This window comes from Mus pahari, chromosome 3 (assembly GCF_900095145.1).
Source record: "Mus pahari chromosome 3, PAHARI_EIJ_v1.1, whole genome shotgun sequence".
In the NCBI taxonomy this organism is placed as follows: Eukaryota; Metazoa; Chordata; class Mammalia; order Rodentia; family Muridae; genus Mus; species Mus pahari.
Genome location: NC_034592.1, coordinates 110,578,623 through 110,640,822, shown reverse-complemented (window position 1 = coordinate 110,640,822; position 62,200 = coordinate 110,578,623). Strand labels below are relative to the sequence as shown.

The window sequence follows — 62,200 nt, the reverse complement described above, 5'->3', positions numbered from 1 at the left end:
CCTGCCTCTGCCTCCCGAGTACTGGGATCAAAGGCGTGCGCCACCACACCTGGCAAGAGTCTGCCTCTTAACCAAGGCAAAACTGTTCCTTCTGGCATCCATGCTGCTCTGTTCAGGTCACATTGAAGGCTTCTCCTTGGCTGTGTTCTCCACACATCTGTCTGTCCATCCTGCTATGTTAGACAAAGATGTCTCCAGCTCCCCATCTGATAACCAAGTGAAACAAACAAGAGCTTCACTGCTGCCCTGCGCATCCTGGTCCAGTCTGGGGACAAAGCCTCATGGGACCCCCAACCCGTGTGGCCTTGCTAGCTCTCATGTGGCTGACCAAGGCTTTATTGGATACATAGAGCATTTAACGGCGTCCAGGGCTTGGCTGGAGATTAGTGGTAGAGCGCTCGTCCATCCTGCATAAGGTGCTGCATTCAAATTCAGCACCACTAAACACTTTTTAAAGCCCAGGGCGTCCGTCCATATGAAACTGGGAATTGTCAGAGAGAAGGAGAAAGACATGGAGAGAAGAACTAGGAGGAGCTACGGGCTTGAAGACCCGTGCCCACCATCCTCATGGGAGAGTTCACCTTCACTAGGGACAGGGGCACATCATGGAGCGGGAGGGGAAGCAGACAGGTTTGGGACATATTTCAAGGAATTTCCCTCTGGGTGCATCTTCTAAATGAAGCAGGAACACAGTACCAGACACATAAGAGAAGGAAGAGATGTCTTCACTGAGGAACAGGGTATGTAATTATCCGGGGAAACATCGGGTGCTTCTGATACCAGGCAGAGCCATGTGTGAAGGCTGCCCCAAGGCCTGGCAGGGGCTGTGCAGTCCGTAACCTACTTTGTCGGTAGAAACATAGTGGTGGTACAAAGGGTCTCCTGTGTCAGTGGGAAGCATAGCATTTTGAGAACATGTCACCCACAAGGGGTAGGCGCTTGCAGGTCTCTCATCCACAGCTTTGGCTTTGTGTTGTGAACACGAAGCATTCCCAACAATGTGTGTGTGTGTGTGTGTGTGTGTGTGTGTGTGTGTGTGTGTGTGTGTGTGTGTTGGGGGGGGGGGAGTCTGACAATCAGGAAAGCTCACCAGGAGTCTCATTTCACCCCAAGGCAGCTCTGGCTAACATTCTGGTGTGCTGTGGTTGGTTTGTTTGCTTGCTTGCTTGGTTGTTTTTGTTTTGTTTTAATGGAAGTGGGAATAATAGAAATGAGAATAGACCTTGCCCTACCCAGCTAAGCAGCAAGCTTATCAGACTGGGACAGACCAATGTGGTTGCCTTCCCCACTCCTCGTGAGGTCAAGGAGGACTGCGTGGAAGAGAGTGCCTAAAAGTAATACCTTGCCATGAGGTCTTTCTCTTGTGTCTCTCCTGTTCCGTGTCTCCCTCCTGCTCCCCGTCCCCATGTGTCTGAGGAGTGGATATGCTCAGGGTGACAGGAAGAGAGAGCTAGAACAGTCACAAGACAACTAGGGATTCCATTCCATCACAACCTCTTCATCTGGGCCGTGCACAGCCAGCTTGGCTGAACTGGGTAGTCACACAAGCAGAGTCCCGGTGCCCTCTCTCTCTCTCACTGTGTCCTGGTTCTTGCCCACACCACATGTCTCTCTCCCTGCTGGGTGTGTCCTCCTCAGACAGCAGTGACAGTGAACTGGAGTTGTCCACGGTGCGCCATCAGCCAGAGGGCTTGGACCAGCTACAGGCCCAAACCAAGTTCACCAAGAAGGAGCTGCAGTCCCTTTACCGAGGTTTCAAAAATGTGAGTCTCCGTGTCCACATTGGAGTCTCTGGAGAGACTGATCATCTTCCCATCTTCTCCCCAGGAGATCTAGAAAGTTCTCCAGAGTACAGTAAATACCCTAGAGGGTCTTTGCAGGGCTCATAGTTGTGGGAGAGCTATTGGGGGAGGGGCGTCAGCATGGATATTGTGAAGGCCACTCTGCTCTTCTGTCGGAGCCATGGACGCTGTATCAGTTGGGACAGCATTGGCATGTAGCAGGCAGCCTCCACAACCCTGTCTACACTGCCTTCTGCCTGCCCCACAAAAAGCTTCCCTAGCTCGGAGCTCAGAGGGGCACAAGTGTGTCTCAGGTAGTGAGTATTCTCCAAGAGGGTGGAGAGGGGTCAGCCCTATGGGGAGCCAGGAGTGGCCAAGGCCACTGAGAGGTGTGACTTCCCCTTGCAGGAATGTCCCACAGGCCTGGTGGATGAAGACACCTTCAAACTCATTTATTCCCAGTTCTTCCCCCAGGGAGGTAAGTCCAAGGCCAGGCTCCCCCACCAGCCCCAAGCCCTGACTACACCCCTCTTCTGTGGGGAATGCCCTATGACCGTTCCTACCTTCCTTTTCGGAGGGTCTAATGTTGCCTCTGACCTACCAGAGAGGAACTCCCACTAAGCATGAAGCTCCAGATGGGACTGTGAGATATTGGAACAGTCTTCCAGGCAGCCCCCCCCCCCAACTCCAGCCTTGCCTTTTCATCCCCCAGATGCCACCACCTATGCACACTTCCTCTTCAACGCCTTCGATGCTGATGGGAACGGGGCCATCCACTTCGAGGTAGGTCCCTGCTGTCCCATATGTCCTGTCCCTGAGGTCTCCAGACTGGTCTCCTCACCCCCAGGATCAACTTCGTAGGGCTGTTGAGAGAGTCAGGCTCAGTCCTGGGGTAGAGCCTTCCACGTGTTGTCACTCAGGACACAAGTGGACTGTTGACCCTTGGCTAGCAAGGGTAGGGGACCAACAGCGCAGCCGCAGCTCTTTCTTCCATTCTGGGAGTTTGTATCCCACCTAGCCAGTGGGGAAGCTGCCGACACACCCTCGGCTAGCAGTGACCCAACAACATGAATCTACATTTTTAAGGAGGCTAAGGATTTTTTTTTTAAATGTTTATCATGAATTTGGCGAGGGGTACATGCCATAGCAAGTGTGTGGAGGTCAGAGGACAGCTTGCAGAAGCCAGTTCTTTTCTACCATGTGGGTCCAGGGGATTGAACTCAGGCTGTTGGACTTGGTGACAAGTGCCTTTAATATATCATCAGTCTTTATTTTTGATTCTTGAGACCAGCTCTCTCTATATAATCCAGACTGGCCTCAAACTCATAAGCCTCCTGTCTTAGCCTCCCAGGTGCTAGGATTACAGCCATGAGCTCCCAGCACTTGGAAGGCAGAGGCAGGCGGATTTCTGAGTTCGAGGCCAGCCTGGTCTACAAAGTGAGTTCCAGGACAGCCAAGGCTATACAGAGAAACCCTGTCTCGAAAAAAACAAAAAAAGAAAAAAATTAAGATAGAAAAATGATAGGGGATGTTGACTTCTGGCCTCTGCTTACATAGTCATAGATAAGTANCCAGCCTGGTCTACAAAGTGAGTTCCAGGACAGCCAAGGCTATACAGAGAAACCCTGTCTCGAAAAACCAAAAAAAAAAAAAAAAAAAAAAAAAAGACAGCCATGAGCTATCATGCCTGGCTCTCCTGGCAAGACACCATGAGTGAAGGCCAGTGTTACTTGGGGTGAGGAAGGAGAAGCAGCCACTCCACATCACTCCAGACAGCCTGGGCTCCCCATGAGCAGTGATTATCATGGATTCCTCCCAGGCCCAGCCACATGCAGTCATTTGAGACAGGCTCCATCCGTGGAGCCCGGGCCCCTAAAAATAGCTGCAAGAGAAAAGCTGAAACCTCTTCAGAAAGGGACCTCACTGAGAGCTAGCCTGATCGATAAGTGCCCCAGCTTGGCTTCCAAGGCCAAGGGCGGCCAGCGGGAAAGCGGTCTAGCAAGCACACAGCTCAGAAATGCCATGGACCGCTAGGCTGGGGTAATAATAACTCGTCAATAATGCCGCTGGGTTATTTTTACACAGCAACAGCCACACTGATACACAGGAAGGGCCTGGGAGCCTGGGCTTGGCTCTGCGACCACAGCCCCTGTCCCAACCATCGCTTCTGTATACACACGGTGTCGGCCATTGCTTCTGTATACACACAGTGTCGGGTGTCGCTTCTGTATACACACAGTGTCGGCCATTGCTTCTGTATACACAGTGTCGGCCATCACTTCTGTATACACACAGTGTCGGGTGTCGTTACTGCTTATTTTCATTAACGCCTCAAACACCAAAGTCATTGCAGACAGAAAAGACAATAAGAACAGGGAGCTAGTGGGGAGCTGTGTGGCCTCCCAGGCTTCCCCTGTGACCCGTTCCTGGGGTTCCCCCCTGAGACCACACAGAGGCCTTGAGCAAGCATGGAAAGGAGCCCACTGGGGAGTCCAGCCATGACCACATGGGAGAGCTTTACTTAGTCATCAGTGAGCCCTTTGGTCAGTTTCCAAGGACCCTTTGGTGTGTTCATGGACCAGGAAGGGCATAGTGCCTACTGCCTCCTATGACTGTCACTTGCCTGTGGACCCTTCCCATATGACACGGAGAAGGCCTTGAGGTAGGTCATATGTCTGGGAAGCGGGGCATGTCAGTGGCTGAGGCAGAACCTCTGGTACCTTCTCACGTCACCCAGTACTGCTATCTTCCAGTCTTCCACACAAGCCTCTATGTGAACCACATCCCCTTGGCTTCAGTCTCCTGAGGAACTTTGGTTGTGACGTTCTCCTCCGGGATGCTTGCTGCAGGAAGGGAGGGGCACAACTCAGCATCATAGAACTTCACAGGAAAAAAAAAAAATTACAACATCCCATCCCTTGACAAAATGAGGATGGCAACAGTAAAACTGTCAAACCCCGATAGAGCCAAGTGGACGTCGTCCCAGGTCCCTCCCGCTTTCTGCCTGCCGCAGGCAGTGCTGGACGTGGATGAGCTTCCCGGTCCGTGAGACGAAAGCCCTTTCTAATTCAGCTAGTTCAACTTATGAGAGAGGCACATTGCTTTCCAAACACTTCAGTAACTGTGGATGCCTCCCGGGTTCCCAGCTTGGAAGTAGCACTGGACCAGCTTCTCATTGAAAGAGTGAAGCCATCAACCGTCTAGAGGTGTGGCCACTTCCTTGTTCTGTACGCCGAACCCTAACCCTATAGCGGCTTCCGTGACACTGATGGGGCTGGCCTCCCGAACGGTGTTAACACTGCTATCACAGGTTGGCCTGCAGCCCATCAGTCACCCTTGGCTCTTATCTTAGCAGCTTCATTGCGTTCAATCTTTGGGATTTTGCCTTTGAAGCCTGGGAAGGCTCTGGGTGCCCAGAGTTAAGACTGGTGATGGTCACATGTGAAATTGTGCTGCTTCCCTTGACAAATGAGGTCCTCAGGAGGCCTCGCAGAGACAGTCAGTCCTCTGTTAGCAGCGGGCTGTGTGGCTAAATCCTCCTGTGACGCTAGGAGGGTGCTACCGCCCTCTTGTGGTGTGCTTGAGAAAGAGCCCACCCAAGGTAGACACTGCACCGTCAGCCTCCCACGGGGAAAGCCTGTGGAGTGGGCGGGGTGGAGGTGGTGTGTCATGCCTTGGGGTGGGGTGGGGGGTGACTTTGAATCTTCCCTGCTTGGGTAAACCACACCCACACTTTAGTGATCATTCCTCAAGCTTAAGAGGGTAAAAAAAACGTCATCTTGCTTTTCCTTTGACGTGTTTTCATGACTTCCAAGACCAGAGGCAGACTTTGGGAAGATCCTGTGACCCCCTACACCAAAGTTTTAGGCTCCAAGTCTCCTTTTACCATGTTTCCATGACTCCTCTGGTCCATCCTGTTCAGATGTGATGTCATGAGCCTCCGCAGGCACACACCTTTCCCATACCCCTCTAGCCAACTGACTGTAGGATTGTAATGTGACTTGGAGAGTGAGTCCCAGCTCCCTCAGGCCCTCTTGGATCTCCTGTCAAGTCCCCTGGACTGGGGAATCCCCTTAGCTCCCTCTTCCTGGCTCTTATCAAGGGTGCATATTCCAGCAGCTCCTTGGAAAGAATATGAGAGGAGGGACTTTGAGCCTCTGGGTATCTCTGGGTGAACTTATCTTTACCCCCGACCCCCGTCCGTATGTTACATAGACTAGCACTTCCAGGGAAGCTGTTTCTCAGGCCTCATGCCTCTAGGGCTTGTCAACAAATAATTCTGATCAGGAGTGTGGGGACCTTATTGACAAGGATGGATGATTGATGGATGGATGATTGCTATTGATTGGTTTTCCCAGTTGACTTTGTGTTTATCTCTGGAAACACTCTCTTGGCAGCCAATTTTGCTCAGCCTCACCAGGACCTGTGCCCGTGGGCTCAGCTGGAGCTGATCTCAGGCAGTCCTGAGATGGGGGTGGGGCCTGGGAACTCTTTCTCTATTTCTCTGACTCATTTTGCTGCATTTTCTCTGGTTCTGCCTGCAGTTTCTGTCCTGGCAGCACTGTCCCTTGAGATCTCTCTCTCTCTCTCTCTCTCTCTCTCACTCCTCCTTCCCTTTCTCCCTCCCCACCCCCTCTCTTCAGTTCCTTGCTCCTCCAAACTGTTTTTTTGTTGTTGTTGTTTTTGATCCCTAACAACCAGTTCTCTCTGGTTTGGGATTATTTCTCTCTCTTCTCTTTAAACAGCATCCTATTTTTATTGTAAGTCATGCCAGGTTCTAACCTCTGGGGTCTCCTTGTTTTTGTAATGTTTTTCCCCTTCTGGACTGTTCTGTTCCTTCCAGATTGCTTTTCTGTTTCTCCTGGTCCCTCCTTCTTGTGGTACGGCTCCCTGGGAGTAGGGACCGAGTCCTTGAGGATCCACTCTGTCCCCCTGCAGCCTCCATCTGCAGTCCTCAGGACATCCCCTTCCTCTCAGGATAGCCAACGAGCATCCTGGAGCCGGGGTGGGGGTAGGGCTTACCTCTCACACCTTCCAGGAGGGGGGGAGCACCTCCCTCCAGGTGCTTTAATTAACAGCTGGGATTCATGCACAGCAAAAGGACCTTTGACATGTTGATGCTTAGTAGGCTGAAACAGAACAGCCTGCATATTGGAAGAGCACCCCAGACAGCAGAAATGTACAAAATGAGCACAGGACATCAAACTAACAGTTGAGTCTCTTTGCTTGACTCAGAATAGACTACCATGCACACATGCACACGAGCATGTGTGCACACGCATGCATGTGCGAACACACACACACACACACACACCATTGCCATGTACACAACCCCACATGCTGACCACCCCGAGGAGGAGGACCTCATTTGAAGGAGTGTGAATCTCAGTGGGAGTCCCATGTCACATAGTGGGCTGGGAAGGGAACCCCAGCTGTGGCTGCTCCTCCTCACTCTCCCTCTCCTCTGCAGGACTTTGTGGTTGGGCTCTCCATCCTGCTTCGAGGGACGGTCCATGAGAAGCTTAAGTGGGCCTTCAATCTCTATGACATTAACAAAGATGGTTGCATCACCAAGGAGGTACTGGGCTGGCAGACCTTCCTGCCCCTCTTCTCTCTCCTGAAGCCACTAACCTGGTGACTCTCAACCCTGCCTTGCAACCTTGCCACACAGTCTCACATGTGGTTGGTTTGGCCCAAACATTTTTATCTGAAACAGTCATAACTTCTTGTTTTGGAGGCAGGTTCATAAATCCATTTCCAGTTTCTCTTGGGAGTCATTGGATAGGCCCCAGCTCTCTCTAGGCCCCTCAGACTCACTCACCACTGCCCTGGTGGAAAGCTTTGGCCCCTGGAGGTAACACTCAAAGGCCCAGGCATCCCTGCTGTGGAAGCAGACTCATGCAGCTCTCTGTTCCCCCAGGAGATGCTGGCCATCATGAAGTCCATCTACGACATGATGGGCCGCCACACCTACCCCATCCTGCGGGAGGACGCACCCCTGGAGCACGTGGAGAGGTTCTTTCAGGTGTGTGAGCCCTGGCCTTGCTGAGGGGAGGAGACAGCCCTAGTGGGTCTTAAACCAGTGCCAGTGAAGAGATGCAACTAGGCTTCCCTCCCGCCCTAGCTGATGGTCAGAGCCCCTCGAGGAGTAAATGAAACCAGGCCCTGTCCTAGTGAACTTCATTTGGGAGTAAAGTATCCCGAGTGCCTGGATGCGGGGCGCTGGCCCTCGCCCAGGGAAGGGACCAGTGTTTTAGCGCCTTCTGGGACAGATTTGGAACAAGCTCCCTCCTTCCACCCTACCTGAGTGGTATTGAAGCTGCCTCCGTTCTGGAGGGGCTGGAGGAACTGGTGGTTTAGATTTTACCCTGTCATTCCATCCCTCATATGCTCTGGCTTCTGTCAGAGAGAATGCTGGGAAGCTGAGCTGAGGTAAACCAGCAGGGAGCCCACTAAGCAGGCCACCTGAGGAGATGCCAAGGGCAGGGTTGGGGCAGGGGAAAGGGTGGGAAATAGAGGGACCAGCTGAACTGGAGGAACGCCCCGCCTCCACCCCACAGCATCTTCAGGCTGGAGTAGGGGAAGGAAGGGCCTAAGGGGCAGGCTCACCTTGGGTATGGTTTGGGTTGCAGAAAATGGACAGGAACCAGGATGGAGTGGTGACTATTGATGAGTTCCTGGAGACTTGTCAGAAGGTAGGTGGCATTAGAGGACTGGACTTGGGGCTCTCTGTAGTCTCTCTCTCTCTCTCTCTCTCTCTCTGTCTCTCTCTCTGTTTCTCTCTCTTCTCCCTGTTTCCCCCTCACACACAGGACTCTGTTCTTACCAGGGCGTATGGAGGATGCCCTAAGCCACCCTCAGGTCCCAGGTCCCACCAACTGGAAGCTTTCATCTTTCCTGAGTCCATCTCCTCGGTGTCCCCTGAACGTGCCATCTCCCTCATGCACCCAGTCCCCACCCCCAGAACTCCGCAGACGTGGGGTCAGCAGGAGGGTGATTAGCCCAGTACACACACACACACACACACACACACACACACACACACACACACACAGAATCACACTACAGGAAAGGTCCCCAGAGCTTCCCTGGCACTACTGCAGGTCTCCTCTCAGAGTCCATGGTGGCCGGACCCTGCTCCATTAGGAGGGGTGATAGGCTGCACCTTGCCACTTGGGCTCTGGGGCTGCCTTCTCCTACTTCACACCTCTGCTCCTCAGCGTCCCATCTACCCAGTGAGGCGGCCTCTGACAGGAATCTGCAGTAATCGAGGTTGGGGAAGCAGCTCCTGACTGACCTCTCCTTTTTTTCCTTACAGGATGAGAACATCATGAACTCCATGCAGCTGTTTGAGAATGTCATCTAGGACATGTGGGAGGGGACCCTGGGTGGCCATTGCTTCTCAACCCAGAGAAGCCTCAATCCTGACAGGAGAAGCCTCTATGAGAAACATTTTTCTAATATATTTGCAAAAAGTGAGCAGTTTACTTCCAAGACACAGTCAGACACAGACACACAGACACACACACACACAGACACACACACACACACACACACACACACACACACACACACACACACACACACACACACACACACACACACACACGGTTCCTCTGGCTTGGCCAAGGAAGTGGCAGCCAGAAAGCACCCCCACCTATTCCCACGTCAGTAGAAAAGGCTGCCTCTAGGATGGCCAGCCCTGGCTAGATGTTCCCCACGAGGAACTCCAAGATCAAGAGGACCGGGTCTACAAAGCTAAGGTCCCTGTGTCTTTTCTACCGCTCGGGAGAGCAAACCACTCCCTGCCTATGGAAGCTCCCAGAGACTCCACGGGGGGCCAAGAGAGGAGGGGTCTGAGGAGGGAGAAATGGTGTTGGAAGCTGAGCTTGCAGCCTTATGCTAACGCTCATCTGGGGTCCTGGAACCTACTGTGCCAGGCTACCTACTGTGGGGTGAGCTTAGAGAGCGGGGGGCCACTGGACTATGTCCTCATGTAAGAGTGGGGCAGGATTGAGGTTTTTGGAGAAACTGAGGAAACAATTTGTCCATACCACTGGGTGAAGACTGCTGGCCAATGGGAATGTAGCTGGTGGAGATATTCCAACTTCCAGCACCAGGCTGGCCTCTCCAAGGTCCTCTTTGTTCTCTGGGGAGATCACCTGGCTCAGGGACTGATAACCAGGGAGCTGGACTGAAATGGGAGGGGTGTGGTAGGGGGCATCCCCCTCCTTTTCCCTGACCACTTGCCACCCAGTTCCTTAACAGTGGATAGGCCACACCTCTGTGGCTGTCCTTGAACAGACTCATCCCAACCAATAAAAAAAGCACAAACTCCTAGCAGCTCAGGCCAAGCCCACAAGGGGAGGCCTGGGTCCCTGCAGCCCTGATTCAGTGGCCGAGGAAGATGCTCAGAAATTCATCCTGTACCTCGGAGCCTTGGGGGTCTCACAGCCCTTTCCCAGCCCAGCTCGCCAACATTCTAAAGCACAAACCTGCGCCTGCGGACTCTGCTTGCCCGGGCTGCTCCCTGGGGATCAGAGGTCATTGTTAGCCCTAAGCTGGAGCTAGCCCTGGGGGCTGGGGACCTGTGACCAGGTGACAGGTCAGCAGACCCTCGGGAGGAGAGAGAGCTGTTCCTGCCTCCCCAGGCCTCCCCCAGAAGGAGCAGCGTCCCAGGCAGCATGTTCCCTGGAGGAACATTCCCATGAAAGTACATTCCATCAGCTGAAGCCCGGTCTCTGCTCAGGCCTGCCTCTGAGAGTCCACGCGTGTTCCCCAGAAGGCCAGCCCCAAGATAAGGGAGGTCGTTAGAGGAAGGACAGGGTGACAACACCCCTATACACAGGTGGACCCCCCCCCCAGGGCTGCACTGACTCCATCTCCATCCCGGCTGGGGCCTTCCTTTACCCTATCCACAGACCACCAGCTCTCCCTGGCTCAGGGACCTCCCCCTCCCCATCTGGCTCTTCCCATCGAGGCCCCTGTCTTGTGAGAAGCCAAGGCCACGGGAAAAGGCCACCACTCTAAGCTGCTGCATCCCCTAGCCTCTGGCTGCACGCCCAACCTGGAGGGGTCTGTCCCCTTTGCAGGGACACAGACTGGCCGCATGTCCGCATGGCAGAAGCGTCTCCCTTGGGTGCAGCCCAGCCTGGAAGGGTGGTTCCTGTTTCAGCGCCCACCAATATTCAGTCCTATATATTTTAATAAAAGAAACTTGACAAAGGAGGACTCTCTTCAGCTTCATCAGGCTGGCCAGTCGGCCATTCCCTCCCTGCTGCTGTTAGCTGACTCCTGCCCGGTAGCTTGGAGTTGAACGCTGACAGGTGGCTTTGAGGAAGCAAACGCCCAGAAATTTCCAGGCTCCCAGTGTGACATCACTGAGGGGGAAAATGTCATACATCACGGGCCTTAGGGACATCAGTAGATGTTCTGCTGCTGGAGCCATAAACACATACGGCTGTGGGACACTGTGGCTTTCTGAGATGTCATTTATATTTCATTGCCAGATCAGTTTTCTTCCCAATTCCAGAAATTCACTTCTGGGTGTCCTTTGGCAAGGGACGACAGGCCATATAGAAAAGGAAGCAGAGAAGAAATGTCAGTGCAGCTGCGTTGGTAGCATGCTTACCTGGCATTCATAAAGCCCTGAGCTTGGGGACCAGTTTGTGTGGGGCTAGGGACTTACAGCACCACATGCTTCTCATTCCAGCACTCAGGAGGTAGAGGCAGAAGGATCAAGGTCATCCTCATGGCCAGTTTGAGTCCAACCTCAAACTACATGAGAATTTGTGTATGTATCTGCATGTGTAGCACAGCAGAAGAGGGGCTCACTTCTGCCCAGAGTGGCTGGAGGATGGTGGGCAGGGGGTGTTTGTGGCTGAACAGATAGATGCTTGGAGCAGGGAGGTAATGGGGGGAGGGTGTGTACCTTGTCAGTGGTCCCACTGGACAGCAGATTGATGAGTGAATAACAGAACAAGGTGAAGACTGTGAGGCAATCCCACAGGGTCCTGAGCCAGCCTTAAGCACACAGGGCAGACAGCAGCACCCCATGCTGCTCCATGACAGTCGTTGGGTACAAAGCCTATTGTTCCAGGTGGCTGTGTGACCTGGACAAGTCATACAATCTCACTGCTTCACTTTCCTCTCTCATGAAACAAGCAGAGACAGAGACAGAGAGACACAGGGAGAGAGAGAGACAGAGACAGAGAGACGCAGGGAGAGAGACAGAGAGACACAGGGAGAGAGGGGAGAGAGACAGAGAGACACAGGGAGAGAGGGAGACAGACAGACAGACAGACTGTACTGCAGAGCCAGACTTACTTGAGCAGTCTGAGAACTGGGGTCAGGCCCTTCTGTATTCCAGAACACAGGGCTCCTTTGCCTTTCCCCTCTGCCATGAGCAGCGTCTTTCTGCTCCCACAGGGTCTTCTTTATCTCCGAAGGGCACACGCCCCAGAACTGACAGCTCTGACCACATCCTCTGAGTGTGCTAGCTCACACATGTAATAATCTTGGCCCCTAGGATGCTGAGGCAGGAGGATTAATCTCTGAGTTTGAGGACAGTCTGGGCTACACTGACTGCCAGGCCAGCCTGGGCTATGTAATGAGTACAATGAGAACTGTCCCAGACAAAGACTGTCCTTCCTGCTCATGGTGACTGTCCTCTGCCCATTCTCTTACCAGCCTATGGATTGGCCACTCCTTGGGACAGGGGTCAAGGCTGATCCAACCATCTCTGGGCAATGCTCCACACAAGCCCAGGGATTCCTTAACACAGTCCCAAGCCCCTAAGGCATTTGACATATAGGGCATAGGCCCCGTGCTTCCACTCTGGGACTTTCTGACTCATGTTGAGTATAATGTCACTGAACTTCAATTTCCTTAACTGGGAAAAAAAAATCCTTGATAATTTTTGATAATTGGGGCTTGTCTGTTCTGAGACAGGGTTTCACTATGTAGCTCGGGATGGCCTCCCCCTCTGTGGCCTCTTAACAGATGTTTTTGCCCTGCCTGTGCACTGACATTTCATGTATAGAAGCACAACTCACACTGATAAGCCATCAGATAAAGGACATGTGTGATGGCCTCCAATTTCCTTAGTCACCCCAAAAGCAAATGTGGGAACCGGGATGCTAAGGTGGGGCAGTCCACATCAGTCAGGCCATAGCAAGTGATCCAGATGCCCTGCCCCTTGTACCGCCCACCTCACCATCTGACCAAAACAGAAAGAGATTCAGAGCAAACCCTGACCACTGGGGACCTGATTTTAGAGGGCATTTTCCAGTCTACAATCTGGTTGCACTCCCTCTATTGACCACCAGGGGGAAACAGCACCATTTATTCTTTCATTGCCTCTGACTCAAGGTCCCAGGGGAACACATGGAAAGGAAAGTATCTGTCATTTCCTTCAAAGTCCCAACGACATTTTCCTATTTCTGCCTCATCTTCATTGGGGTTTAAAAAAATAAAAATCAGCATGCATAGAGTATATGATGAAGCAATTCCACAAATGCACCCACAGGAAACCAAAGTGGGTGTTGGGGATAGGGGACCCACAGCTATGTCCTCCTGTTTTATTATCCAGGACACAGAGAACGTCTCACACACATAACCACTTGGCTTTTTCTAATCTTGGGGGGCAAACATCTTGAGAACTCTGCCATGTCTGCCAGCAGGGCCCCTATAAGCTCCAGGAGACAGGAAGAAGACAGCAGTCTACGGGGACCTTAGGAAGGAGTGTCACTGAGCAGAGGTAGTTCTCACAGGACTGAACTTCAAAGCAACTGCACCCTCCCCCTGGAGGCAGAGTTCTTTACCCAACCTCAGGACTCTTGAGTCTGACCTTGGCCAGTGACCTGGAACCTTCAGGAACATCAGCACCAGCCTTTGCCTTCAATTCACAGAGGTCCCATGACCACCCTCAGAGGCTACACAGCCGCAGGCCAATTGCAGGGCTGTGTGCTGATCCACTGTCTCATCACTGCTCATCTGTGCTGCCTGGGCTTCCACATCCTTCCTACCCAGCTCTTCCCACCCTGCCTGCCACGTCACCGTTCCTGAACCTAAATCAAGGGGTACACTGATTTATCAGACCCCATCCATACACCAGGCCACCTCATGAGGAAGCCACAGTCTCTGAGAGACAGCAGTGAAGGAAGTCCAAAGCTGTGTGTAGCTCCGAGGAACACACCTGGGCCACAGGTTGGAAGACCAAACTTGTCAGTGATGATGTAAGAAGACCTGCCTTTCCCAAAGAGCCATGTCTAAGCAAGAGCAGACACCAGAGAGATGGCTCTGCGGGGAAAGAGCTGGCTGTGTAAGCATGAAGACATGGTTTTAGATCCCAGCATCCATGTAAAAAGCTGAGTGTCATGGCGCATACTCAGCAAGGGCAGGAGGATATTGAGAGCTCACTGGCCAGCCAGAACAGCGAATCAGTTAGATTGGGTTCAGTGAGAGATCCTGTCTCAAAAAACTAAAGCAGACACCCAACCTTATTCTCAGGAACTGTCACTCTACAGAAACTCATGTGGTCAGTGTGTCACTTAATCAAGTTACCTGGAAACTGTAATTTCCAACAAAATTCTAGATATCCAAAATGAACTCATTAGTATTTATTTTAAATTTCCCTCCATTACCATGACAGCTGCTGGTTGCCGGATATTTGATCACACTGTGAATCTCAAGATTGTGTTATTTACTGGAAAAAAAAACTGTTTCTAGTTATGGTGTGGCTCAGCCCTTAGAACACATTTTTAATCTTTCTGGCTTGAATGCAGACATACTGGTAGAACACTCCTTTAATCCCAAACAGTGAAGGTAAGGTTAGTTTGTAGAAGGACATACCCATGTTTAAAAGTGATGTCTAACTGAGTGGCAGACAAAGTGACGAATCAGAGAAAGATTTGACAGAATAGGATATGCCCAACTCTCATGAGAAGAGGCAGCGGGGGGTGAGGAGAGGAAGGAGGCAGTAGGCAGTTTTATCAAGTGTGTTTTATGTAGATGGGTTGAAGAGAGAACAAACCAGACACAGGCAAAGACAGAATGAGCCAGAGAATGAGAAGTCAGAAGGTTAGAACATACTGCAAAAGTTAGTTTAAGGCCAAGCAGAGCAATTCAGGAGCAGCTAAGAGAAAAAGCAAGATTAAATTAGTCAGCTTGGAGAGGAGTTTGAGCCAGAATAGCTGAGTTGAACCAGCCAGAGCTCAGAAGAACAGAAAGAATAAGCTTATTCAGCAGTAAGTCTCAGAGGCTGGAAATATTCTAGGCCTAGATTAGATTGTGTGGAGGTTAGAAGCTTCAAGGACTAGGCCTGGGCTATCTCAGACAGAGGCAGTAAGCCTCAGAGATGACAATTAGGGCAGGAGAGTAAAAGATGCTTTTACATCTGCCTTATCTTAGGTCTTCAGCCATCACTCAGCTTGACTGCAACGTCCCAGGGACTTTCTAATCACATGCCCCTCCACCATCAGAGGGCAATCTCTGAGTAACTGTCATGCCAGCACGCCTGTGCATGGGACCTTTAATTATATAGCAATAGCTTCAGAAAAAAAGGGACACATCTTAAATGACACTTAAGACTGAATTATCTTTGTCTTCCACTGAGGACGAACGCCTCGGAATGGAGACTGCATCACAGTTTTATGACTTAACTATTCCTTATACACAGCTCTAAAAGTCAGAAATGACAGGAAATGTGTGTTTCCTGGTGGGTAAACTAAATCGTAGAATAATTAACTGCACCAAATTCTGACCGTCCCTCCTCTCCAGCAAAGCATCTCTGGGAAGACAGCACTGGGATCATGCTCTCTCACAGAGGGAGGAGGAGGGGGACGAGGGAGAAGAAGGGGAGGGAAAGGAGGGGGAGGAGGGGGAGGAAGGGGAGGAGGAGGGGAAGAGGAGGAGGAGGGGGAGAAAGAGGAGGAGGAGAATTTAAAAATTATAAATGTCTGTGAGGCTCAGAACTTAGGTTTTTAAAACTGCATCACTTGCATCCATCAGAGAGTTTGTCTGAATACAGATTTGTTTAATTACAGTTACAGGGGTGGTGTGTTGTGTGGTTCAGGTGCAGTGTGGGAACGGTGAAGGCTGAAAGCCCTGAGTAGTTCTCACTTCACTTCTGCAGTTACTCTGTGGCCTGAACACCGACTCATTTGATGGTACCTGTGTGTAAAGTATGGGAAACAATATTATCCTTTCTGTGCAATCAAGCATAGGCCCTGCAAGTTTATTCACCTGCAAAGGGAGAGCCTGTGGTTCACAGAGAGGAGAACGGCCGCCAACACACAGAGAGGGTGTGGTCTGGATCCAGAGCCAGCATAGCCAGAAGTAACCTGTGTCTGGGGACGACCACATACGTGATTATGCAAAAATAAAATGAGTAAATAGCTCAAAGTCAGAGAGACAGTGGGCCCTCCCTCAGGACAGGAAGTATTTGTGTCACAGATACTACCAAATTGCAGTTCCTGAACCTAAATCAAGGGAGACACTGGGCCTATGTTCAGAGCACTGGGGAATCCTTTCTCCTGTAGTCACACTCCAGGTAGGCGCCGGACTACTGAGCAAGTGCAGCTCTGAGACTCACCTCTTAAAACCTCCTGGATCTAGGTCCTATCTCCTGGATGGGGATCCATTCTTCCAATGTGATTTCACCCTTCTCTGTCCCAGACAAATCCTCAAACCCCTGGATTCTGCTACCAGCCAAAGGAGGTCCTGGAACCTTCTCAAGGGAAACATCAAAGACCAACCATCTCCAAAGAGGAGAAGCGGCTGGGCAGGTAGGTCCTTCAGCTCCCTGGAGTTGTCCAAGGCAGTAGTTATAAAAGGAATGTGCTGAGTCTATCCCCCTACAAAGGGAGAGCCTGTGGTTCCCAGTCAGAGGAGAACGAGACACCAGCACCCAGAGAGGGTGTGGTCTGGATCCAGAGCCAGCATGGCCAGAAGTAACCTGTGTCTGAGGACGACCAAGACTAGCCCACCCCACACTCACCCACCATCCCAGAATCTAATGAAGGCCAAGGGTTGAGCAGCCCCTGCCTGATGCCCTCTTCTTGGAGGTGGAGGTACCGAGAGTGGAGCATACAACCCGCACCTTTCTCCGCCTGCTGCCAGGTCTCCGCCGGCTGCCAGGCCTGCTGAGGGCATCGGTCTTCAGACTTGGCTCCCAGGCAATGGCTAGACGCCTTTGTTGCGTCCTCTTCCTTCAACCAAACTTACTTCTCACCTGCCCCAGCCTCACATGACTCTGCTCAGGGCCCCCACTGTTCAACTTCTTTGAGCAACTATGAACACCATGGAACTATCAATCCAAAATCCACATCTATTCTGAGGGATAAAGCTAATCCGAGATAAAGTAATCAGCCCTGAACCTGTAACACCCATCCCTCCACAGTACTGCTGCGTACTGAGTCGGCCTCTGTAGACACCGCTTCTTTACAGTGCTCCAGGCCTGTCTTTCCTGTCCCTCTCTAGTGTACTCTCCTGGATGGTTGTGATTGGCTGGGGGTGGGTGGGCGCTAGAAGTGATTACAGCTGAGGCCCAGGGAGCCCTTAGCTGGTATGCTAGGGAAGGAAGCTGTCACAATAGTGGACAGAGCCATTTCACCATTCCACGTGTGGGAACAGATCTGGGGCGTGGGGGACAGGTCCTATCCCAGGGAGCAGGAGTGGAGGGAAGGAAGGAAAGGGGGGTGCCTAACTAACCCTCTGAGGTAAAGTTCAGACTGTATCGTAAGTGCTCTCAGTGTCTGGACTTTTTCACTTCTAAAAGCCCCTAAAAGTATCCCCAACACCCGCCCTCTGACACAGCCTGTTGGGACTGGATGTCCAGCGCTCTTAGCTGGAAACTTTTTAACTGCTAATGTCAGGGTCAGTGTGCTTTCCAGATTCCTGTGGTCCAGCTGAAGGGGGCAGGGGAGAGCCCAGCCAACTATTCTGTTTGCAGAATGCCTTACAAGTGGGAGGACAGGCGGCTAGGACCGCCAGGGTGTCCGAGGCATTCCCCAGAGGCAGTGCACCTGAAGCTGGGGCCGGGGGCAGCACTCTGCAGTGGGCCCAGGGAGCCTGGGCAGAGTTCCAGAGTGAGGCTGAGGTGCTCCCCGGTTGGGTCATAGGGCTAGCTCTGAGGACCTGCAGAGTCAAGTCTGAAAGGCTGCTTGTTCAGTTGGTCTATATGCCTCAGCCCCTTCTCCTGGAAGCCCAGCCTAGCCCAGACCTTCTCCCTGCCCTCCTCCCTCCTCCCTATCCTCCTCCCTCCTCCCTGCCCTCCTCCCTATCCTCCTCTCTCCTCCCTGCCCTCCTCCCTGCCCTCCTCCCTGCCCTCCTCCCTGCCTTCCTCCCTGTCCTCTTCCCTCCTTCTTGCCCTCCTCCTTGCCCTTCCTCTCCAGTGCACAGCACACTCACGAGACATCACTTTTTCCTAGTTTTGAAAAAAAAAATCACTACAGTAAAAGATACAGAAACTAAAAATAAGGCCCCCAAAGATCAGGCCAACATTCAGCTCCTGACAGCCAACCAAGTTCGAAGGCCTGGAGTTGCTTGCTTTGTTGACAAACTTTCCCAGCCCTGAGGAGAAGTTTCTTCTGAGTAGCGCAAATGTGGCTCAGAGGGAAGGGGTGCCGGTCTCGAGCCTCTTTCTCTGTTCACTCTCTGTTCCTGCGGATATAGGAAAAGCAGCAAGATACTGATTCAGCGGGAGATATCTTCACTGCAGGGCCCATCACCCCAGGTCCCACTCTAGTACACTGCTTCATTCATAGATTCCAAGAAAAGAAAACTATCTCTGGGCTTAGAGTGTAGCTCAGTTGGTAGAGTGTGTGCCTCGTGTGTACAAAGTGTTTGGTCACCAGCATGACATAAGCCCGGTGTGGCTATGTGCACCTCTGATCTCAGTGACTGGAAGGCAGAGGCAGCATTGTTTGCGGTTTTATTTGGATATGGTGCTATTTGCTTCTTCTCTTCATCCCAGTTCTGTTATATATGAAAGCTGTTATGACCTCAGGGAACATTTTTGGCAGCACACTATTCTGGGGACCGACACTGTCATGAGAAAAGCAACTCTCACTCAGCTTCTCCTGCTGTGAGTTCACAACGCAGATCTCTTCTGGTCCATGGAGGGTCTTCTCACACACCAGTCAAGCAGGCAGTTTTTACAGAAGGGAACACTGTTTGGGATATCCTCATCCAATCCAACCCAATCCTATCTGAAGATAGCACTAGACCCCAGAGGATAGGGTCTTGTTTCCTGAGAAGTCTCACCTAACTTCCCATGCTAATTGTGAGCCCAAGCTCACTTTACTTAAGCATCTGACCAAAGGACTCTGGTTCCCCGTCCCCTCCCTATATTTGATTAATTTCATGACTGGCTTGCAGACTTGAGAAATGCATAGTACTGGCTTAACGTAAAGGATTATAAATGGTGCACTGGCCTAGGAGTAGGAGGAGAGGCATCGGGCCTCCCTTGCTGAGAACTGTGTGATGGTTTGGACCAAGTGGAGGGAGGGTCCTGGGAGCTTGGGGAAGGAGGGGTGATGGCCCAGGGCTTGCCAGGCACCTTGCTCTGACTGACAGTTGGAGCAAGCAAGGTAGATCATCCATGAGGCAGCGATGGGAACTTGGGAGGTGTGGGTCTGTCCTTGTTTTGGGCAAACAAAAGCATGAGAGTCTTTCTAGTAAGCTATTTTGTGGAATACAGAAAATGGAGAGTTTTTTTTTTTTAATGTGTTTATGTGCATGTGTGTGCTGGTGCATGTGGAAGCCAGCAGAAGGCATTAGATAGCCTTGGAGTTAGAGTTACAGGCAGCTGTAAACCATCTGATGTGAGTGTGGGAACCTGAACTCTAGCCTTGCAAGATCGGCAAGAGTTCTTCATTGCTGAGCTATTTCTCCAACCCTAGGGTTACTGACCCGATTTCTAGGAGCACAGAGCAAAAGTGAGATTCAATATTGTGGATACACAGGAGAGAAAAGGCAAGATGGTGTGATGGTGTGTGCATGCCTTTAACCACAGCACTGGAAGTTCCAGGTGACTGTCTCTGTGAGTTTGAGGATAGCCAGAGCAACATGGAAAAATCGTGTCTTAAACAAACAAACAGTTTTTGTATGAGTTTCTAATGCTGTCAGCAGTACATACGAGTTCCTGTACTTCCAAATCTATGGACACTTGAGAGGGATTTTTGGTTATTTTAGTAGGTGCATGGTGTCACGCGGTGTGTCACACTGTGACTGTGCTTTGCATTTTCATGATGATCATGTGCTTTAGTATCTTTTCCATCCTAACGTTCTGGGTGCCCCTTCTGTGACGTTATCTGTATCAATCTCTTGCCCAATGATCCATTCAATGTGATTATTTTCACTTACCAACTTTTGAGAATTCTCTGTGGAGGCAAGAGATAAGCCATTTGCCTGATTTGTAACTATTTCCTTCTACTCCGCATCTTACGTTTTCAGAATTTTTCTGGCCGAGACTTAGAGGAAGGTTGATATGAGGTTGAGTTCACACTGCCATCTCAGCTATCTCCATGGCTTCCCTTTAAGCTAGGCCAAAGCCTCACTCTGGATTCCTGTCTCTGACCAGGATCCTGAAGTGCCTTTGGGTGTCCCTGCAGCTTAACCAAAACCGGGCTCGCCATCCTCTCCCAAGCCCAACCCCCCTGCTGCGTTTCCACGGGTAGCAGAGGCTCCACGGTGAAAGAGTCAGAGTGGCATGTCCTTCCCTCTCGAGCCTTCCTCTTGTTGTGGAGGACAGCCAGTTCTTCCTCCTGAACCCTCCAGGACACTTGCCATCTCCACCATGAAGCACAGCTCCTTGGCTCTCATCTGCTCTACTCCTCCCCAGACAAGCTTCCTTGATTTTGATTTCTCAAATCCAAGCCTGGCCGTGGAACCTCAGCTGAGTTTCTTCCAAAGGCTTTGTGTGCATTTAGATGAGGCCTGGGTGGTAATGATAGTCTGATTGACAGCTCTAGAGTCGCTGAAAAGACAAAAACTTCTGGGCATGTGTGCCAGGGATTATCAAGATCAAGTCAGTTAGTCAAGGTGATTAGACTCACTCTAACTTTGGGTGATGCCGTGCTGTGGCCTAAGGCCCTGGGCTACAGAAAAACAAAGATGAGCACCAGCATTCATCTCTTTGCTTCTTGATTGCTACCATGGTATAGCCAGCTTTCTCTGGTTTCTGTCACCACTCTTCCCTGTATGATAATCTATACCCTCAAATTGTGATCCAAAAATGTCCCCCTTCTTCCTTAAGTTTTATGTCAGCTGATTTGTTACAGCAGCAAGAAAAGTAAGTAGGGAATTCGAGGAGCCAGTCCCTCCTATTCTCTCTTTACAAATTTTTATTTTATTTTTTTTATGTGTATGAGTGCTTTGTCTGCATGCAGTCTGTTTACTACATCCATGCTCAGTACCTATATGGGACAGAGAGGGTGTCAGATATCCCAGAACTGGAGTTACAGCTCCTTGTGAGGCACCATGTAGATCCTGAGACTCAAACCAGGTCTTCTGAAAAAGCATCAGGTGCTCTCAGCCACTGAGCCATCTCTCCAGCCTGCCTCCTTTCTTTCTGCTAGCCGTCTATGCCACCATTAACAGTACACATGAATGTCCTGGCTGAACTTTCAAGACAATCAACAACACTGAAGAAAGAAGCAAATGTCAGTCCCTTATTGGCATGCTCTGAAGTTATTAATGTCAGTTCCTTATTAGCATGCTCTGAAGTTATTGCCCAGTTTCTAACTGTGAGGACGAAGCCTGGTTATATCTGAGAATTTGGAATCGTTGATATCAGAGCTAGGAAGAATGTTGTCAACCCCACAAGCAAGCTAAGCAAACACGGAGTGATGAGCCCCAGGTTTGATGTGCAGCCCCAAGACCTAGAGCATAGCAAAATGGCCTGCTCCTGTCACATCGGTTTGGTTTCATTGCGCTGTCAACCTCAGCTGACATCATGAACTATGAAGACGCAAGACAAAAAACACACAGGAAGGAAAACCCCGAGGTTCTTTTTCTAGGATGGAAAACATTGGTGTAAACAAAAAAAAAAAAAAAAAAAAAAAAAAAAAAAAACTTCTCAAATAAAAAAAAAAAAAAAAAAAAAAAAAAAAAAAAAAAACCTCTCACTGGGAAAAAAAATAAGAGGAACTATACCTAATAAAAGCCTGTGCTTCTACCTGGGGCAATGGAAGGCTCGGATGATCTGTCTGGACCTTGATTCATTTAGGAGGCTCCTTCTCAGAATCCCCTTTACATTTTCATAGGCCAGAGGACTCAGGGTGTGGTTGTGGAGGACTTTCCACCCAAATGCCTGCTGCCTGGACTTGCCCATCACCCCCCACACACACACACACACACCCTTTCCCCCCTAAAATAAGACTCGTGAAAATCAGGGTGCTGCTACAAGTAGATGGAGTTGGTAGATGGAGTTGGTATCGGAGCTGTTAGGGTCGGAGCCTGAGCCCTGACATGCCTAACAAGTAGACATGCCACCATCTGTCTTCACTGTGTGAATTAAAGAAAAAAATGGTGAAAAGCTGACTTTGCCAATGTGGTCACACTGGAAAGAAAAGGAAAAAAAGAAAAGAAAAAAAGGGAAAGGAAAGGAAAGGAAAGGAAAGGAAAGGAAAGGAAAGGAAAGGAAAGGAAAGGAAAGGAAAGGAAAGGAAAGGAAAGGAAAGGAAAAAGTTTCAGTGACTCACCCAAGTCCATCTTGGAGTCCTGACATGAGGTTCAGGTTCTCAAATAGAAAGCAAGTGGTGTGCATAACTAAGCAGTCTTGGTCAAGGTCTTGCCGGTTATTGATCCACCATTATCTCAGTTCCAGTCTATCCCACAAAATAGTCTGACCAGTTGCCAAAACTGCGATATCGCTTACTGGGTGACAAACTCCTCTTCTAGCTGGCGCACACAAGCTTCAGCCTTTTCTTTCCCCAGCACACAAGATTCATGGGGGAAAGCCCAGTAGCTGAAGGAAGGACACAAGTGTCTTCTGCCTTCTGAATAACTTCATACCTGCCAAGACAAATAAACAAACTAGTGGTTGGATGACCCCCTACTGGCTCAGGAGTCATCATGGGCAAAGTCACTCCTGGCCTTTATGATTTCTCCACGAATATCACAGATATAGACATCCCTCTCCTTGGTGGGTCAACGTTAGAGCACAAAACTATTTGTTACTGTCTACCAGAGTGCTTCCTGGACAACTGTAAGTAGGTGCCTGGCCCAGAAGCAGCACCTGGCCAGAATCAGAAGCTCAAGAGTCGGATGCGCTCTCTCCGAGCCTGGCTTTCCCAGGGTCACCCTGGAGCCAGCCACAGTCTCCCCAAATGCACACACTGGGCACCTACCTGCTGGGAGCTCAGTAGCTAAAAAGTACCTAGCAGCAGGAGGGCGGACTTCAGGGTGGAAGCAGATGTCCTCCTATTGGCGACAGTTTCGTGACGTCACCATATCGCGACTGCGGCGGGGGGCGGTCCCTATTTCCTTGGAGAAGAGTTAAGTACTTGCCACGGAACTGGCTGTGGCTTCTCCGCCCGCCCCTCTTGACCTGCGGCTCCTCAGGCGTCCGCTGACAGCGCAGGAAGCCGGACAAGTCCGGCTGCAGCGACCAGGTAAGCTGAGGCTAGGCCAGCGCAGAGGGAGGTGAACAGGACATTGGGAGTCGAGTGGCCGACCTCGGTTCCCAGAGAGTGGAGATCAACAGGGTCGCACGCACAGCGCCGCACCTCAGCGCCGGCCCATGGCTGTGCCGTTTGCCAAGGGACCTTTGTGCTGCGAATCATAGTGATTCTTACAAAAATAACAGTGCCACCTTTCCAGATGACTTTACCTCGTGAATCCTCAGGGCTGCTCTGTATTCTATGAGGATTGTTATAGAGAATGAAATAACCTGTGAGCGCCCGTCACAGGTTCATCATCAGCGGGGCTTAGACTTATCAGAGAGCATATGTTCCTCCCTATCTCTGAGGCCATGACCATGGGCTGGTAGCAGTTAGGACCTGAGAGAAGTAGGCAGGATTGAAACTAGATTATCTTGCTTGGGATGTATCTTGCTTTTGAATTAAGAACTTCAGTGTCATCTAGACATAGATTCAAATGCCAGTTTTCTTTTACCAGTAAGACCTTGAACCTTAGGCAAACCAAACCCCTCTTACCCTATCCAAGCCTTGGCTTGTTCAGCTGTAAAACTGGGCCAGCAGCACCTGCCAGCCACCGTCAAAAGAATTATAGTAGACCTCACAAGTGGGACACTTGGCTTTCCCTGGGACAGAAGTTTTAGTGTACGGTGTGACTGTCACATATGCTGGACTAGCCTTTGGACTGTGGCATGGAAGTACTTGTGTAAAACGACAGAGCAGGAAATGAAAAGCCTTCGGTTTTCTGGCCAGACTTGCAAGCTGGCACTCTGGTGATCCTGAACAGGGTAGGTTGGCTTAACCAGGTGAGGACCAAGAGCCCAGGACTGAGAGAGCTACACCTTGCAGTCTCTCTCATTTTTAGTATAAAGATGTGTGTGTGTGTGTGTGTGTGTGTGTGTTTGCACGCGCATGCACTGTCCACCTTAGTTTTTGAGACAGAGTTTTTCATTGGCCTGGAACTCAACAATTAGACTAGACTGGCTGGCTAGCAAGCCCCAGGAATCTACCTGTCTCCACCTACCTGGTTCTGGGATTACAAGCATAGACCACTGTGCACAAGCATTTTAGGTGGGTTCTGGGGACTTAACTCATCTTCAGGCTTTCAGTGGAAGAAGCACTTTACCAGCCATGCTGTCTTCCTAGCCCCACACTGGTTTTAAAAGCAATCTATCCAGAGGGGAGAGGACTCTGACAATGAAGACCAGACCTAGATTAAGACGAAGCAGGGGATATAGAGTGCAGTTTAGCTGGGGTACAGCCCAAGCTAGCATATGCCTTCCAGGCCAGCACCTGTACCATTAAAAACAAAGGCAGCACGAGAATGCAGCTTAACTTTGGGTGGAGCCTGGAACTCATAGCAGGCCCTGAACCTTTTCAATGATATCCAAGAGGTCTGGATCTGAGGAAGGAAGACGTGGGCCACTTCCCAAAGTTGATCATCACTAGGCTTTCCCAAGAAGTGAAAAGTCAAGTCTCTTGCGTCTTCCATCTGTTCAGTGGACAGAGGCAGTGCAAGCCTGTGTTCCATACACAGCAGCAACAGTGTAGGCACAGTAGTTAAAGAGACAGACATTGCTACTGAACCCAGGGAGATGGCTGAGCAATGGGTGAGGCCAAGTATCTGGGCTCTTTGTGCCCTGAGTCTCCCTGTGCATGAGCAGCAGAAACTGGTACCTACTAGAAGGGATGGAGGGTAGGTCCTAAGCCAAGGCAAGCTGGTAGGGGTTCTAGTTGAGCATGTGATCAGAAGAAAGTGTTTAAGTCAGAGGGCAACAAGACCAAGTAAGTACTTTTTAAAAGTTGCATGAGGTAGCCATTTCTAGCAATAGCCATTTGCCTAACTTGGAGCTGAGTCCTAGTCCTGCACACTTTAGCCTTCCCCAGTGAAGGAGGACGTCCTCTAAAAGCTAGAGGTAGTGGCCTGGCCATCTTCATATTATCTCAACATCTGAGGCCTGTATACATCAGTCGCTCATATCTGTTACCCCAGCATGCAAGATGGCAGGCCAGAGTTAGCCTGCTGTGTTTCCCACTTGCCTGCTGCGGTGGGAACTTTCAGGAAACACTGGTTGAGGAAAGGCTGGGATCTCCTGGGTTAGCTTAAAACTGGCCTAGTCATCTGTTCTCTGACTTTTTTGAAGTATGACAGGGTGAAATGACCTGTGCGAGCACTTCCCAAGTGGCATGCTGGGACTGTTTGCTGGGGCAAAGGAGTGAAGGGATCTTCATGATGGTTCTATAGTCCTTCTGTCTCCTGTGGCTTGCTTCTTTCCTTCTAGGCTTTGATGCTGGGCTTTGGTAGAAGGAGACTGTTGTCAGCTCTGCTGCAGGTTCAGAAGAGGCCCTGTCAACCTTCCAGAAACATGAGACTGGTACAGTTCCAGGTACCTCACCTGGAAGAGCCTCGCCTGGGCCTGGAGTCGGGGATTGGTGGGGGAGTTGTAGACTTAAATGCTTTTGACTCGACACTCCCCAAGACAATGGTGCAATTCCTGGAGCAGGGAGAGACTACCCTTTCAGTGGCAAGAAGGTAAGTAAACAGGCAGTCTTGCCCTAGTTCCCTTCCTCCTCCCATCCCCCTCTCCTGCCCTGAGAATCAGAACCAGAACCAGAAGGTAGCTAGCTCCCCTGCAAAGGAGCAGGGGGATCCCACTGTCTGTCTTTCATTTGTACTTTTAGTAAAGAGCTAATAGAAATATAAATCTTTGCATTTTTGAGACAGGGTCTTGCCATGTAGCCCAGGCGGGCTTTGAACTGGAGAGCCTTCTGCCTTAACCCCTTGAATGCTGGGACTGAATTAGAGGTGTGTATGACCGTACCTCATAAAACAACACTTTCAGTTTACAGAGAGGGAAACTGGGGTTCAGGGAGGGTGATTAATTTATTTGATTGTGTAGTCAGGACCTTACCTCATTATATTGCCTGTCAAGAGGCTAAGTCCCTCCCACTGGAGGAGCCTGGCACAAGGCCCTAAGAGAACCCTCTTGGGAAGATGTGGGTGTGGTTTAGACCATTAAAGGAAAGAGATTCCCCAAGGTTGTGCTACAGTAACTGGGAGTGACCCTGAAGCCAATCATGGAATAATCCATCTAAAGGGTCAAACAGTAGTTTAGAAGCCATTTAAGAAGGCGTTTTCACTCAGCAGAGTGGCAGAAATAGAAATGTTTGACAGCACAGTGACCCAGAGCACTGTGACCTCAAATGGTCATTTTCTTAAGTTAGAAACCATTTCCTTTCCTGTTATTAGGAACCCAGTATGTGTTGACAGTGTAGGATAGCAGCCATAAGAAGGAGGCTGCTGTTAATCCCAGTACTCAGGAGGCAAAGGAATGTGGATCTCTTGAGTTCAAGGCCAGCCTGGTCTTCAGTGAGTTCCAGGCTACATGAAAAAAAAAACAAAGTGTGTGTGGTGGTGGTGGGTGGGACTTTGTGTTCTAGTCAAAGTTAAAATGCATAATATACTCTATCATTCATATGCAAAACCATGAGATGAGAAGGGTGTTCCACTGTAGTTGGTATAAGCTATGCAGAACACAGGCGTTGTCCCCAGGGAGGGGACAGGTGACTTAGGGGAGGTGAGGGGGACCTTTCTACTCACTCCCATGTGTACCCTTAACATGCTTCTACATGTGCAACAATTACCCAAGTGGGGATGAAATGAGCACTTGATGAATACCACTATGTTTGCTATAAAAGGTCTGAGTCTTTTACACTGATAGGTGAAAGATCTAGAAAATGCAAAAAGCAAAAGTCATAACTGCTGAGGGATTGCCCCAGCTTGCTCTGGGATTCCCGACCTGGTCCAACTAGCCCCTCTCCTGCTTGATCACTACAGAGCCCTGGATACTCAACTGCCTGTCATCCCTCGGTCACAGGTGACCTTCTTGGCCCCTGTCACCCGGCCAGACAAGGTGATATGTGTGGGCTTGAATTATGCAGACCACTGCCAAGAGCAGAATGTGCGGGTGCCCAAGAACCCCATCATCTTCAGCAAGTTCTCCAGCTCCATTGTGGGGCCCTACGATGACATTGTCCTCCCACCAGAGAGTAAGGTTAGTGCTCCTCACCACCCAGGTCACTGGACTCCAGCACAGGCGTCAGTCATTTCCTTAGAGCAGTGGTTCTCTTCCTAGTGCTGCCACACTCTAATATATGGTTGTAGTCACCTCCAACCAGAAAATTATTTTGTTGCTACTTATTTTGCTGTTATAAATTGCAATGTAAATATCCACTGATATGCAAGAATATCCTATATGTAACCCCTGTGGTGGTGGTGACCCAAGGGTTGAGAACAGTTGTCTTAAGGGAACCTGTCACTCAGTAATATACTATACTAGAGAAGATTATACTGTACTAATAAAGCCTCAGGTATAGGTGACAGGAGGAATTAACTTCCGTCTTTCCCAATTACAAAAGTAATTTTCTACAATGAAAGTATATTAATAACCTAGGTAAAGCCACCAGCACCCCTGCTGCCACACTTTGGTATGCACATTTCGCTTCACGCTCTCCCACTGTTGCTTGTTCAGCTGTGCTGTGTCCAGATTCCATCAAGAACGTCTCTCATTCTTTTAGGTGGTCCCCCCCCCCCAATCCGTTATCCATCCTAGCTGTGTCTCTGGCACACGTGGACCTTGTCCTGAATCCTTCAAGAACATCTCTCCTTCCACTCAGACTTCTCCCTAACATGTTTGAGGTTGCTACATGGTTTCCTTTCCTGACACTTTGTGAAGAACTGTTGTTTCCTCAGAGTGCCCTGTGCTCAGTTCTGCCTTATTTCCTTGTGATGAGACTCAGCTGAAACAGTTTTCTGAGGCATCCTGCACAGGAAATGACCTGTTTCCCACAGCAGCCCATCAGGCGGCTCCCACACTGGTGTGGTCAAGTGTGACCATTTGTTTACTAGTTCCTTTACTGTCTGCCATGATTGCCCATAAGGTTGGAGTGGGTGAGGGCCCTGGAGCTGGAGTTACACACAGTGTGAGCACCTGGTGTGGGTGCTAGGAAACAAACCTGGGTCCTAAAAGAACCAAGAGACTCTTTAGTGTGATGTTCTCCCCCCCCACACACACACACACACTATGGACTCTCACTGTCTACCTTGTTTGGGCAGGCAGGGTCTCCTGTTTCTGTGCACACCCCAGGCTGGCTGGTTCCTAAGCTGTGACTTTCTCTGCTGGGATTGCAGATGTGTGCTGCTGCATCCAGCTTTTGGATCTGGGTCATCAGCTTCCGTGGCCAGCACCTTCACCTGCTGCACCACCTCCTATCTTTCCCTCTGTGCTTTCAGGATCTACTTCGAGTTCTTATTTTTCATCTTGCTCAATATAGATGAACCCAGTTTGACCAGTGGACCCATCCTGCTGACTTCCATTCCCTTTTGAGCACATCTTTACTTTCTGGCCTTCACTGAAGGCTCCTTTGTGCTTTCTCCTACACGAGTCAGCCATTTCCCTGCTTCCTTTAGTGGCATGGGTAGCACAGGTGTTCAGGTGAACTTCTGCCAGTTCCCATTACCATGAAAAACAGCCAGGGAAGAGTAACTTGTAAGTTCTTTCTGATTGCATTTTGCTCTCTTGCAGAACCTGGCATTTGCTGACATTTTGTAGCCATGTGCATTTCTTCTTGTGAGTTCTGTGGCCTATTGTGGCTTATTTAAGCCCCTTAAATACATTTATTCCAGTATCTCGCCTTATTTAGATGAGTTAATGCATTATGGTACATACAGTGTCAGGCACACCGTGGTTACGTATTTCTCGGTCTTTACTTGGCATCACCCTTCCTTGCAAGTGTCAGGAGTGAGTGTAAATTCAGTTCCCCAGACATGTGTTGATCTCCTAGTCACCTCCAGTGGTGCTTACCACTGCCCAGAGCTTACGGTCTGCAAGCCATACCCACATGCCATTCCCTTCACCCTGGTTCTAGAAGTTGAGGTCTACCTTACAGCCTCTGCAGCTCACATTCCTCTCCCCCTTTGCAGGAAGTTGACTGGGAGGTGGAGATGGCCGTGGTCATTGGGAAGAAAGGCAAACACATCAAGGTGAGATGGAAGGGGGCTCCCAGCCCAGGGAGGAGCAGCAGTCCCAGATCCAGCCTCTGCTAGTCCTGACCATGCCCCCACACTCTGGTGCTTTTTACACTGGAACACATTGGGCTTTCACACACCACCTTTAGCTACCCTTGGTGCTAATGCGTGCTAATGGCTTTGAGATTCTTTGTTCTAGAGGTTGTGTCACCTGTAATATAACCTTATCTGGCCAAATCTCCTGCCCCAATAGGCCACAGATGTCATGGCTCACGTGGCTGGCTTCACTGTGGCTCATGATGTGAGTGCTCGGGACTGGCAAATGAGAAATGGAAAGCAGTGGTTACTGGGAAAAACTTTTGATACTTTCTGCCCCCTGGGCCCTGCCTTGGTTACCAAGGATACCATAGCAGGTAGGTCACTGGTCTTTGCTGCGTGTACCCTCCCATGTGCAATACCTTTGAGTGTCAGGACAAAACCGTGCTTCAGCAAGGACTCTGGCTACACCTATCCACAGAGCTGCAGTGTCACTGCTGTTCCCAGCCTCGGCTGTGAGCTAGCTCTTAGTACAGCTTCCTTCCAGGGCCTCCTTGAGGGAACACAGCTGCAGCTGCTGTGAAATGACATCTATAAAGTGAACTACAGCCAACACTGCATGTGGGAGAAGGGGCTTCCTCCTCCCACCTCCATCTGGAATAGTCCTTAGGCTGGAAGGAGTAAAACTGTTTAGCATGCTGGAGAATGGCCATGATGAAACCTGTTCATCTCTGCAAGGGAGCCAGAGAACCAATAGGAAGGACCTCACTCATCCTCTGTGCATGCATCTATGGGGTCTGTCATGGCTCATGTGTGAGCCCCTCAGGATAGCAGTGCCTCAGAAGCTGTATTCCAGCTGTTGTCAGGTGTGAAGGATAGCTTGGGTAGCCCCATTATCTGCTGCTCTGTGTCTCTGTCACTTTGGAGATATTGAGTCATTTTAGATCTTCAATTATCAGCCTCTGCTGTGGATTGATGCCTGTTTTTTCCTATTTTATTTTTCTATTTTTACTGTGAAATGTTAAATATGTAGAAAATTAGTGTAATTCATAACCAAATGAATGTACTTTTGTTTTATGTGAGTACTCTGTCTTCAGACACACCAGAAGAGGGCATCAGATCTCATTACAGATGGTTGTGAGCCACCATGTGTATGTTGGAAATTGAACTCAGGACCCCAGTAAGAGCAGCCAGTGCTACTGAGCCATCTCTCTAGCCCCCTGAACATACTCTTTTTAAAACACTATTTTTGTATATGCATATGTGCACACCATGGCCCATGGATGAAGGTCAGAGGTCAATTTGCAAGAGTTGATTCTCTTCCTGGGTTCATATGGGTCCCAGGAATTAAACTGAGGCTCCAAGGCTTGGCAATAAGTGACTCTACCTGTGAACCATCTTGCCTGGCCTGCATGCCCATTTTTAAAGGCAAATCAGCTGTTTTTCTCCCTGTTCAGAGACTACAGGATGTCCCTCCTTTCCTCACTTGATGCAGGAATTCAGGGGACCAGTCTGTACAGGAAGTCCCAGGGTAAAGTGCTAACCAGGCTGGGCAGACATGCTCCCTATGTTTCCTTTCTTTTAGGACTGGGGATTGGGCATGGATAATCCCAGTGTTGATTTTGAATTCCAGATCCACACAATTTAAAGATCTGCTGTCGAGTGAATGGAGAGGTAGTCCAGAGCAGCAACACCAACCAGATGGTGTTCAAGACTGAAGAGCTGATAGCCTGGGTCTCCCAGTAAGTGGGTGGAACCGTCAAAGCCAGCCCCATCCGCTGGCACACCTGGGAACTAAGTCCACTCTCAGCCCATGGTCTGACTTGACCCTCTGCTCCCCTAGGTTTGTCACTCTTTACCCAGGGGACCTCCTCCTGACTGGGACGCCTCCGGGTGTTGGCATGTTTAGGAAGCCTCCTGTCTTCCTCAAGGTAAGTTAGTTTAGAAGAGGAAATGGTAGGAAGATGAGAGCTAGGCGGCCGGTAAAGCTTGAAGTAGCCTGGGGGCTATAAGGGGAGAGAGTGTTCAGGAGCCAAAGGCTAATAAAAAGCCTTGTGGCCTATTGTGTTACAGAAGGGTGATGAAGTCCAGTGTGAGATTGAAGAACTTGGTGTCATTATCAACAAGGTGGTGTGATGGTGTCCCTCTTAGCACTGGACTTGACACAAGGCGGGACTTCTGCTCCCACCCAGCTAACTGCTGGCCCTGTCCACTTGAGGCTGCTCTTTGGTAGGCCTTGGAAATAAATTTTCTCTCAAAGTTGCAGCTTAGCTTCTACTGTCTTTTAGTCACACAGCCACACACTTCTCCCCTGTCCCTGAAGGTGGGCCGTTTCACAGGGCTAAGGAGGGAGCAGATATTGGACATGCACTTCAGACTTGGGGAAGAAACTAACCGAGTCTATTTATTACCCCAAATGATGATGAGCGAACACAACTGAGCAGAAGACACACCCTTGATTTCTCAGCTGACAAGTCCCATCAGATCCACTCTCTGGTGCTAACTGCAGATGAACTGTCGGATAAATTGTTCCAGCTTGTCCTGATTGTCCCGGGTGGCAAATGTAGGGGACAGGTGGAGCTGGGGTCCTGTAGGGCTAGGCATCTGCTGTAGTACCTGAACCACAAGATGGATTGTAAGTACCCCTGCTGAGGGGACCAAGCTTGTCCCCCAACAACCTATAGTGATGCCTATTTGATATAGTAGCAGTATGGGAAGTCCTTTGTGAATTAGGAAGGCAGAAAAACCATCCATTCTAGCATTCATTAGGATGTTAGCGCTTCCACCACCACCCCCTTCCCGCCCATTGAGTGGGGGAACAAGATAGTTCCCTTGAGCAGTTCTAGCAGCCCACGGGGCTGAGGCCAGGGACAGGATGGTGATATGTCCTCTTACCCCGAGGTCTTTGAACGTCCAGATTGCACTGATAGCAAGGTGTGGGTCTGCACACTCTGGAGGGAAGAGAGGCAATAAAAGCTCTGAGGCAGCCAGGGAGCCACTAGGCAGGACTTCCTGTAAAAGGAAGACCAACTAGGGCCTATGTGGGGCCAAAGTCCCTTCCCTGGAGTCAGGCAGCCACTGGCCAGCAGGGGGCAGCAGTCATCAGCAAACCTGCCCCTGGGGAGCCTGGGATGGGGCTTGGAACTCACCAAAGATCCCTTCATCTTGGGCACAGGCCTGTAAAAACTGGAACAACTTCTCTGAGTAGGCCACCTCTGCAGGAATGATTAGACCTAGACCTCAGCTCTGGGACTGAGCCCACCCTCAACACTGCCAGGGGGAGTGTTCAGAGCCTTACCTGAATCTGGCAGCTGCCCTACATGGAGGAAGGTGGCCGCCTGTGCGAAGGCCTTGAGTATGGGACTGAGCAGGCGGCAGAGGAAGAGGAAGAAGTCAGGGCAGCGGGACTGCTGGCTAAGCTGGAGAGAGACCAGAGTGAGCAAGGTGGGTTCCCATGCACCTCACCTCCTCCACCTGCCTCCCCAGGTAGCTCCTCCACACACACCCTGAAGCAGCGGCCCCCTGGCTCCTCAAAGTCATCACTCTCGCTGTCAGTAAAGTCCCCACTCGGCTTCCACAGCAGCTTTGCACTCAGATGCTGTCTTCCTGTGTCACAGGCTGGCCGGGAGCCTGGGGTCTGGGGGAGAGTTATTGGTCTGGTCCCTGGTAAGGCTGGGTGGGAAGCAGTACTACAGCCCTCATACCTGGTCTTGGCAGGTCAAAGCAGGTCTGGGAAGCCCAAAAAGCTGTTCAGAGCTACTTGGGCCAAATACCCAAGCTCACTAAGAAATGTGGAGGCAGATGGTATGGAGAGAACCTTAGAGTTACACATGCCAAAGTGGCATGCGACACATGCCCAGAGTAGGCAGGCTTCCATGTGCCCGGCCAACGGCAGTACACTTCCAGAGCACACCTGGGTCAGAGAAACAGCCCAGGACACTGGCACTTGGGGTGGGAGCCTACCTCCTCAGCAACCAGGAGCCCACACTGGATGAGCCGGTCCAGCACTTCCTGACAGTAGCAGTAGGAAGACTGGCAGGGCTGTAGGAAGAGAAGCACCAATGCCCTTCAGAGAACACCCATGGGGGGAGGGGCTGTGGGCAGAATCCTGACCAGAGGTGGTTGGAGGCCATAAGTACAAGGCCCAGGGTCCCGCTGAGCTACGGGAGGGAGGGGTCTGACCTGGGGCAGCAGTAGGTCTTGAGGTAGCAGGTGCAGTAGCAGCAGGATCTGACGGTAGAGTTCATCCTGACTCAGTAGCTCTAGGCCCTGCAGCTCCCAGGGCCCCTCAGGTGGTACTCTGCCCGCCAGCAACCCCCGCACTGCACAGGCTGGCAGAGAAGATGGCATAAGAAGGGGACCTGCTCCCTCCCTCTCCTCTGCACATGCATCCCAATCCTGCTGACCCACTGACTCACCTCCCACAGCCTCACTCAGGAAGGTGGGCAGCAATTCCATACTCAAGCGTGCCAGATGTGTGAGGCCTGGGCCAGGCCGCGGCACCACCACCAAGTCCCCTTGGTGGACGCGCAGCAGAACCACTTGTGCCCTCAGTAGGCTCAGTGTATGCTGGGCCAGGCACCGCAGCTGCCCTGAGAAACCCACATCAAAACCTCGGAGCAGTGTCTCTTCTGTCAGCCAGGAGAATTCCCCCAGGAGCTGTGACAGGACCACACCCTGGAGGCAAAACTGGCCTGAGCAGAAGGCCACAGCCGGCCCTTCCCGGTCCACCACACAGTGCCTTACCTTCTGGTGCTTCAGCAGCAGCAGTGTTGCCATGATGGCCGTGCTCATCACTGCGGAGCTGGCCACGCTGGCTGGGGAGAGGGGAGGTGCTGACGGGAGGGGCCTAGAGAGCCTTGATCTCTCCTCCATCATTTGACAGATGTTCCCACTCAACCCAAAGTCTGCCCTTGCAGGGGAGATCAGGTTCCAAGCAGCACGATCATGTGCACTGTGAGCCAGAGCCACCCCAACAGCGTGCCAGAGGGACTTCTGGTCAGCACGTGCCCTCTGTAGGCACATGTTGCTCCTCAGCTCAGTAATCATCATTGTCCTCACTCGCAGCTAAGGACACTGGTTAAAGGACCTCTAGGATAAGGTTGGGTGGATCTCGCAGAGATCTGCACAGCTGCCTTTGGCTCAGACACTGAACTCATCTGCTCCCCACCTCCCTGGACGCCCCGCTCTTCCAGTATCCCTGTGTGCTGTGTGAAAGGGGTACGGGTCAGGTGCTAGCATCCACGGGGTCCTGATAACCAGCCCTGTGTAGATATACACTGAGAAAGTGCTGTTCAAGTCACACTCCAAAGGTGCAGATCTGTGTTTCCCTCACCACTCAGAACATGCCGGCTCAGTCTTCTGACCAGGAGCTGGTCGTCTTCTTTAAGGGCCAGGAGGAGGCCCGTGGATGGAGTCCACTCCTGCTCCTTCTCAGTGTCTGGAACAACACTACTGGGATACAGACAGATCAAAGAATGAAATGGAACTAAAATGTCGTAAGAGTCGAAAGCTTTTCAAAGCTACAGCTGTTTTCCCAAGTCCTAAGAGAATTCATATAACCCTCCCCACTTCCAGGCCTATGTGCCACCCTACATTTGGACTACACGGACATCTGGTGCTGATGTTCTGGGATGGTCAGAGATGAAGAGCCGCCTGCCTCCCTCTGAGACCCATCCATCTGTGCTCCTTACCATTCACCTAGCACAATGGGCTGCAACAAGTGTTCCAGGGTCTGTCTGCTACCCCAGCAACTTCTAGCATTGATGGTGTATTCCTGCCCGGGACAAAGATGTGTGGTCTGCTCTTGCCACCCCTACCCCCAAGAAACCTGTACACAAACCATCTAAGAGAAAATACTATCCTTACAATGGCTTTGAAGGCCAAACCACCACAAAGATTATCCCAGCCTTTCCCAACTGGTTTCATACCTGGAGGGAAAATGGCTGGGCAAGGTGCACGCGGACACAGCCTCTACGGTGGCAGCCCCAGCAGTTACACAGTCTCCGAAAGACAGCCAAGGCTCCTGTCCACAGCCCCAGGGGAGCCAAGTCCTGCAGGGAATGAGAGGCTGCACATGTGTTTTCTTGGGCAAGTCTCGGGGCCGCCACCCTTTCCTCCCTCCACACTGGCTCACTGCTCCTCACCAAGTCCTGTCTTTCCACCCACAGCCTCTATTGTGGGGTCTTTTGTAAGATGGTGATAGCAAAGACCTTGGGAGACACTGTAGGGTAGTGACCACAGGGACAGTTCTTTAGACACTTCACATCCCAATCTGACTTCAGCCCTAACGGAGCCCAGCCACAGAGCATACTGTGCCACCCAGAACTGGTTGGTATCTACTTGGACCCCACGTCTCACATGATTCATGTTACATGGTGCATCTGGAACCAGGTCGTAGGCAATGGCAACTGGTACCAGTGTGGCATCTGCGATAATGCCTGCCTGGACTGCCTGGACCACTGCTCCTAGCCAGGCCTGGCCTAGGGCAGAAAGCCTGGGCCCTGGGTACCCAGGAGGCTCTTCCAGGAAGATGAGCAGAGGCTGACCACTAGTAAGCAGCTCCTCCACAGTCTAGAAGAGGAGAGGAAGGGTGGACATCAAGGCCCCATCAGCAGCAGACCCCTATGCCCTTGGCCCACCCCACGCATAACCACTGGGAACACTCACTGCATGGACCACAGCCCTTGCCAGGATGCCCTCTGAGCTGTCCAAGGAGAGGTTGACCTCTGGGGGCAGGAAAAGTCCCCCAAGTTTCCTCAATAGAGTTCTATGAGCAACAGAATAGTCTAATGAAAAGGGACTCTGAAGGAGAGGCCAGGCCAAGAGGCCTGTCTGTTTAGATACTTGAAGTAGCCATGGCCCAGCGACCCGTAGCTACCCTCCCATTTGAGTCTGTAAGCTGGGCTGCCAGCTGAAAATGGGCTGAGAAGACAAAGTAACCTTCATCCCACTTCTCCAGCTAGGGCCTCCCTCTTCCCCCATCATACCTGAGAGCAGGGGAACAGGTGCGGGAGTCTAAAGCCACACGGACCACACCGAGGCCTTGGGAGAACAGTACAAAAGGCAGCAGGAACCCATCCAGGAGGGACTTGTGTGTAGAAAGGAAGACAAGTGGAGAGCCCTGCGACAGACAGACAGACAGAAGGAAATGCCCACCCTGAAAACACAGCCAAACCTCAGCGCCTGCAAGTCCCAGGGCAGCACTGAGGGGGAAGGGCTTTTCCTCTGCACACTTCCCTAAGGTAAGGCAGCCTTTCCACAACTTTAAAAGGAAATACAGTGGCCTGTTTCAATGGCTGCTGAAACTGAAGGTTGGGCAGGAAACCCTGTAGGAGCAGGGCTAACGTATGGCAACAAAGTTGTTTAGGAAGTGTGGATTCTCTTAACAGCTGATGCAGCCGGGATCCACCTATGCTCTGGCCATCCAAGTCTATTCAGTATGGTCTGGCTTACCTCCTGGACAGCCTTCTGAACCATCTTCATCTGTCCCTTGTGAAGTTGTACATTCAGGAAGAGGCGGTTCAGGAACCACAGCAGTGCCCAGCTGAACATCCTTGGAAGCAATGCCGGCTTGAGGTGCAGCAGGGTCACCTTCTACTAGGCTCAGCCCCACAAAACCCCAAAAGGTTGCTCAGAACTCCTCTAAGGCAAGCAACATTATTGCCCACATAGAACAGAAGAGGAAAGTGAGTGGAGCGGTCACAACCTGCTGAGCAGTAGACAATGCTAATGCTAGAGCTATAAAGTCCTGATGCCACAGAGCACACTTGTGAGGTAGACTCTTCTAAGACTTCATGCTGCAGCTGGCTCACATAAGACACGAATTCTGCCTCCATTATCTAAAGGGGGACCAAAGAACCAGACCCTTTCTACACAGAACCCTGTCAGCCTATATTTACCAACTACCAGGAAAAATGGAGCAAAAGGGAAATGATACAAGGAGGGCAAGGCGTGCTGCACTTGCTCATATGCCCAGTAGGGGGACCATCTTACCAAAGTAGTTAACAGAAAAACTGGTGGACAAGCAGCAAGTCCACATCTGATGGAAGCATTAAATGGGGCAATTCTGAGAAGCAGCAATATGCTGGGACACAGGAGAATGTTGTGCCTCTGTAAATGCTGTACTGTAAAACCACCTTACTACTTAGGTGTACAGAGGAAGTGGGAAGCCCACTAGAATTGCACTTGAGAGCTCCTACACAAGGGCATGAGGCCTAGGGCCTGAAAACCTCAACAGAGTGAAGAATTGTTACAGTGGAGGACTGGTCAAGGTCACCAACAGCCTGTACTTCCTTTTCACTTAAAACAGCTGAGCCTGACACACAACCCTGAGCCCCTTTCCTTCAGTGCCTTAACTCATCCTCTGGCTTTAACCATAAACCGTATTATTACAGCTCTACATATATATGTCCCTTCTTCTGAGCTCCCAGGCCTATACAGACAACCCAGTCCTCAAGTCAGTTACTGGAACTCTTTCAATGCAAACATCCATCCAAGGCCAAGTCCCTTCTCACGAAGCCTGACACTCTTGTATACACACTTAGGTACTAGGCCAGAAATGGATTTCCTATCATTTTCTCATTTCCTCTTACCACTTTTGGTCTCTCTGTGAGTCCCATGAGTTACCACCTTAACGTCTCAATCTAGTCTTTCCAGCCTGTCAGTCAGCTTTGCAGATGCTCGGGTTTCTACTCTGGATGCCAAGCCCATCATTCTGCCACTTTTCTACTTTGTTGAGCCGTTTTGACTGCCCTTAGAGTGAGTGGCCTCTACTTATTTGGCTCTGATCTGGTTCCTTTCACTCACATCTCAGACTCTCCAGCTGCTCTCAGCTTCACTCACCAGCTTCCACAGCTTCCAACCTTGTTACAATCTTCAGTGAGCCTGGCCCTTTCCTGCTCAAGGCCCTGACTCAGGCCTTTCCCTCTAAAAAGGCCATTTCCTCAACTTTTACGCCTGAGCCTCCAGGGCTGGCTTTCTTCCCTCCTGGCTCTAACTACATTGTCTGCCCTGCTGGATATTCTGAATCTTTCCTTGTCCCTTCCTTTGACTAGCTGTATCACTGTCCACCTCTTTAATCCCCTGCATCTAAGTGTGCAGATCTGTTCTGTACAAACCCAGGGAAGGGCTGCAGTAGGCTGTAGCCCATTCTGGTAAACATCATCCAAATACTCAGGAAGAATATTTGGTGATTTTCTAAGCCCAGCTAACATCCACTCTCCAGGAGGGGCAGAGGCCTCAACCTAAGCACATATGCCCCTCACCATAGTTACCTAAGCAGGAAGGGGCAAGGTGTGGTCTGAATGTAGCCCAGGATACGCTGTACCTCTTTCTTCACTAATTCAGGTGCCTGGCCTTCTCCAGCTGCTCCCGGAACCCTCCCCAAGAGGAGGTTCTGCACCCTGTTGAGGTCAGGGGGACAGTGTTGGGCTAGATACCAATAGTCTCCCTAGTCACTCCTCCAGTGTACAGCCAGAAAAGTCTGACATGGGCCCAAACAGAGATAACATTCCAGAAGTCTTGCCCAGCCAGCCCTGGACATCCTGACCTACAGCCTTTGTCACCCCTTTAAGTATCCCACAAATGCCAGACTCTGATCTGCCTCCTCACCCAGTGTTTTCCATGATCTTCTGGGAGGCATCAGAGCTGGTGGGTATGTGCTGCTCCAGGGACCATAGGAAATAGCAGAGCCTGCGAACCAGCCAGCCCCGGAACCTGGGGGAAGACAGTTCAGAAAGGGCTCCCCAGAGCCCACAGAGGTCTGTCTATTCATCAGCAAGGGTTTGCACCCCAGTCTCATATCCCAGGACCAAACTCTACCATGGAACAACAACAACAAAAACAAAAAACCCAAACCAAACAAACAAAACCCACTTGCCTATATAGGCCTTAGTCCCACCCTTCTTCCCCACTGAGGGATACAGTGGCTCAACACCTTACAGGTAGCCCTTAGAAGGAACTGCAGGGGAGTAAAGCTTGCCTCCATTTGCTATGGACCTTCTTTTGTCCATTGTAGGAAGAAAGTGATGCCACAGAGGGAGGGCCCTTGCAACCCACCGCCTGCCCGGACAGCTCTGACTACCTGGTGTTCTCCTCCTTCACCAGGATCACATTGCAGAAGCCCAGGTCCATTATGCTTCTGTGGAAGAGGGACTCCTGTCCAAGAGGGAAGGACAGCATGTCCTAGGGTGCTTTTGCAAGTCACATTTATACCCTGTCCATCTAGCCTCTGCCTGGTGGCCCTTTGGACTCTACCAGAAGAAGGTAAAGTACATCTCCTATGACATGTCTACCCCAGATCATAATGTTGGCTCAGAAAGAAACGTGCTATGCTTAAAATGAAACCACCGTCCCCTTGTGTGGAATTGCCCTCTTAGAGATAAGCACATTAAGACCCTGCGTATGGGTTTTAACTCATCTGGAGAAGAAAATATGCATCTTGAATCTCCATTAGAATGCTGAGCCTTCCTGGTACCAGCATATGATACAGACATGTAAGGGATGCTGAGTGCTATGGGAGTCCGAGTGGGCAGTATTCCCAAACTGAACAGAGTCAGTTATATTCCAGCCTTGTGGGCATAGCCTCGTCCTCCTGAGGCCTTCTACCCAACTCTCCTAAGCCACATCCCAACAACAGACCCCGTATAACCATTCCTCTAACAGGAAAAGGCATGCAGCAGTGAAAGATCAGGCTTGGGAAGACAAGAGGGAGGCAGCTGCCCAGGATCGTCACTCCCAGGCCCAAGCCAGCCTAAGCTTTCCAAGGGAGGCCCAGCCCTACCATCACTTACCCAGCTCTTAGGAGTACAGGTCTGGCAGCAGCGGCCCATAAAGGGGCGATACTTCCCCAGGAATGGAATGATGGCCTCCATCTTCATCCCAAAGCCTGAGGACCAAAGGCTGGTCTGGAAAAGGGCCACAAGAGAGGTGATCAAACTCAGGGTCCTTGACAGAATGAGGAGCACATCAGGAGTGGAGGTCACAGAGGGCAAGTGGGAGGGCAAAGGGTGTGAGAACTCCACACTACCTCTTGACCATTGTGGTTACTCCTCTGCTGGGTTTGGGGATTGGATTTCAACATGGTATCCATGAAGGTCTGTAAGATCAGTGAATCAAGCACTGTGCCCCTCTCCACACAGACCTGACCTAGAAAAAAAGGAAAAGGATGGAATCTGATCCATAACCCAAGGGCTTGCGGGGTGACGCCAGAGTCCACCCCAAGACAGACAACACTTAAGCCAGGAGGCAGTCTGATCAAATCCCTGTTGCTGACCCAAGTGGCCCCTCCAGGAAGTGAGCTGTTCTTGAAAAGTCAGGGGTTCCCTCAGGCCAACACGAGTAGCTATCTTCCATCCACATGCACCAGTGTATTCAAACAGCAACTGGGATTGTAATGGCAACTTAAGGCTCTCCGTGTAGAAGGAAAGGCCTAGGCTGGGCTGGATTGTACCAGCAAGAAGAGGATACAAGGAAAAGGCTACTCTCTCCATAAACCTAAGTCCTGCTGAGCAGCCCTCTTGCAGAACCTCAGATCCATTATGTTTCTGCTAAAGAGACTCATGCCCAAAAGGGTCCTCTACACTCATCTTCCACCATGTCCATGGTGAACAGACTGGCCTACTTATTTATATTCTTTTTTCCCCACCACTCAATCACATTAACTGCATGCTAGCCTGACAGTGCCTTCTTGAGTTTTGAGACCACAAATTCTGTTAGTTCATGTTAGTTCATGATACATCTAGATTCTTCTTTTTCCATGAGTTCCAGGGCCCAAGGCAGCCAGAAAAGCAGCCTTGTGGAGCCCTCAGGGTTCCCATCTCACTTCCCTTACATCATCTGAAAGTCGTCCTGAGGGTAAGAATTGCAAATAATTCATGTGTAGACCCAGCAATTCAGTGGTATGGAAAGGGCCCAGGAGAGCCAGATGCCTGTGGCTTAGTTTCCAGGGGTTCCTCTGGTCCTCCTCCTCTTCCCCTTGGTGCTATTTAGCACCATGAAGCCAAGCAGTAACCGGATCCTGACTGATGTACACGTAGGCTCTGGAGACCTCATTTCAGATGCATTCCCTACTTTTAAAAACGTTCTCACAGCCCCATTCAGACCCTAAGCACAGAGAAGCCCAAGGTCAAGGCTACAACATAAGGAGGCCTGCCTCCTTTGCAAGAAAGACGTTTGACACTCCTCAGCCTGAGACTCCTAACCTCAAAATCTAAGCCCACTGACCAATGCTAACCCTAAAAGAACAGATTAAAAGACAAGGCACGGAGCAGTTCTCATGAGCCAGTTAAGCCAACCACCTAGCTCATGAAATCCAGGTCAGTTGGGGACATAGCTCACTCACGTTTTTTAAGACGGTGTCTTGTTATTTTGCCCCGACCAGCTTTGAATTCTCCACCCTCCTCCCTCCGTTTCTCAAACACCACTATTACAGACACGTCTGGCACGCAAGATCCCTGAGCGAGGGCCACTGGCAGTCTGTGTAGATGCACACCCTTCCCCGAGGGCCAGTACAGTTCACACGCATCTTATCGCCGGCTATATGATGTGCTCAAACGTTAGGAATTAAGGCCAACGTTTAAAAGCAGAGAGCTTGTTATATAAAGAGCGGGGGTTTCCAGCGGCTGCTGTAAAAATAACCTCGAGATGTGGTATCTGAGCAGATACCCAACAGGGCCTCGGCTCGGGGGCGCCCAGAAGCCACGTCCCTCCCACCCGCACGACACAGGTGACACTCGGTGCCTGGCTCCTGTGTAGCTCTTCACCAAAGGCTAAAATGCAACACACACATCCCCAACGTCCCTACCCTACTAAGCATCACAGAACTTAACTTAAAAGAAAGCTCAGCAGCGGCAAACACCCCTACGCAGCCTGCAAGGAAGGGCCTCGCCGAAACCAAGATGGAGGCCAGGGCCTGTCTCCGAGGCGGCACCGGAAGTCCATCCCTGCCTGCTGGTCTCTGAGTCTCAGGTGCCACAAGCCAAGCAAAGGGCAAAGTGGGGCGCTCCAGGGCCACCAGCTTGCCTCTGACGGGTTTGTCTGTGAGATACGCCCACCAGCCCGAGTTCCCCATCCGTCCCTGCCTAACCCAAAGCCCGGCCCAGCGCGGCCCAGCCCGGCCCAGCCCAGACCGATCCACCCGCACACGAGGCTCACGAAGCTCACCTCACACCAGCCACCAACTCCCGCCAAACAGCCGCGTGACTGAGCCGACGAAGCAGGAAACGGGCTCCGTGCGCATGCGCCTCAGCAGCTGCGGTGACAGCCAATCAGAATGCCCTCTGAGCCCGAAGGCCCATCCCCTTGACACCCTATATGCTCTGCTGGGCGTGCTGCCTGTACCACGTGATCTCTGCTCCCTCCACCCCCATCAGCTCTCCCCCACAACTCGCTACAAGTGTTGAGAGTTTGTGGGGAGAACACCTTCTGGCTGTGCTCAGGGACCTGCTTGTCCTAATCTGGAAGTGTGGGATGCAAAGGACCCAAGGACTGGAGGGGAGTCTTAAAAAGGATGTGGGGAGGATAGTGTACACCTCTCATCCCAGCACTCGAGAGGCAAAGACAGATGGATCTTTGTGAGTTCGAGTCTAGCCTGATCTACATAGCAAGTTCCAGGTCACCCAGAACTACATAGTGAGACTCTGTCTCAAAATAAATTACGTGTGTGTGTGTGTGTGTGTGTATAATTTATATATGTGCATATGTGTGGTCAGAAGAGGGCGTTGGATCTGGAACTGCAGTTACAAGAATGCAGTGGTCCCTCACGAGTGCTGGGAACCAAATGCCACACCTATAGCAGAAGGCGAGAACCAATTCCCCCAAGCTGTCCTTTGACCTCCTCACTTGTACACACAAAATAGACATGTACGGTTTTGTTTTGTTTTGTTTTGTTTTTAAGGAAAAACTGAGCTGAGCACCAGCACTTATCCGTTCTCTGCTTCCTGCTGGGGTATGATGTAGTCAGCAGCCTCATGGTCCTGCCTGCCATGTCTTCCCAGCCAAGATGTCCAGTGCCCTCAAACTGTGAACCACAGCAAGCCCTTCTCTCCTAGAGTGGCTTTTTCTCGGCTTTTTGGGTACGGCAACAGACAAAGTATATAAAGATGAGAGTGGTGTCATTTGGGTACTCGGCTCTGAGCACTCTAAGAACAAAGAACATATGGGTTCCTTCATCATTTCATTGTTGCAGCAAGCCACCAAGAGACCAGCCCTGAAAGGTATCCACTGGACTGGAAAGGTGACTCAGCAGATACAAGCTCATATTGCTCTTCCAGAGGACCTGAGTTCAGGGTCCAACACCTACGTCAGGTGGCTCACAGCTGCCTGTAACTCCAACTTCAGGGATCTAACACCCTCTTCTGGTCTCCTCAGGTAACTACACTCACATGCACATACCCACACACAAATACTTATTTTTAAAATAACAACTTTAAAAGGTTAGTGCAATATAAAATAAACGGAGGGAGGTATACCCTGCAACCCCAGCCCATGTGACAGCCCACTGGCTTCCAGTTTCAGAACCTGTGAGACCATGGGTCCCTAGAGCTGGCTCTTATTCCTAATCTCTGCCTCTCCTCCACCTTCATTCCCCTTGAGGGTATAGCCTCTGTGCTCCCTGCTTTGTGCCATTTTGTATCCCTCAAGGCCTAAGGGTCTCTTTCATGGCCTGTGTGTGTGTGTGTGTGTGTGTGTGTGTGTGTGTGTGTGTGTGAGTTGAGGCTGGTCTCAAATTTGCCATGAAATAGAGGATGGCCTTGAACTCCTGCTCTTTCTGTCTCTACCTCCTCAGGAGTAGCATTACCAGCTTCAGATGTTATATCTGGCTCCAATTTAACTGTTGTTTTGTATCATAGTGCACAGGCCACAGCAAGAAGACTCAGAAACTGAAAAAAGCAAGCAAGCAAAAGGAAGCCCCATTATTTAGAAGCAGCAAGTTGCCCCCCACCCTTCAAGTGCAAGTCTGGATGTCTCCCAAGATCAGCATCTGGATAGAAAGGTGAGTTTTTGTGGTTGGTTGTGAGCACCTCTCACCTTCTTGGAGGGACCTCGTGCTGAGAGGGATCCCACAGTAGCTGCTTCCGACTGGAAGGTTCCATGGGTAGGGATAGAGGCCCCAGGGCTGGATTTAAGAGAGTTCTGGCCTCGTTCAGGCCTCGGCTGCACTTCTGCTTTAGAAAGGATGTGTTGGGAGGCTGCAGTGACTACAGCTGTCTGCTGTAATCTGGGCATAGAAAGATGCATACTCTGTAGACATGGCTCAGGCTGTGATGCTCAAGATCTGCCCAGCATTCTGTAGCAGGGCCAGAGCTACATGGTGTGGTGAGACCTGCAGGCCAATGCTATGCACACTGGTGGGCCGACTTGATCCTTGGAGACACGGAGACTCTCCTTTGCTCGGCCCATGAACCATGAATGAACTGAGAAAACCCCTCCCTGGCCATAGGTACTGCCCCAAAGATCCTAACTCATGGAACTGACTCCTAGGGCCCAAAAGGACAAATGCCCTCCTGTGGTGGAACACATATTCACATGTTACTTCTGGGTGTTTCTAGTGGATGAAAGAACAGTTGTTCTCCCTAACTTGTGCAGACGCCACCCGATCCACCAAGAGTTGAGACAGGGGCAGAGGAAAGGTGCATTTATCAGCAGGTCTAGAGTTGGGATACCCACTTCTCACAAGCAGTATGACACGTTCAAGGACTCCTAGAAGATCCTCTCTTATGCCAAGAGCTCTGAGGACAGCCACCCTCATGAGGTAGCCATTGATAGGGCTATGACCTCTATGACATAGATCTCTTCCTTCCTTCAGAATCTTCCATATGGTCTTGTAAACACGGTGGCAGTCCACAGCTGAGAATGGGCAGCTCAGCAGAGTTTGGATGTTGGTAGGAAATGGTAGCAGGGTTAGTGCTGAGAGCAGCCGGTAGCATCTACCACCCTGGTCACTTTCTCCATGTCATTGTTAAGCTCTGTAGAAGCTGAAGCAGGAAAGACTTTGAAGTGTATGTGTGTGTGTGTGTGTGCTCCATGCATGTTCGCATGGCTGCATATGTGGGTGCAAGTATGAATGTGTGTTAGTGTCTGTGGAAGCTACAAGTCCACCTCAGATGTTACTCCTCTAGAGATGCCCACCTTGTATTTTGAGACTGGATCTCTCTAGCCTGAAGCTTACCAAGTCGGCCAGGATGACTGGCCAGGGAGCCCGAAGGCTGTACCTACCTCTGCTTTCCTTCACTGTGATTATGAGCACATACAGCATGCTTGGCTTTTTTACGTGGGTCACAGCCAGAGGACTCAGCACAGGGAAAGGCTGAGTGAGGAAGAGGGGCAAAAGGATGGTTCATGTCTGCTCAACTCAGGAGAGACCATCCCAGGACTCTCGGGATCCTCCACTTAGCATTGTAATAGGTGGCCTTGGGGTCCAGAGATATTTAGGACCCTAGTAATTCCTCCCAGGCCCTTCTCCTGACACCCCCCCCCCAGTCCTTTCCCAGCAAGCAACAAGCTGGTCGGGTGGGTGCATTTGATTGCTTGGAACTTGGAGGTTCTTTTTTATTTTCCTCCTTAGCAACACCCCAGATCAAATCAGTGTGTTTTAAGCACAATGACTCTGGAGAGGGCCCTCAAGGGGCCCTGGTGTATTATAAAGAGAGCGCTTGCGCAGAAGCAAATATCTATAATCAGTTGATGCTTTCACCCCACAGTGGGCAAGTGAGCAGTAGCCGTGGAACAGCCTACTCCCTCCATGAGGGCCTTCTGGCCCATCCCCAGGCCCTGCCTCCATTCTCCTTTGCCTGCATTGTTAGAACACAGGCAAGCAGGGCTAGCCATTGATGCGGTATTGACTCTGAGGGTGTGGGAATAACCTTTCTGTAGACAAATGGTTCTCAGCCTGTGAGTCTCCACCCCATAAGGGATTGAATGACCCTTTCACAAAGGTCACCTAAGACCATCAAAAAAACCATAGATATTTACATTACGATTCATAACAGTAGCAAGAATTATAAAATAGCAATGTAAATAATTTTGTGGCTGGGGGTCACCATATCATGAGGTACTGCATTAAAGGGTCACAGCACTAGGAAGGTTGACATCTGCTCTAGGCAGTTTTCATAACACCTTCCCCAGCCACCTGCAGCCTAGGGGTTTGAACACAGCCCTCGCTCGGCTCCTGTGTGGCTGCAGTGGTTATGTAATGAACAGTCAGCTACACACTAGACTGAGCTCCCGCGGGGTTGTGAAAGGGAGCTAGCTGGATTGTTGCTTTTCCCCAGCGTAGGGGTGCTGATCTACGCTGGCATACTGAAGCAGGGACTCAGCAGAGCAGAAATAGGGGGACTGGGTACAGTGCTTCCTGCTGCAAGAAAGCTCAACTCAGAAGTGCTTAAACATAAAAGGACACGTATGACAATCAGTCCATAGGTAGGATGGCCCAGACCTGGTTAGTTCAAGGCTGTAGTGACATCAGTAGGGGTCCAATCTTTGTTCCCTGTTGCCTTCCTTAGTGGACCAGCTCAGACCAGTTTCCCAGGGTTGCAGGATAGCTGCTTCAGTTCCAGGCATCAACCAGCAGAGAAGACTACCTCTTTCTGGATACTTTGCTGCTATGCCTCACTAGGGCCCGAAAGAGAATAGAGCCCTTCCATGAGGGTCCCAGGCCTGCAAGGTGATGATGTGCCCACCCCCACCACCCAGCTTCTCATCATCACAAATCCCCGAGGCAGCCTAGGGAAGGAAGAGGGTCTTTGGGGGCCTTGGTTTTAAAGGTCCCAGTTGCTAAAGGGACAAACATTCCATCTTTAAGACTCTAGAGCTAAGTCTGCAAGAGAGGAGCACAAGCCACTGTTTTCATGGCTGGGGAGGGGTGGGGGAATGGAAGAGACCAGAAACCCCAGCTCCTTTCAAGGGCACACCCCAGTAATCCAAAGACATCCCCACCAGACCCTACCCCTTAAAGTCCTTCTGCCTCTCAGTAGTGCCACCCTGCCTTGGGGGACATGAGATGTGCAAAGGCTATTTGAGGCAGAGTGCTCTCCGGTTAGGGTGGGATTTGAGATGTGTTTCAGCCTCCTTTGATCTCGGGTTATACAACATCTCCAAGTTATCTCCTTACAGACGGATTTCTTTGTTTCAGTTCCAATGGGCAAGAAGAGAGTGGACCCTCAGGAGGCCTCCACCCCAGGCCTAGGAGCTGCAATGGCTCCCTCTGGCTCCCCTGGCTTCTATCCTCCCCATGCCCGAGCATCCTTCCCTCTGGAGGTAAGGAACTTTCCTAGAGTCTTAGGAGAGGTGAGTGTCCTAGTGTCAGCGTGGCTAGTCAATTAGACCTGAGGTAGAGTTGGAACGGGAGTGAGTTGGGGCTGATGCAGGCCTGGATGCCAGTTCATCACTGGGAGAGCTAAGGCAGGAGGGGACTCTTTGGAATGTGGATGGTGGTGTTCTTTGAGGGCCCCCTGCTCCCCCTGCAGCAAGGCGTGGCTGGTTGAGACAGGATGTTGGGTGTTCTGTGTTCTGATCAAATACAGTGATAAATTCACCCTGTGACCTCTCAGATCTCGATTTTGTCAGTAGCAAAAAGTCCAGTTCAAATGTGCTAGCCCATAAAGGGAACCAGTAGGCCTAACCAGACACCAGAACTGCAGAGGGAGCTGGCGCTATTTCTCTGCAGTATTTTCTCAGCAAGTCAGGTTTCTTTGATCTCCACCTCTCTGCAAGTCAGTTATTTCAGGATGCTTGGCCCTGGATGGCAAAAATGGCCACCACTGTTTCTAGAGCCTTTAACATACACCCTGCGGGGAGCCCTTTCATTTCAAGATGTCTGTGAAGTTCTAAGCTTCTGCTTGCTCTGGTTGGCAGATGTTTGTCACCTGATCTTCCGGGAGGAGGCACTTCCGTAGTGTGAGGCCTTGAGGGCTTGGAGGGGCTTGGAGAGGTTCTGGATGCACCCTTTTCCATCAGGCCTCTGTCCCCTTCCTGGTAACATAACCCTCATACAAATTCCACGAGGCTATAGGGCAAGAGAAGGGAAAACAAACAACGTCCCCTAAACCAGCCACTTCCAAGATCTAACTAACATGAACAGGACAACAAAACAGATGTGTAGGATACCCAGTGCACACCCTTAGCCCCAACCCAGGAAGGCTGCAGTTTGGGCAAAAGAGGAAATCGGTGTTGCTAGTTAGCAACTCTGGGAACCTTGAGCAATCCCAAGCTCTTCTGACTGTGAAAAGGAAGGCAGGAGGCCAGAAGATTCACACAGACTGGGAGGGTGTCAGAAGCCAATAGAGTCAGCAAGCATCACCAGGAAAGCATCTGCAAGCTTTGCTTTTGTTTTTGTTTTTTGCAGTAGAGTCAAGTTATGTCACATTAGCTTTGCCTTGAACTTGAGAGGCAGCGGCTGCAGGAGCAGTGCACTTTACACTCAGGACAGCCTCTGTTCTTGTCACCCTGTAGAATTCCTGAGCAGCCCAGTGACCAGCACTAATAACTAAACCTTTGGCATTGGGGCGGCGGCAGCTTCATTTGTGACTGCTGCGGATTGTGAGAACTACATTTTAATTAGACTCCTCCATAGGCACAAGGCCACTCCCAACAAAGCCCAGAGCTGTGGCTTCACCACAGGAGGCAAGAAGGTCTTTGGGGGAGTGTTGTTGGGCAAAAGATGGGATCTTGCTGGGTTGAGGAGGGGAAAGAGCCCCAGTAGAATCTGCATAGGCCAAGAAGAGAATTTAAAAAGCTGCTTCTGGAACATTCTGCCTGTCAAGATTCAGATGGAAGCAGAGCAGGGTGCCAACTACAGAGGAAGGGTGAGAGGGCTGCATCTTTGGAAAATGAGCAGGAAATAGTAGCTTGAGCTTTGGAGCAGAATATAGAGACTCCAGGAGAAATGAGATCACCTCTGAGGGGCGGGGTGGGGGAAAGGTTTGATCTTGCAGAGCTAGCAAGAGCTCCAGGGGACAGGCCAACAAAAGAGGTGACAAGAACAGACAACCACTTCTGCAGCTGTGCACTCAGAGACAGCAGACCTCGGAGGTAGCAGTGAGACTAGCGGGGGTGAGGAAGCAGGAAAGGAACAGACTTGGTCATATACACACACACACACACACACACACACACACACACACACACACACACTTCACTTTGCAATGGAACCCTTGATGGGCATCAACAAGGTGGAAAAGCAGACCAAACTGGACATTTTAAGTGGGTACTCTCCACCTACCCACTCCCACCTTCCTGCCCTGGCATTCCCCAACACTGGGGCATTGAACCCCCCACAGGACCAAGGGCCTCTCCCACTGATGTCCAATAAGGCCATCCTCTGCCACATACACGACCAGCACCATGGGTCACTCCGTGTATACTCTTTGGTTGGTGGTCCAGTCCCTGGGAGCTCCAGGAGGTCTGGCCTGTTAACACTGTTGCTCCCCCACAGGACTGCAAACCCCCTCAGCTCCTTCAGTCCCTTCTCCAACTCCTCCATCAGGGACACTGCGCTCAGTCCAATGGTTGGCTGTGAGCATCCACATCTGCTTCTGTATTTGTCAGGCACCGGCAGAGCCTCTCAGGAAACAGCCATATCAGGTTCCTGTCAGCAAGCACTTCCCGCATCCACCATAGCGTCTGACTGTGTATGGAATGGATCTCCAGGTGGGACAGTCTCTGGATGGCCTTTCCTTCAGTCTCTGCTCCACACTTTGTCTCCATATTTCCTCCTGTGAGTATTTTGTTCCCCCTTCTAAGAAGCACTGAAGCATCCACACTTTGGTCTTCCTTCTTCTTGAGCTTCATGTGGTCTGTCCTAAGGAGCTTTGAGCAAAGGGTCTTCCTTATCCATTAGGACTGTGGCGTTAGAGAACCTGAACCAAGATTCCTGCCTCCCCATGTGATGCCCTATGAGGTGCTGGGACACGGCAGAATCTCCATCAGAGAGAAGGTCCTCACCAAGGCAACCACTGGTCTTAAACTCCTCAGCCTTGAGAACCAGGAGCCCCAGAATCCTTTAGTCTCTCTCTATAAATGACTCCACCTGTGGCCTTCCAGGTCAGCAGCAGGAAGTGACTCTGTCAGACTGCTGCAAGGTGGCACCAGAGGGGATTCCGAGCTGCTGATGGATTACAGGGGCTACTTCTACTCTGTTCTGAGGTCTCAAAGAGTCAGGGGGAGGCCTAACACCAATGAAAGCTGAATGCTCCCTGTTGAGGGAGCAGGTGGCAGCCCCATCCCAGGCAGCAGTCCTCCTGCAGACCATGGACCTTGCCCATCACCAAAGGCAAGGGGCACAATCCAAAACCTTTACTCATTGTCAGAGCTCTGCCAGCTCACAGGGGTGCATCAAGTACTGTGGCTCTCGACCTTTGCCCAGGGCAACATTCTTTTCTTGTTCTTTTTATTTTTTTAAGACTAACTCTACAGTCCAGGGTGGTTTGGAATGCTCACTATGTAGCCCAGGCTAGCCTCTCACTCATGACAGCCCTTTTGCCTCAGCCTCCTTAGTGCTGGGACTACAGGTGTGATGGCAGTTGTGGCTTCTATCCTTCATCCCTTCCTCCCTTCCTTCCTCCTTCCTGAATTTACCCCTCTTCCTTTTTCTTCTTTCTTTCCTCTCTTTCTTCTCCTCCCATAATTCCATTCAGCCAACCTCTGTACCATCCAACCACACAGCCATCATTCAAGGTAGGCACCATTCCAACCCACTTTATGGATATAGACTGAGGCTAAGAGAGAGCCTCAGATAGCGAGATGAGATGTCTCAATCCACACCTTCATCAATGACTGCCTGCACACATTCTATCCCCTGGGGTGGTTGTGGAATAGCTTCAGGATGGTGGCTGCTGTCCGGGACAGTCCCCTTCTCTATTCCCCGGCAGAGGAAGAAACAGAGATGGGAGTAAGATGCAATTTGAATTTGCTAAAGTCCCCATGAAGTCCCTGCTCTTTTCTCTGTACTGGCATTTTCAACCACAGAAAGAGCTGCAAGTTGCTCTATTGAATACAAGTCACTGTCCACACTGTGGTCCCAGTTTATCCCCAAGCAGAGAGAGTGCTCTGCCAAGCAGGGCACAGTTGGCTGACACCAACCCTGTCCTCTGTCCTGCACATCATGTCCCTGCTGAATCCTGACCTCTCCAGTTCCCTCAGGGTCAAGAGCCAGAAGATGCCTTATTCCAGTGGAATCAGGACCTGGTGTATGCCCAGTCCTGGGGGGGGGCAGTCCCACTACCAGCACTGATGATCTGTTAATCATCTGCTTCTAAGCACTGGAGCCTGTTAATTGAAAACTCAGTCCCTGGTTCAACCACCGACCTCTTGCTCACCGTCTTTTCTGACCCTGAATTCTCCATATCGGGGTCACTGATCGCTTCCTGGCTGGGTAGCATTTGCTGAACCTTCTGCAGAGATGTCTGTTAGGGCTGCTGCATCCGGTGTGAGGATCCTGAGAGTCTGGGTCTCATCGCCTGTCACACACACACATACACAGAGGAATGCCCTTAGAGCTGTTCTCCCGAAGTATCCTGTGCGAGGTCACTGATCTCTTCCTGGTTGGCTAACATTTGCTGAATCTTCTGCAGAGATGTCTGTTAGGGCTGCTGCATCCAGTGTGAGGATCCTGAGAGTCTGGGTCTCGTCCTCTGCCCCCCACCCCCCCCACACACACACAGAGGAATGCCCTTAGAGCTGTTCTCCCAAAGCTAACAACCTAGGAGAAGACTCTGCCCAAGCATATGAAAGCCTCCGAAGCCAGAATGCAGTTACCTTAACCCAGCTAAGAAGGGGATCTGATATTTTTAAGTATTATTTTATAATAATTACTTTTTATTTCTTTACTTTGTGGAAGAAGGAAAGGCTGAAGAACACTTGTGGGACTCAGTTTCCCTTTATACCATGTGGGTCTCAGGGACCAAAATCAAATCCTCAAGCTTGAGGGCAAGCACTTTTACCCTTGGGACTATTTCTTAGGCCCCTGTAGTGTTTGCCTTTGACTTGAATCAGAGTAGAGTCATCTGGGAAGGGAGTCTCCATGAGAAATCACATGGATTGGGTTGGTCTGCGAGGGATTTCCTTAACTGAGTTAATTGAGGTTGGAAGACTCAACCTAAAAGGGGGCAGTACCGCAGAGTGGGCTGGGCCCGGAATTAATAAGGTGGGAGCCCACTAAGCATTGGCCTGCATTCATCCACCCACTGCCCTCTGTTCTTAGACGTGGATACCACACAGCGAGCTCCTCTAAATCCTTGCCCTGTCTTTCCCTCAGTGGTGAATAGTAGTAACCTGTAATGGTACGCCAAATAAACCCTTTCTCCTTTAAAGTGCCTTTGTTGTTGGAGTATTTTTTAGCACAGCAACAAGAAAAAAACTAAGGCAGGGTCTTAGGACTGGCTGCTGGGAAGGGCTTCCTTCTGGAATCTTGTAGAGTATTGCACCAGAGGCCTGAAAGTTTCTTCCTTGAGTACTGAGACTTAATCAATGCTGGTTGGACTTAACCTTCAGAGTCTGGGAACATCAGGGCTCTGGGTGGCCCAGGCCTCCCTCCTCACTACTCTCCTGGGCTGGGTACAGACAGAACTGGGCCAGATGTGCTATCATATACCATAGTCCTAGCACTCAGGAAGCAAAAGCAGTTGGGGCTCTGTAAATTTCAGGACAGCTTGGTCTACATAGCAAGTTGTGTGCCAGTCAGGACTATGTACTGGGACCCTGTCTCCAAAAAATTCTGATGTTTGATAGCTGGTAGAGTTCTGCCTCACATGCTCAAGGCCTTGGTTCAAACCAAGATAAATCAGACATAGCAGAGCATATCTCTCTTCACAGCACTTGGAAGGTGGGGACTAGAGGGTTAGAAGTTCAAAATCATCCTTGGCTACACAGTGAACTTGTAGCCAGCCTGTACTACATACATAAGGGCCTGTTTAAAACAAGTAAAACACAACACAATGTCACTCTTCTCAGGGGACTCTGAGTGCTGTGGGTAGTGCATGTGCAGACATGTTTTTGTGGGGCTTCTGGTTTTGTCTCATAGTGTAGGAACCTGAGCCCAAGGCCTTACACATACCAGGTAAGTACTGCTACCACTGAGGTGGCTTCCCCAGGCCCTGGTCCCGCCTCTTAACACCATCTCTGGAGGAGTTAGACTGTATCCTGTGACTTCTAGGGGTAGGCCACTCTGCCTGTGAGAACAGTTGCTATAGGAAGGTGTAGTTGGGAGAGGATGAAAAGAAGAGCTACATTCTCCCTGGCAAATAGTCTTACCAGGAAAGGGAGCAAGTGAATATTTGTCCTTTGATGGCTACCTTCAGGTTACTGTGGCTGTGAGGAGACACCGTGACCAAAGCAACTTAGGAAGGAATGGGTTTGTCTGGCCTATCCTTCCATATCAGTGATTATCACTGATGGAAGTCAGGACAGAAACTCAAACAGGGCAGAAATCTGGAGCCAGGAACTGATGTAGAGGCCATGGAAGGGTGGGTACTGCTGACTAGCATGCTAGCCATGGCTTCCTCAGCCTGCTTTCTTATAGAACCCAGGACTGCCAGCCTAAGGGTGGCACCACCCACAACAGGCTGGACCCTACTCTCTCAACCATTCCTTTTTTAAAAATGCCCTTACAAGTTTGCCTACAGTCTGATCTTAAAAGTATCTTCATGATGGTCATCATGGTCATAACAGTGTGTCACCAGCAGCCTCTGTCCAGCCTCCTTTTATTAAGGCCATCCAAACATGAATACCCATTCAATAAGTGACCTGTGGTCAGGAAAGGGAAGGAAGGCTGGGATAGTGTTGGTTAGGGTTAGCTGGCTTCTTTTCTGAGAAGTAGGAGTCTGAAAGAGTCCTGTGAACCCCAGAGTTGCCAAGCCTGCTCCCTGAGACTTGGGGACTCTGTCGGTTCTTTTCCTTCCTAATCCACTCCTGTTCTTCCTCTAGCCTTTGCAGGAGATGCCTAGGAGGGAGGGAGGCGGGAGATGGGGTGTGGCTGGTTCTTGACACCAACCTCAGCCCATTTGCTTTGGTGGCCCTGCCCATCTTCACCTACAGTGATGGGACCTCCATATGACCATGGAGGAGATGCCATGGAGGGCTCTAACACCGTCTGACTAAGACTGGGCAGGTCAGCGGACACCTCAGAAGCTCAGGTTCTCCATTTTTCTTCTGGACTGGTTCCAATATCTGCCTGCTAGCTCCACTAAATTCTTGTGTGCCTGACAGTTGTGATTCTCTGTATGAGATGACACCTGGGCTAGCATAAAGCTCACCTTAGCAAGGCAGTGGCCTTCCTGAGATCCTCACTAAGACTGGTCCTGGAACCCCCAATGGATGTTCCCAAGTCTTCTGACTCCCCAGTCATGCCACAGCCACTCTGGCAGCTTTGCAGAGGAACTTGCCTCTGAGACTTGAGACAGAATGATTATTTCACCTGCCTCTCAGCCCTGCCTGTCCGGGAAAATCATACAGCCCACGTAATCACGTAATCTCTCTCGTTTGCACCCATGTGCTCCACGGCCATTGTCTCCCTCATCAGCCAGATAGTTGAGAGAGGCACTACAGGAGGAGAGAAGGAAGCTGAACACAGGCCACCAACTCACTAGGTCAAAGGCAGAAGTCACAGATTTCTGAGCCCCTCCCCTCCTGGGCTCCAGATGGGGGCTAACGTGGAAACCAGGCCTGTATACCCTATCTAGGCTAGCATAAATCTCACCTTAGCATGAAAGGGGGTTTCCTGTGGCCTCCACTGGACTGGTCTTGCTACCCTATCCCAAAAGAGTACCCCCAAGTCTCCTATCACCTCAGACATGCGACAGCCTGTGGCAGCTTTGTAGAGCTCACCTCTGAGATTTTTAGACACAATGCTTTCTTGTAGAATTTTACATTTTAAATTGCCTGGGATTCAGAACTTCTTGCCACTTGAGGCCTAGAGGGTAAGGAGACCAGGGAAGGAGCACCCATACTGGCCACACAACCCATGGGGCTCTGCTACCTGACAGAGGTAGATGGAGCTAGGACTCAGGTGGCCAAGGACTCTCCTTTCACAGCAGAACCCTTCACAGTGCCTGGTTCATTGGTCATTTAGATAAAGTCCTAAAGTCCCTAGAGAATGCAGGTAATCTCTGAGTGGGGCATACCCTAAAATAAATTGGACCATGGGGTCCCCTCCCCTCTCCTACCCAGACTTATGGGTCAGGGTTTTGTGATAGGAAAAGGAGGTTCAAGAAAATGAGACCAGGAGAGGAGGCAAAGGCAAGGGACAGGGTGGGGGACAGCCCAGACAGGGCTCAGGGGTCTGGATGAGGGATGTGGAAAATAGATTGAGGCCTGGGACACACGGGCCACCCACTCAGAGGGGACACTGCTCTCTTATCTGAGACTGCAGGAAGAGTTGTAGCCACAGGATCTGAGACCTACCCTAGAGAAGCAGGCTTCTGATGACCCAACAGGACACCTGGTCTCACTCCCCATTCCCCAAGCTCATCCACCCCCAACACCTGCCCCACCCCCATACCAAGCTGCCTGTTCAAAACACCAATAGGGTGTTGGTTTCTGGCACCAAATGCTATGGGCATTCACCCAGAGACAGACCTTGGGGACACAGGCCCTGCCTGGGGGCTGAGAAGGAGGTTTCCCCATCCCATACAGGGCCATAAATATGCTGTGCTCTTTAACCTAATAATCTCACTGTTTAGAATTCCTCCCAGAGCTACCACAGAGGGGAACGGGCTATACGTGCAGTGCTGTTTATAGCAGTGTTCCTTAGAATGATGACTAGTGGAGCCAGCTAACGCCTTCTGCAAGTGGAGGGGCATGCCATTAAGACAGATGCATCAAAGAAAAGTGGGAAACCGGACGGTTCACGCAGTCTTGAGAAGGCGGGTGAACACATGCTCAAGACAGCATCTTGGGTCACAGGTGGTAGCAGCATCCACTTCTGGGCCATGGGAGACCCTGAGAGAACCAAGTCCTACCCTAGAGGAGGGGGCCAGTCCAGAGGTGAGCCTCTTATGACAGGCAGTGAAGAGGTAAATGAAGTCACAGGTAAGATCCTCCCTGAAGCAGATCAGTGTCCCATGTCCCAGTTACCCTGTGGCCTGCTAGGAGGTCCACATTTCCTCAGCTGGTAGTCACTCTCCCAGGATGACACAGCAAAAGTCCAACAGGTTCCTGAGGCAGGAGCTGAGCTCAGGAATGAAGCTGGGAACCCTGAGAGACAGTGAAATCTGCTCTGGGCAAGAGCAGACCCCACACGAACACAAGGGACTTCTCTCCAGAACGGGGCTCTCGGCAGGTCACTTTCAGGATGTTCCATGAGGACCTGGGGTGTCCATTTGACCCCCTCTCCCTTCCACAGTGTGAGCTGTACTTCCTACTAAGCTGGTGAGCAGGGACTCGGGCCTGTGACAGAGGGACTGAGGTGCTACCGTGTCAAGCAGGAGACAAGGGTTAGATGGGTTGGCCCTGGGCCTGCCAGCTCTCCGAGGTCCACCATGCACGAGAAAGCTACCTGAGCCTTGCTACCTGAGCCTTGGCATGTTCGCCTGGCAAGAGATGAGTTGTGAGGCCATTTCCTCAGTCCTAGAGCCCAAAGGGAGCTACCTGGGGCCAGGGAGATGAAGCAAGGAATTGCAGCAACACACCATCAACCACTCTCCCTCCTATCCTACCCACCCCGTGCCCTATCCCACCCCCATGCCGTAGCTCCAGGGCCAGGCCTAGAGTCCTGGGGAGAGCCACTGGCTTGGGTGTTGCAGGAAACAGGAAGAGGTTTTCCCCTCTGCAGCAGAGCCTCTTCCAGCTCCGAGTCCGTGGGAGGCTCCAGGCAAACAGAGCAGTCAGCAAGCTAAACATGCTATTAGCCGTGATGGAGAAGTGCTGATTACACATACAGCTGTCAGGAGCATCCCCAGATCCTCCTCTGCCCTCCCGGATACACCCAGCCTGGGAAAGAAGCCCACAAGCTGGGTCCCCTGGCAAGCCCGGCAGTCAGGCCCCTTGTCTAGTGCAGGACCTGGGCCTGGACGTGAGGCTTGCCTCTGCATCTGCCCCTGGGCCTTCGGGTCTCAAACTGTAAGCTAGGAGTGCAAGTGACACCAGCTTACAGGGCTGCTGGGTGGGTTCTGAGGAGAAATCTAATGTGAACACACCTAGTGTGAACACACCTAGTGTGAACGCACCATGCTGATTAATACCATTAGGACTCATCAGAACCCAAACCTTGGGGCTGGAGATGGCTCAGTGATTAACCAACTTGCTGCCCTATCAGAGGCTCACAACCACTCGCAGCTCCAGCTCTCACTCCAGAGGACCAAAGGCCACCTCTGTTCTCCATCAGTACATGCACACACATATACATATTCATACTCATGCACACACACTAACTCATACACACTCATACACACTCACATAAATGCACACACATACACATACTCATGCACTCATACATACTAACTCACAGTCACACATACACACACATATATGTACACACATGCACATACACACACATTAACACACACTCATATATACACATACATACACTCTCACATATACACACATTCTCACACACACTTATACTCAAACACACTCATATACATAAAAGAAACAGCCAGGCACCTGGGGTTGTAGTCCAGGGGTGCGGTATTGCCTAGCATATATGAGATCCTAGATTCGATTTCTGTATCATAAAAACCAAAAACAAAAACAAAAACAAAAACAAAAACAAAGACAAAAACAAAAACTGTCTTCATGAACTGCCACTGATACATTCACACAGGATATAACTGAGGCTCGGGAAGGGTCACAGCTGGACCAAAAGCACACAACTGTAAACAGCAGAAAATGTCACTTTCCCGTGTTAGGACCAGCAAGAACCTCAAAGGGCATCCGACCCACACACTGCAAAGGGGATGGAAACCCAGGAATGAGAAATATGTCATCTACAACACAGAGTGTCAAAAGACAGCACCCGAGGCCTCTGCAGCTCTAGGCTCTCCTCCCCTCACCCAGGAGGTCAGCCTCGGAGTGAGCTTAGGCCAGTACACTAAAGGGGACCCCTGCAGCCCTTAGAGCTCCTCATACTGGAGGTGTGTGTGTGTGTGTGTGTGTGTGTGTGTGTGTGTGTGTGTGTGTGCGTGTGTGTGTGTGCACATGTGCAAGCGTGCATGTGTGTGTGTGCGTGCATGTGTGTGTGCACATGTGCGTGTGTGCATGTGCATGTGTATGTGTGTGCACATGTGCGTGCATGTGTGTGTGTGTGTGTGTGTGTGTGTGTGTACAACGCCCAGTAGCAGGACCTGGAGCTGGGATGTGGGTTTGGGACTGGCTCATTAGGGTGTGGGTGCACAGTGGGTGGGAGGGAGCCTGGCCAGGCGCAAAGCAAGATGAGCCTTCTGATACTTCAGACAACATCTGCGGCCTTGGGAGCCTGGAGCCTTCTGTGAAACTTGGAACCAACTGTCTGTAAGCCTGCCACTGCTTTGTGATGTCTCCACAAACATCAGTCTACTCTACAGAGGAGAGTACCCTGGGCATTGGGGGGAGAGAGGAGCTGCCCACAGGTGCATCACCACCAGCTCCTGCCTGCCTCATTCCCATCAGTCTGTGCGCTCGTGGAGTGCATCAGGAAGGTAGGAGAAGTGATCACTCAGGGTGGGGGGCATGTGGGAGGTGGGAGGTGATTCTCAGGACAGTGAGGAACTGGAAGCTCTCTGAGCCTCGCCAGTGCAGGGAAGAGGATGGGTGCTGGTGACTCGGGGATACCTGTGGATGACACTTGTCCCCCCGAAGCCACTGATATCTGTACCCAGCCCTGCGCCTGTTGCAGCATCTTTTGTCCTTGGCCTCTTAGCAATTGTGTAGTGAGTGAACTTGAAGTGTTGCCAGCTGCAGCTGGATTTACCAACTTTCAGCAGGCTACTGCCAACCTCTGGGCCTCACTTAAAGGTCTGAGGATGGAGCCAGAGACCCCAACCCACAGAGCCGGATGGCCTATCTTGCCACTGCAAATGGCTTAGCTCCTAGCACGTTGTGAGGTGACTAGAGGGTTGCTGTAATCAGCCTTGAGATGACCCTCACAATCAGGAAGTTCCCCACTCTTCCAATTCTCTTGTTACCCAGTACCTTCTGTTCTGGGCTGGCCTCTCTGTGGCCCTCCATAACAACCCCCTGCACCCCCAAGACTGCACAACACTGAGCATCTTCTCTGATGTCTGAGCATCACCAAGTCTCCTGCAGCAGACTATTGACCCCTAGCCCAGGATGACTCTTTTCCCTAGCCCAGGACTGCCCTCTGCCTTCTCCATTAAGGAGACTAAACCAGCCTATCATCCTTAACTGTTCTGTGAGGGATATGTACAGGTGACAGGACAAAGGCTCAGGCTTCCTCCCCTCTGTATCTGTCCGCCCATCCATCCATCCATCCATCCTCCCTTCCTTCCTTCCTTCTTTCTTTCCCTTTCATTCATCTGGACATCCCTCTATTTGTCTATTCATCTCCACTTCCATCTCCTCATCTTCTATGGATGTGAAATGGCCCCCATAGGCTCATATCCTCAAACACATGTCTTCCAGATGGTTCTCACCTTAAGGGCTGGATGCCTCTGAAAGAAGTGGGTCTCTGGTTTACAGGTTAGCCACAGGGCCAGCCTGAGTTCCATGCCACTTTCTGAGTAGCCACTGAGATAAGAATAAGTTGTTTTATACTCCAACCACCACAGCTGCCAGCCACTGCCATCCTGCCTTCCCTGCCACTATGGTAGATCCCAGATAAGCTGTGAGCACAGAAAAAAATTCTTATGTTGCTTTGTCAAGTATTTCATCACCACAACAAAACCCATCCATCTCACCCATGCACCCACCTTTGTATTCATCTACCCACAATCCATACATCTATATGTCCATGCATCCATTCATCCCTCCATCTTTCTTTCTTTTCATCCATCTATCCAGCCATCTTTATATCCATCTTTCAAATTAATCACATCTATCTACCCATCATCCATCTACCCACCCATCCAGGACCCAGAAGAATCTCCGACATCATTCTTAGCAAGGTCTCCTAACTTGAGCAGGACAGATGCAGGCTTTGCTCTTTGTAGTGGTCCTGGTGCCCCAAAGCTGGCACAGAGTTAGTATTTGGTGCAGATTTGTTGACTCTCAAATGAATAAATAGCCAGATCTCTCACCTGGAGCGTGGTGGTAGAGCTCACAGAGACAGAGGTTCCAATCCAAGGAAGGCTATGACTTGCCCCGCGTTCACTAAGCAGGGTCGGAGCAGTGCCAGGTCTTCTGCCTAGGGATCCTTCCTGGATGGATGCTCTCTCCACTGACTGTGGAGAGCTGCATGTGCTGGCCACTCATAGGAGCATGAATCCTGGAAAGAGGCAGGAGCAGAGTTAGGGGCAGAGCAGGGACCAGAAGAGACAATCAGCTTGTGCCAAGTGGAACTGATAAAATTATCCTGAGCTGGGATGGCTATCTGAGGCAACAAGGAGGTGTGACTCACCTTGTCCCAAAGGGACAAGGTGTCTAGAGTCAAGGGGTTCTGTTGGTGTCACACCCAGGCCAGGTTGGTCAGACTCTTCCACTCTGGCCATGCTACTGGGCCCTCTGCCTACACCACTGGGGAATCTAAGATCCAGTGCCCAACTTCTTTCCCAGCCAGAACTGTCTAGAAGCCAGGTCTAACCTCCTCCTGCCTTCTGCCAGCTGTGTGACCTCAGGCAGTTCACTGCCATCTCTGTACCAGCCTAGATATGTCCTTCATAAACACCATATTGCTGAAAGCATACTCTTGGGCTTGTCACTAGGGATTCTAGTCTGACATGTCTGAGAGTCCGCAGTTTACAGAAACCCATGGCTCAGCCTGTGGCTGAAGCCATGAGTCAAAAGCTCTGGACAACCACCTCTTTGTCCTGGGCTTCAGTCTCCTTCCCTACAAATAGATATACTCAGAGTCCTGTAGGCTTTGGTGGGCCCCGTGGGAGATGACATGGTGACTGTCCGTGACAAGTCTTGAAGATTCCTAAGAACCAGGCGTTTAGGGGTTCCTCGCTGATCTGGCTCACAGTACCTGGGTAAAACGGAGTATGGTTCTGTCTTCTTGCCGGCTGTGTGTTGTGGTTTTAATGTGAAGTGTCCCCCGCAGGCTCATGTGTGGAGCACTTGGTGTAGTGTTGTTTTAGTAGGCTGTGGGACCTTTAAGAAGTGGAACCTACTAGAAAAAGTGAAGCACTGGGGGTGGGTCTTGAGACTTTATTGCATGGCCTCACTTCCTAACTGTTCTCTGATCCTGACCACGGGGATTATGTGGCCAACTGCCCCATTCTTCTACAGCTACACACGCCCTATAGGGATGAACCACACCTCCCAACTGTAGTCAGAATAAGCCCTTCCCCCTGTTAGCTGCTTCCTGCCAGGTGTTCAGTCACGGCAACAGATGAGTGACCATGGGGCTCACGGTCATGTAACAAGATGCTTGAGCCAAAGAATCAAAAGAGGAAAACATGGTCTGGGCTCCTGGTTTCCAATGGCTCAGGGTGTGGTCAGGTAGCTCTGTGGTTTTGAGGCCTGTGGTGAGTCACATCATCAAGGAGGAAGGGCATGGCCAAGCAAAGCTGCTCACTACATGGTAGCAAAGAAGAAAGAAGAGAGCCGGGCGTGGTGGCACACACCTTTAAGCCCAGCACTCAGGAGGCAGAGGCAGGCGGATTTCTGAGTTCAAGGCCAGCCTG

At 50.9% G+C, this 62,200-nt stretch overlaps 3 protein-coding genes and 1 long non-coding RNA gene across 9 annotated transcripts in view; 2 read left to right on the top strand and 2 right to left on the bottom strand.

Moving 5' to 3' along the window:
* Positions 1 to 11,136, top strand: part of Kcnip3 (potassium voltage-gated channel interacting protein 3) — a 64,971-nt gene extending 53,835 nt beyond the window's left edge. The window contains exons 2-8 of one of the 3 annotated variants that reach the window (XM_021192308.2): positions 1,639 to 1,763; positions 2,190 to 2,259; positions 2,494 to 2,564; positions 7,252 to 7,359; positions 7,702 to 7,806; positions 8,414 to 8,476; positions 9,100 to 11,136. In XM_021192308.2, the coding sequence (XP_021047967.1) occupies positions 1,639 to 1,763; positions 2,190 to 2,259; positions 2,494 to 2,564; positions 7,252 to 7,359; positions 7,702 to 7,806; positions 8,414 to 8,476; positions 9,100 to 9,147 (590 nt within the window). In that variant the 3' untranslated portion in view covers positions 9,148 to 11,136. The remainder of the gene's footprint in view (positions 1 to 1,638; positions 1,764 to 2,189; positions 2,260 to 2,493; positions 2,565 to 7,251; positions 7,360 to 7,701; positions 7,807 to 8,413; positions 8,477 to 9,099) is intronic. The other 2 variants (XM_021192307.1, XM_021192306.1) reach the window with 2 other exon arrangements.
* A 7,222-nt stretch (positions 11,137 to 18,358) lies between these two features.
* LOC115063648 lies at positions 18,359 to 23,208 on the bottom strand. Its single transcript, XR_003843534.1, has 3 exons — positions 23,135 to 23,208; positions 22,487 to 22,799; positions 18,359 to 18,443 (listed from the first exon to the last, which is right to left on the bottom strand). It is a non-coding gene; the product is annotated as an uncharacterized LOC115063648 (long non-coding RNA).
* A 45-nt stretch (positions 23,209 to 23,253) lies between these two features.
* Positions 23,254 to 31,751, top strand: LOC110319118 (fumarylacetoacetate hydrolase domain-containing protein 2A). Its single transcript, XM_021194552.1, has 8 exons — positions 23,254 to 23,398; positions 25,705 to 25,955; positions 27,261 to 27,477; positions 29,406 to 29,465; positions 29,704 to 29,863; positions 31,120 to 31,228; positions 31,330 to 31,417; positions 31,560 to 31,751. The coding sequence occupies exons 2-8, from the start codon at positions 25,711 to 25,713 to the stop codon at positions 31,620 to 31,622; spliced, it is 942 nt and encodes a 313-aa protein (XP_021050211.1). The 5' UTR covers positions 23,254 to 23,398; positions 25,705 to 25,710; the 3' UTR covers positions 31,623 to 31,751.
* Positions 31,752 to 31,868: 117 nt separating this feature from the next.
* On the bottom strand, positions 31,869 to 40,593 carry Gpat2 (glycerol-3-phosphate acyltransferase 2, mitochondrial). Of its 4 annotated transcripts, none has more exons than XM_021194475.1 (21): positions 40,516 to 40,593; positions 40,280 to 40,393; positions 39,571 to 39,644; positions 39,099 to 39,203; positions 38,762 to 38,890; positions 36,942 to 37,041; positions 36,476 to 36,609; positions 36,156 to 36,255; positions 35,847 to 36,059; positions 35,417 to 35,539; positions 35,180 to 35,262; positions 34,822 to 34,940; positions 34,233 to 34,303; positions 33,905 to 34,163; positions 33,669 to 33,817; positions 33,450 to 33,527; positions 32,992 to 33,123; positions 32,785 to 32,905; positions 32,636 to 32,701; positions 32,382 to 32,437; positions 31,869 to 32,102 (listed from the first exon to the last, which is right to left on the bottom strand). In XM_021194475.1, exons 1-21 carry the CDS (start codon positions 40,576 to 40,578, stop codon positions 31,986 to 31,988), a joined length of 2,406 nt encoding a protein of 801 aa, XP_021050134.1. In that variant the 5' UTR covers positions 40,579 to 40,593; the 3' UTR covers positions 31,869 to 31,985. The 4 variants fall into 4 exon arrangements, with proteins under 4 accessions (XP_021050134.1, XP_021050130.1, XP_021050131.1 ...); XM_021194471.1 differs by having other exon boundaries at positions 33,905 to 34,145; positions 40,516 to 40,578; XM_021194472.1 differs by lacking the exon at positions 35,847 to 36,059 and having other exon boundaries at positions 40,516 to 40,578.
* Positions 40,594 to 62,200: the final 21,607 nt, after the last annotated feature.

Coding starts and splice junctions, on each gene's coding strand:
- LOC110319118 (XM_021194552.1), top strand. CDS start 25,711: ATGCTGGGCTTTGGTAGAAGGAGACTGTTGTCAGCTCTGCTGCAGGTT. Junction 27,478..29,405: donor TCCTCCCACCAGAGAGTAAG/GTTAGTGCTCCT, acceptor CCCCCTTTGCAG/GAAGTTGACTGGGAGGTGGA. Junction 29,864..31,119: donor TACCAAGGATACCATAGCAG/GTAGGTCACTGG, acceptor TTTGAATTCCAG/ATCCACACAATTTAAAGATC.
- Gpat2 (XM_021194475.1), bottom strand. CDS start 40,578: ATGGATACCATGTTGAAATCCAATCCCCAAACCCAGCAGAGGAGTAAC. Junction 36,256..36,475: donor ACCTGTTCCCCTGCTCTCAG/GTATGATGGGGG, acceptor TGTTGCTCATAG/AACTCTATTGAGGAAACTTG. Junction 36,060..36,155: donor CAAGGGCTGTGGTCCATGCA/GTGAGTGTTCCC, acceptor CTCCTCTTCTAG/ACTGTGGAGGAGCTGCTTAC.